At 41.5% G+C, this 72,089-nt stretch overlaps 1 protein-coding gene across 1 annotated transcript; it reads left to right on the top strand.

Moving 5' to 3' along the window:
- Positions 1 to 44,422: 44,422 nt before the first annotated feature.
- On the top strand, positions 44,423 to 71,513 carry LOC117209456 (transcription factor Ken 2). Its single transcript, XM_033451531.1, has 6 exons — positions 44,423 to 45,103; positions 65,495 to 65,785; positions 65,876 to 66,048; positions 66,302 to 66,529; positions 66,629 to 66,920; positions 68,713 to 71,513. Exons 2-6 carry the CDS (start codon positions 65,498 to 65,500, stop codon positions 69,172 to 69,174), a joined length of 1,443 nt encoding a protein of 480 aa, XP_033307422.1. The 5' UTR covers positions 44,423 to 45,103; positions 65,495 to 65,497; the 3' UTR covers positions 69,175 to 71,513.
- Positions 71,514 to 72,089: the final 576 nt, after the last annotated feature.

Below are 72,089 nucleotides of genomic sequence, written 5' to 3'. Positions count from 1 at the left end.
AATCTAAACTGTGATTGTAATAATTTGTTACATTTGGGTACAGTTCAAGCTATACGATGTATATATTCTGGATATTTATCGACGTAACAAGTCACCGTAAACCGCAACCACGTAACTGCGTTATCTTTCTTAATGAATTCTTTATGTAAAGAATATGGTAGTACGTTTAGTTTATCTATCCGTAAATTTCAATAACTTTCAACTACGGAATTCTATAACCGAAAGTTTTTCCTTCTTCTTAATACTTTGAACAGCCTTTAACACGTCCGTACTAATTTTTCTAAACTCCTTGTAAAAATCAAATTTTACTAGTAACTGCAATTATTATCTTTATGCGACAATTTTCTTTAGCCTTGTGTCCGAAATTAATGTATTAGTCGCAAACACGTTAAAATATTGCACTCTGTTATACCATCGGAACAGATAAAAACTGCTTTAACGCGAATGACCTTCCGGAAGACACGATAGAAAGAAAATAGATAGTAGTCTCCCGACTGAGAATAGATCACGCCAAATTAGTCACTCTTGCTTAATTTCAAAAAATAAACTTCCACTTTACGACGGATGTGACGATAAAACTAGCGACGCGCGTGTTCCAACGTACAGCAACAGACGTTCAACTGCCCGTGAAAAATACAAATTAAACTTTAAACTCAAGAACGACCATTCAAACTGCGAAAACATTGGTCGATTACCATACTTCCTCGAGGAAACTAAACCGTTTGTCCGACGCGGAACATAACGCGACACGTTGCCAATAATTATGCTTGGAAGAACGCGATACGAGAAAGTCAAAGGATCGGCAGCAAAAGCGAACGCATCGGAAAGATAGGGAAGAGGAGAAGAAGAAGTTGTTTCTTGCAAAATACCGGGCAACGTGTCCGAGGTCGAGGACCATCCGTCGAATCTCTGACGAAACTCTTTGTTTCTTGCCTTTTCATTCGAAACAGCAATTATCGTGCTTTCCAGTTGGACCAGGTAAAACAATCGAGCCTCTCTAGCTACGTAAACCAACGAGTATGAGACGACCGGTCCTTAACCGGACAAAGAAAAACTGGTCCCGCAAGCAGAGAGCCGCAGATCGGAATCGCGATGAACAAACTCAGGAAAGGAATAATACGAGCGGACGTTTTGTCGCCTTGATATCGAGAAAAGTTGAACACAGATCGACCAGCTACCACTCGTCCCTTCGATAAATTACGAAGACTATATAACGAGGTAAGGAAGAAATAAGTAAATAACCAAGGGGAGAAATAATAAGAAAAGAGATAAGCGAAAAGACAACGTGATAATTTCGCGAAGTATTATTTTATATACCATCGAGAATAGCAAAAATTTTGTCGTACAAATTAGATTTAGAAAAACCACTATTTTCTATTATATTCTATTATGTTCCTTCGTAAGTGCGATGCAGTTTTGAAGAGCAACGACAATTTAATATAACGCGAAGGAAAAGATAGAGAGAGGTACTTTGTAGTTTTACCTAAGATTACCGCGTACTGTAAAAATTAGGGCAGAATGTAGGAAAACTGATTTCTAAGTCTAGGAAAATAGATAAGGTCCGGTGGAGACGAGCGACTTTTTTACGCTACGTCCTCGCTGCGTCCTCGCTACGTAATAGGTTCGTCTTCATTGGCGAATGACTTTGACATTAAATAACCTCTTTTAAATACTTTGTTTCGCTTATCGCATCGATGTAATGTCGCATTTTATTGGTGTAATCGTTACCTATGCCGTTCGAATCATCGTATCCAACGTAAGTATCTATTTACTTACAAATATATCGGGAAAATATTACTCGCTACTAATATATAAAAGATTCATGTATTAAAATTGTAAGAATATATTAAAAATAAAAGGAAACCATTGATAAGAAGTTTTCGTAAAAATGTTTGACTGTAAACATTATAACATCGTATTATAACATCGTACCATCAGCCGAAAATTGTCGAAATAACCTATTCAATCAGAAGGAAGCTTGGATTTCTTTTACGATGAAAATACGATCAAAATTTTTTGACAATTAAAAAAATGTTATTAAAGACCAGAAATAACGAATATTTATTATTAGGAACGATACCAGTCCCAAACTCTTGTACGATAGTGTAGATATGCATATCGTTTCTTCGTAAATCGTTTCAAAATCGTTTCAATAATGAAGCGTAGTAATCAATGTTGTGATAATTTGCGTTGACAGTTCTAAAATGTAATCCGAAGAAAGAAAGACGCTTTGTTTCTGGAAGGTGAGACACCTGGACAAACAGAAGAGCGATTCAAGATCTAATCGTTAAGAGACTCGGATCAAACCGTCGCGATCGAGCGAATGGTCGAGTTAGTGAAACACTTGGAAAGGCGGCTCAAGGCTCGGCTAGCCTTGGACGCGTTAGATTGCCTAATATTCAGGCTTCGAGCAATGCTGCGTGTCGTCGACATGGGGCAAAAATACACATGAAACTGTATGACACAATTCACGATGGTCTGACAAGGCCCGATTTTGTACTCGATCGGTAACGATGAGCTTTGATATTCCGATAGCTGTTAGTCCTCGTCATTACAGAAAATTCTTCTATTTTCGGGCAACTACGATGATCGACGATCGTGCGAATTTGCCAAATTTCGACATCCTCCATCGGTACAACAAGTATCGCTCAAAAATAAAGCGTTCGCTCATTTCTGGCGCTATATATAGTTTGTATATGTAGCAGAATACACGTATAAGGACGTGATAAAGTAAGATTAGATATATAAGAACACAAACCGTGTTAAATTTAATTATATTATTCGTTTCCTCAAATCTTATTAATAAATAATTAAAACTCGTAACGAAATGCCTGCATAAGAAGATAATATCCGCATTAGGCTTATTACGCGCAGTCATGAATGCAGATAAAGAAGTAAGATCTAAATAAATTTTACATAAATCCATAATCCGCACTCTAATCATAGTAATTAATCATTAATTTACCTATAAAAAAATCGGGCAGGCAAAGCATGAGAAATCCATTTTTGTTGATTTTCTAATTGCAATCGCTATTTAACAGCTAGAAGAGAATATTTCAGTATAGTTATAGTAAAATAAGCGGATAGGATAGGAAAGCGAAACGCGATACATACTTGTAAAGTGGTTCGAACGTACCAAGACTGCACTCGTCAACGAACTACGATATAATCTACGAAGCTACGATTCGTCTAATAAATGAAATTTGTCTAATAAAAATAGAGACTGATGTTTGCGCGCTGATGCAAGCCGTTTAACCTTCCACGGAGAAATAAATTTCCCCACGGGACGTTCGATTCTTATTAAGATTACTGCTCGCATATCACGAAGGTCGCGGAGCTACGAGTAACGTCGACGCCGATAGCGTCTCGCGTCGTCCCGTTGCTCGTTCGGACGTCTCTCTAGAGGCACCTGCACGCATCGCAAGCTATGTAAGTATGTACATCGAAGCGTGTCAGGCGTGTACGCAATGGCGTGCAGGTGCGTGGTCGCTGTAACAACCGTACTCGATCGACGTGCGACGTGCCGAACGATGAAAAGTAACGTTAAGCCACATACGCACCAGCAGACCACTGGCCACTTTTAAGCATCGTGATCGTGGCAATGAAAATCAAATGCGATTCGAGCAAAAAGAACAATATAATAGCTCGCAGGGATATTGAAATTCACTTATAGAAACCTTCTATACATATATATATATATATAATGTAACATACACGCAATATTTGTTACGTTTTTATATTTGATAATAAATAATAATAATAATAATAATAATAATAATAAATAATAATAATTCTCCGCTATATAAGATTATCGTTGTTAAAGTTTGCAATAAATTTGGAAACGTGCAAGATATTTAGTACAAGTATTACACAAAATGTTTAAGCAATCGATCCAATGGAATATTCTGCTGCGGTAGAATTCGGACCGATTTAATAAGAAAAGAAACCAACCAAGAAATGTCGTGGTCAACTACGATCGAACGGTACCAGTCGAGATTTAAACCGATTAATTTTACAGCATCTATCCACTGATATTACAACGATCGATTCGATATCGCTGCATTCAAACAGCGTGCGGAATTAATCCATGAAATAAATTGACCCTGAAGATATAGATAATTCTTTGGAATACGACGTGCTGGCGATAGAACTTTTGTCGAAAGTAATTGCCATTCGACGTGATAGCAGCAATCGGTCGCGATTTCCATATTGTCTACGTTAAGAAAAAGGTCGTAGTTGGTTCACTTTCTAAGGCCGATGACTGTTTAACCGATCACCCATTACCAGCGTCAACGTCGCGGCAGAAAGGTTTGCGAAACGTGACTGCTACCTATACTTGTCTCCCCATTGCCATAATACCCGCAACATCGCAACCAATAAACGAACGATATTTGCCTAATAATGGTGATTCACTTGCACAAGTGTTTAAGTGAAAGTACACGGCGACAAATTTTTTATCGGGCAAAGGAGAGGAATAAAAATTTCGAACGATACCGCTGCCAATGACGAGTAACGCAAACATTCTATTTTAAGGCAAACGATCCATCGTTTGTTGAACTGTTCTCAATCGTACGGTGAATAGTTAACACGTGTCGCTAACGTATTCTGCAACGATACATACGTATAATTTTCACTTTTCTGGGATTTAAAAATAGGGAAGGTTATCGAATTTGGATCGTTGTAAGCTTTTATTCTCTTGCCCGCTTTTGCGTCTTGTATATTTGTAATTTAACTTCAAGCGTATTTCGTAATTCTGATTTTCTGCTTATTCCGAGCGTTAAATTAAGAAACTAAATCAATATTGAATTATGCTAACCATGATTGTGAAATGATTTCAACAAGCAAAATGGGAAAGACGAAGTCTGACTTTTCTACACATAGGTAGTTGTTTTTAAGAAAACTTGAGATTTTCAAAAAATCGTTTATCGATTCAACTTAAAACACTCGCTTTGATCGAACTGTTGTCGTAATTTCTGCACACTCTTTGTTTCTTCGCCTTGCTATATCGTGCGTTTTAAAAAATAAATTATATTATCTTTGGAACATTTCGAATCCACATTAAAATATGTAAAATCGATAGAAATTCCCTAACCTGAGTGCTAAATTTAGCATAGAATAAATATTTTTAGGATTTAAGATTAAATATTTATGCAGTTCGGAACGTATGTTCGTATCGTATAATTATCCAACTTATATTCCTCCAAACAACTATGATTCGTTTCGTCGTCGGTTTTAATCAGTCATTCGTAGCAAAGTAACTTTTTGTGTAAGCTATATTTATGTCAATAACACGTCACAAATTATTTATATGTATTTATATGTATTATTATATACATTGAATGAGATCCTTTAAGTAAGTTAGTAAGTAAGCCGCAATATCTAAAAGGAATATAAATAACTATCAGGCGAATATTATTGACACCGCGACATATCAATGAAATATGTTATATAGTTGCTTATTTGCTCATTTCAGTTATGCTTGTAAAACATTGGCTAAAGGAGATCTTTCTTATCCAAAAAATTATATAAATTTTCTACACGCGACGGAGAGAAAGAAAGAATATCTAAAGAAGATATTATAATCCAATAAGAAAATTAAAACGATGGTTACGTAAGAATTCTGTTAACGTTGCAAATATTTCTAAACCAATTTACAATTCAACTTAAATTCCCCAACATCGATTCCGAAAGCTAATTTAAATTTTCAGAGGTACGAATCTACGAGAATTCTACGAGGTTTTATGTTCTTGGCGCATCGAAAAATATAAAAATCGCGATATTATTTAAAAAATAGAGAATTTCAGTTATTACGATGTAAACTGTACGCTGTAAGGTCCGTCGATATTTCTTTAAAATTTCCGTTGAAATAAAATCTGTCATCTCGGACAGAAATTTCCGAAGAATTGGAAACGGTTATAAATAGTTGTAACGGTTCTAAATATAAGTAAAAGTGGTTAGCATTAGGAGAAATAGATCGGCGATAAGAATGCCGGCTGCAACACGTGCGCAAACACGCGCGTTGCGTTTTCGTGTTCGTATACAGTTCAGCTATGACATAACCGTGTAATGTATGCGTTTAAAGGAGACCATCGAGGAGACGCAAGTCTTACGGGGGAAAGCAATGCTCACTTTCACCGGTTCGCAGGCTTTTACGTTGTACGATACGCGTGCACGGTGCGCCTCTTTATGCCCGTTTCTTCGTACAGTCGAGTTTCGTTTTGCCGCTTAATATGTACATATAAAACGATCCTCTACTGCTCTGTCAAACTCCGTGAAACTCCGCTGATCTTACGTAATTCCAGTCGAACACGTATATTCGTCTTCGGAAATTTTCTTTCCCTTTAAAATCTTTGAAACGCGCTTTTCGAGATACGCGAAGATAATCAGTGCGTTTGTTGCCGGTGGCCGCGATGAAATTGCACGTTGCCAACATTTAATGCCGCTGAGTAACGTAATTTACCGCTTTATCGTTTATCTGGATACTCTTTAATCCGGTTCCTTTTATTTCTTTCTCGTTACATTCGCTTTTGCCGCTTCATACCGCTTCGATATCACTCGCACCCTCAAGTCCATATCTCGCCACTGCAATGCTACAATATTATTTGTACATAAAGTTCGATTTGATGACATTAACTGGCTGGCATCGCACGTTTTCGAAACTTGCAACCAACAAAGAACTAGTAATCTTCTGCGACCAACAATTCGCGTAAATTACAGTTTATACACGATGATCGTGTGATCATTTCTTAAGAATTACCTCTAGAATCGTATCCTCGTTAATTGAAACGTCCTATGTCGAAACTGAAAACAATTGAAATTTTGTCAGGTTCTTTGTGTCATCCTCGATATTTTCTTTTTCTTTTCTCGAAACACTCTTTTGAAATACTGAATCGTTATTTCATAAGAGACTGCGTAACTTTATCTAGGAGATAAAAATACACGGGGAATTTCAAATATCCCATCGTCCCTTAAAAAATGAAAAAGTGCTGCTTTAATTGAGGAGAACAGAGATACGATCGTGAAATTTTGTACTCGTTATATCCCAATAAAGATATAAAAAGTCATTGGGCATCGGAATTTCAAGACTTGGAAGAAAAAGTAAAAGCAAGGAAATAGAAGAACAGGCAAAATGACTGCGTTCGAGTTATGGAACTTAACTTGCAAAATTTCGCGTTCTCCACGTGCATATACGGTCGATCGCAAAAATCTATATAAAATATTGTAGTAAAAATGTTGGCCGTGCTAATTTTACTGACACATTAAGACACATATTATTAAAACGTAATGTGATTTATCCACTTTCACTTTTAAGGAAGAAGAAGTAAAGGAATACCTATTTACGTGTACACAAAATCACGAACATAGTGGACTATTATGTTAATATATGTTAATTTCTCTTACCGCTCCTTCCCCCGCCCCCACTTAGGCATCTCTTTGACGTTAAAAAAATTTTGTAATTTCCGATGTAATTTTATCCCACGATTTTTATGAGATAAACATTTTAATTTGTGTAGTTCCTATTTAGAGACACGTTAATAATAGCTGTATCGATATATAAGTAATTTTATGAAAAAGTGCGTTTTTAATTTCTTTCCGAAGTCGGATGCACGAAATTCGATAGCTGCGTGTACACTTGCCTGGCTGACTGTACAAACGTTTGAAAATTCCGCCGGAAATAAGAATTTCCCTCGGTAGGAAACGCGAACCGTTCGCACGCACAATTCGTTCGACAATTTTCACTTCTCCCGTGTTCTTTCCCCCTCCAACCGGAGCAAGTAAAAGCTCCTTCATAAGATACCGCGTATCCTCGCTGCGATACGTAAAGTAAGGCGGGCACTTTCGAATTGCATAACGGCGGCCCGCGCCTTCAGTTTGGTTATGTCAGAAGAAAGCTGTCGGGAGCCTGCCTGGGAAATGTAGGTAGGCATACATACGTACACACGGCCATTACTGTCTGCCCGCTTCTCTTTAAACGTTATAAATAAACGTGCTAGCTTCTTACTTCACGATCTACCAGACGGAGGTCCGCCGGCGAACGAGACCACCGTTCACGCGTACTACCGAAACGCGAAGAATAAACTGTTCGAGGATCGTTTCCTTTTTCTTTCTCGCATCGAGAAACAGCCATGAAATCACCGTTAATCCTCCCTCGACGTTAACTTAACTTACGTAATCGTCGAGTACGGACGCGGCTATCTTCACTCGCCGCGACAGCACAACATCCTTAGATACGCTTTAGTTTCGATTAAATGCTATCCAAATCGATCTCTAATTGTTTACTTCCACCCTTTCCTCCGTACATACACACTACATATTAGGCTGTTCGGAAATATTTCGACGAATACTCGTGGCAGACTCTGCCGCATAAATTGATCCAGCGATAACGAATGTACAGTGGGATTTTTGTAAAACGCTGTTCGAATCAATACACCGTCTCTCCGATAGATAGAGCATCGTCCATAAGGTCCATTCATACATTTTAGGTAAACTTTAAGAAAGGGTACGGTACCTACGCTGAACGTAAACTCGATTATTGTCGTTAGTCGCGTATAACAAAAATTAAATACCGTTATGAAATACGTTAAGTAATGAGATTTTTCTGAAAATTGAACTGGCAACTATTATATTGTTTGAATGCAAATTACAAGTAGGAATAAAAAAATGTAACGCAAAAAGAAATGGTAAATAGGTGATCGTATAAAAAGGGGCGGTGGGTGGAAGGGGCAGAGAAGTACGTACCTAATTAACTACAAGCAGATAGTTATATCAATCATACTTTTGGTATACTGATACCGTGTAACACCATAGTACGCTACGAAACGCTTTAAATCTGAAATATTCGATTATTTTTCTCGTGTATGACGTTGCAATTCTTTGTTCACGTTTAACATCAAATTACTAATATCAAATGTTGAATTTGATCGCATATTCGCTTCAGTTTCCAAGAACTCGCGAATCGAATACAAATGGAATGTAGCTGGCGAGCGATTTCCAAGATAGTTACATGAGTCTCGATCGAGTTTATCTTTGTAGCAATTAACAACACCCGGAAACGGCAATCGCCCTTCCGTAACGTTAAACTACGGCACGTTATACAATTATACATACATGAATTTGTAATATCGTTGGAGTATTTAAGTATGACATGGTAGAAAACACGTCGCGTCGTGTCGAATGAATTGCCATGTGCTATACGTATATGCATGGAAAACTTCGTTACGGTAACGTAGCATGTGTCTAATACAGTGGAGATAAAATTGATTTCAATATCTGTTCATGCATTGTAAGAGATAATAAATTGGTTATGCAAATAGTTGTTTTATGAAAGTTCGATTTACTATCGATCAAATTCGTATTGCTCGACTGTTTTATTATTTGATTAAATATACGTATATGAAATTAAGTAAGCGATCGTGAAAAGATATATCGAAAATATAAAGTAAAACTAGATCCAACTAGTGAGTCTTTCGAGCCTCGTATAACGCATATAACAGGTTCATAAAACTTTTCTATGATAAGCGTTGAAATATTTCGTTAATGGTGTGTATTACTTTTAATAAAAATAATACATTTTGTAAATATCGTTGATAAACTGGATTAAACTTGCAAATAAGCGACAATGCACGTACAAAAAGCTCGCATAGAAGAGGAAACGGTAAAATGAAAGGGAAGGGGGTAGTAGCGACTCAAGGTAAGGTGAGCACCTGAACCTCGATTGGATCCAGGTACCTGTTTGCTCCAAACACAATTAACCCCCTATAGAGAGACGTAGCTTCTTCTCTTTTTGTCGAGTATACAGGGAATTGTCATCGTTCCACGGTCCCACGTCTGTGGGACGTGCCACGCGTCTGACCTGATTTACAACCGATTTGCATTTTATTTTCAACCTTTTCACTCCGTGACACGGAGACCCCCCGAGTCTCTCTGTTACCTCTATTTTCACCAATGCGATCCGTTACACAGTACGAAATGGTTGAACAGGACCAGAGAAGAGAATAGAAGGTCTACTTTTGCAAACGATCTATCAAAAAAAAAACAAGGTCAATATCGTCGATTTTTCGTTGGAATTTTAAGAAACGCAGCGAGAATGCACGCTTTGCCGTGTCTCGAAACTTATTGTTCCATTACATTCGATGTAGGGGTTCTCGATTGCACGTTTTGTTACGTTACGAACCAAGGAAACTATTCGAAACTAAGTTGCTTGAGGTTTCCCAAGAAAAGTACAAAATTTACAACTGGTCAAAGAAACCGATTCATTTTTTACCACAAGAAAATGTACAAAATGCAGATAATATGTAAAAATGTAAGTGCAAAGTATCCAGAGTAAAATATTTGTTATAATATTCAATGAATGAAACGCGTTTCTATATAAATTTCACTCTTTCACTGGGCTCCGTAAATATAGTTGGGGTCCCTTTAGCAGAGAAGTATTTCAAACAGAAGCTCGTTCTGGTATCGAAAGAGGAATTTGCCGATCTACGAAAAACTTTTAGAAATATAATTTTTTTTCGTAAAAGAGAGAAGTCCTTTGGTATTTCTTATTGTATTCTTATATTATACCGTAAGACGAATTCAGCGATGCAATAATACGTATCGTTTCGATTATCCGATTCTCTAATAATTTTATTTGTTTCTGAATTACCACCTACAATTTCGTTGACGATATAGAAAGCACAAGCAATATCGTAACTGACTCCTGGACCATCCAGTGTGTCGGTGAAAGAGGAGATTAACCATCCAGATTAACGCAATCAATTTATGTAAAACCAAATTAAATTATACGTATCGTAAAGCATAAAGGAAAGTGGAGAAAGAAATAAGAACTTCTATTTCGAGGATTTATACGAAGGCATTTGAAATGTTCTAACTACCGTGTACCAAACTTATGCTTTCAATGTTTATATTTAGAGAAAAGCTATCAGCACATACTTATCTCTTTTCTGTTGTATTATTGTTTTATATGTAACTATCGTTACTAAGAAGAACGAAGAAGTACAGTTGTCTTGTCAGAGATATTAATAACTGGTATAAGAATAACTTAAAGTTACTCATCAAGCGACTAAAATCAATTAAACGAAGCGTCGCAAAAGACCATAATAATAAAGGACAAGCGACTGCTCGTATGAAATAAAGATTGTTGGAACAGCAATAAAACAAAAGCGATTGTCATTTACAGTGATTATTAAATCGCTTTCGAGTAGACTGCGATAACAACGTAACATTACTAAAAATAGTAAAGTATTACCTTAACTTGACCGTATCGTTGTCATTCGCGAGAAGTCGCTATTTTTTATCGAATTCATATTTTATCTCTCAAATGTTATTAATTACGATTTGTAACAATTACACTTCTAGTATCCTTATCTTTGAGTACCTTCATTTGATTTGATAATTATTGGAAAGTATCTTTTCAATATCGCTCTTTGTAATTTACTTCTCCCTCGTACGTTTGGTCATTTATATCTCTCGATCGTCTTAATTGAATCCCAGCTTTTAATTTATCGTAGTTGATTTTTGTTGCTCGTGTTTGTTTATTAGACAAATGAAAGCAATAAATCGTATAACGTATCATTCGTATTAATTTACGCGTATGCATATGTCATAAAACAAATTCGAGCAAAGTCTAATTGGAATCCGTTCAGTACACATAACGAGTTTATTACATATCGAGTTTTAAAGAACAAATGTTATGTAATTAAGTTAAATAATAATTTATATCTTGCTAATCGTTTAGTTAAACGTTAAGCGAATTAAGTAATACAATATACGTAAGACAAACCTCGTAAAATGTAAAACATATTAAATGTAAAACATGGAAAATAGTCTTTTTATCGTCTCTTATGCCTTGTATAATGTTTGGCTATTTGTAGAAAAGTATGTAAGAAAATTTGTATAATTGACGCCAATTACCTATAGCTTTAAATAGAGTTACAAGTAACTTTTAAAGTAGAGAACGAATGTCATATTATCAATATACTTAGTTATGTAACGTTGAAGTACGATTGCGATTATAACAATGTTTATTATCAAAATAATTATTTAAAATGTTCAGTATATCTTTATATATATGATGCTTACCTTTTTTTTTTGGTCCCATTTTACTTTTATTTCAGTACAAATAGTATAATAATGGAAGATACTTTCTTTTACCTGCATCGATACCCCAACCGATATTGGACGTGCGAAAATTTCAAACATAAAATATTTTAATTTTTTATATATTTTTAACTTTACATATTTTTAACTCTACTCGATAAAGCTTAATATATTTATAAGTGTCAAAGAATTCGCATTGCACGCGAAGAGATTTCCATGCTTTATAAACTTTTCCTTTATTTCGAACCCATAAATTAATGTAAAACATACAGTAACGCCACGACGAATGAAACGCGTCACAAATAATTACTTAACCATTATCGTGTAAATTAAAGATTATAGAAACATAAATTTCGTTAACATTAAAAGCCGACATCGACAGATATATTGCGCGTATCGTTAAACCATTCGCATTTCTTTTACTTTCTTTGTAACCGTAATAACGATATTATCTCCCTCGAAAGAACCTTACAATTTGTAACTGAACATGATGTAAACAACGGTCTGATTCTCTTGCGTGAGAAATAAGTCAGATTCGTCAATATACGCGTATTTGATCAATTATCGGTTAGGTAGCAGCGAGAAATTGACAGGAAATTACTCGCTTCATTACGTGCGAAATAAAGTGAAAAATATAGAAGAAAAATTGTCTCGCTTAAAGTCTGATTTTTGAGAAAATTGGGTTTGAATATTTGTTCCGTATGCTGTGTAGACTTATCTTCGTGCGAACAATAACCTCCTATCGATTGTTCGCTTCTATGTAATCGACAATTAGTCAAATAGAGGACAAGTGCTTGACACATTTTCAAGCGCGATATTCTCGAAAACTTTCGAAGCAGTCTCGTTACTCTGAATTTTCGTTTTATTCTGAGTCGTAGAATCTCTCTGATTTCTCTTGTGCGGCGAATTTAGTTTCGTCAGGTGTGTAGAAGAGAAGTGTACGAAGAGTATCGTTGGTGGAAAGAAAATGACGTGGTGCGAGCCGCGTGGCCGTGCAAATGCGTGCTCACGATTGTCACGGAAATAGGTCGCCGGCGTGACGCTGTTGAAGAAAGGGAAAAAAAGGAATCGTGCTAGCCACTTTCCTTCTCATTCGCCGTGGAAGGTGTCGCGAACTGTGTACAGTGTAGCAGCAACGTTTACCTGCCTCGGGCGTAAATGCTCGCTCGGGCGGTTTTAAAGCAACAACGTTCGACTTCCTTGACTCGCTATGCGTTCCATGATGTTGCACTTAAATGCATGCTTACTTACTGTTGCCTGCTGTCTCCTGCCCGTTGGTTTATTCTCGACAACCAACTGAACTCGATAATTGGACAAATTGAAAGACGTCAGTTTCGAAAACTTTCGAACGTACGTTCGATAGATACTGATACCAAAACATGGCGTTTCCATCGAAGGTAACGGATTCCCCCGTGATATACGAAAGGACAGATGTTATATATGGGAATACGAATAGAAAGCGCGTCAAATCTATGTAATTTATTGCAAAATATATTAAGCCGATATGGTATTAGACAAATACGAGTTGATTTCACGTTGATTTGATCGAGGTATGTAATTCTGAATTATTTGTTGTTAAAAATGACTCGTTTCTTTACTTTTGAAACTGCATAACGAACGAGAATCTTCTAGAATTCTTTAACACCTAGACGATCAAATGTTCGTAGCTTGGAAACTCCGATTCTCTGTTTATTGAAATCAGAGGGTTCGACGCCGAAAACTAAAACCTAACCCCTCGTTGACCTTTCAACCGTACTTACGAAACGAGGAAAATATCTGATCGACGTAGGCGTAACGCAATTTATAGTCAAAACTATATAGACACTTATTAGTCTAGTAGTAATAATTCCTAAGTCAAACACATGTAGGAATAACGAAACAGTTTTATCTTATCTGCAATTAGCTAGCAGCGTAAACACAGCGAGAAATTTTCAAGCACTTCCCAAGGAAAACGGATGACGCGATTCGTCGAATCAGGTACAAGAGGTCGAATATGAAAGATGCAAACTTTGGGCGTGATCTGCCAATCGAGTGTATTTCGTATATTTCGTATGCAGAAATATATACCTGTTTCGGTGTACAAACAAGGTAGTCGTAACAGCGATTAGCGGTTGTAAGGACGAAGAAAAGCGCGTGAGAGACTATCTTCGGCCCGCTGTCAGGAACTGGGTCAGAATGCTGGAAGCATCGATGTCGAAAAGAATCGAGGACGAAATGGGTCAGCGCCGGAAACGATGTCGAAACGAATCGCTTCGTCTAGCCGCGCTTTCTTCGTGACCTTCCTCCTAGACTATAAATAAGCGGACGTGTATAAGTGTAGCCGTATGTGCACGCCGCTAGAAAGACACGGTGCGTGCGAGCTTACGAGCGCGTATCGTTTGTGCAACAATTGTTCCAAGTGAAATATAGGTCGGCGCCGAACGGTAGTCTAGGTACTTACTTTCGACTCGGCTCACAGCCGTTAACAAACCATCGCTCGACGATGAGCCAAAATTCGATCACGACCTCGGTGGATTTCTTCCAACCTTTTCCCTGCAGCTTCGCCGCCCCTTTAGCTCTAATTAAAGCTTTGGTATTTACGAGAATATTATGTCGATCTACGGTGACTTCTTCTATAACTTTTCTGTTTATTTATCCTTACTGGTATATAGTAAAATGATCGAAAAGTTACGATGAACTGTCGAGAAAGGTAAGTGAGCCGAGTATTTCTCAGAACGTGTGCCAAACGAACAACGAGTCGGTATTACTCCGTAATGGCGATTGCAGTCCATCGTGTCTGTCGTTCTTGCATCATATTTCTATAAAATTTTCATGGAAAATCCGAATTAATCTCCGATAAGACTATTTATAACTATTTTATACGTGATTATAGCGATTAACGCAAGTATCGTTTCAGAAGATGATCGTACATTTTTACAAGACATTTTCTATAAACCAATTTTAGGAATTTACACATCGTTACTACCGCAGGCCGTTCAAAGTATCCGAGTATTTGTAAATGTTGATAGATTCCCTCGTTTTATTTCTCCTTTATCGCACATTTTGTCGCTAAATATAAGAGTTGCAAATCGCGTTATTATCGGCCGCGTTTATCGTCAATTTTCGACGATAGTGCGTAAACTTGGTGGGCAGTTCGATGATGGTACGCTAACGAACGTGTTATTAGTCCTCGAGCTATATGGTATACAATCTTTCAATTCGTTCGCGTTCGCGGCAGGATAGGATAAAATCTCGTTCGTGTCCTTATTTGCAAGGAATAACGTTACACAATGTGCGCGGATGATATTATTAGTGACCCGTCTGGATGATTGCTCGGCAGCTGCCTCTGCCAAATGGTCAAACGGTCTAGGCGCTTTCTTCCCGACCTTCCTCGTCTATAAATATACGTATGAGCTTACGCGATTGCGTTTATGCAATTGTCCGTTGTAAAATAGGTCACGCCTTATCGTGGATAAGGCTGTTTTATTTTATCACCAATGCCGCTTAACTATTCTCAGATTTTTCTTCCTGTTTACAAATGGCTCGACACGACTGGATGTCAACAGATTGTTTTCCCCACCACTGCTTTTCTACGCAACTTTGTAACGCTTATCTTGGCGCCTATGCGCATCCAACGAGCCCCGAGTGCTCCGATTAAATATCACTTCGAATTATACCTGAAAGCTTATAAATATGTGTGTAACACTTACTGCTGTTTGATGTGTATTTTAGAACTATACCGATTTAGCGAAATAGCTATTTGGATTGTTTAATTGAAAAAGTACAAATGAACGATTCTGCCTTTAAATATGTACATATCCTCGGTCGGTACATACGATCACGGTAGAAATTGTACAATTGTCCGTCTATTACGAATTTAAAATGTTTTGGCGATTCAGTCTTTCTGGCGTTGATATTATGCCGTTCTTATATTTAAAGGGAAAATAAATATTACGCGTTGCTACCTTATGACGAGTTAATATAATTTCAGTTTGGAAAATCTTATAATCCACGAAACTATTCGAAGTGCATGACTTAGAAGAGTGATTTTACATTATTACTTGCTAAAATAAAAGATAGACGCTTCGTTTTCAACCGAATTTCTCTAACTTGAAAAAATATCTTTAGTTTCAAGAAAATATGAAAAAATGTCGAACGACGTGCATGATTTATCGTTTCAATTTTTTACTCGACATATCCTCACAACGTAACAATTCCTTTTTGTTACGATTGAATTATAAAAATTCAATGATCGCGATAGCATCAACGAGAAGAGGTATAAACTGTAAATACATTACCTTTTCTTCTATTTTCATTCATGAACCATGGGTGCTAGAAGAAACGTCATACTTTCGAACATACGTTCGATCTAGATACGTTCCAACGATACATCGCCTCATTTTCTCAATCACAAACAACAAAATGCTGTTATTAAACAGTATACGTAATTTCTCGTTCTCAGGGAACTACGCGGGTACGAACACATTTCCGGATCGAAGAAACGCGCGTAAAACGTACACGTCAGGGTCTTTAATCGAAAACAAATAAACGCCGCGTGCATGCCGCGGTACGTAGCTATATCTAAAGCGAAGCCACTTGAAACGCGCGGGAAAAGTTATTGCGAAGAGTCGGAGGCAGCTGGTTAACGTGTTATACGCGTGTATACGAGAGATCGGCTGTAAATAGGTCAGAGGCCAGTGACGTCGCCGAGAAAAATTCGGGTCACCGGAGGCTTTCTTCATGGCCTTCCACCTTCCTTGACTTCTCGTTGCTACTTCGTTTTCGGCTGCTCGTCTATAAATAGCTGACGATGTTGCGCGTTACGTTCGAACGCGTGCCGAGAGCGTGTACAGAGAGACGCACTCGTAGCGACGCACCGCTACGCGATTATGCGACTTGCCACGAAGTTACAACATCGTCCCTCGATTGCGACAGATCGATATGATGCGTGAAGAAGGGACCCTCTTCCTCCGTCGCTATGTTTTCGTCGATAATCCACGTGTAAATGCTTCCCTCCCTTTCACGGTAACTGTCCACAGCTGTTAAATGGATAATTAAATTTCCAATGCTCGTTCCGTTCTCCTTCGGATATCTTGAACAGCGTTAGAATTTGAAGATACGAGCTTACACAGTATCTTTCTACATTGATCTATATTTGGGAAATATAAGTTTCTCGAGTGATCCTCGAGATTAGCAATTTCAGCTCTATTCACCGTGAAATTATTTACATAATATCTGATACAGAGGACAGATGTTCGTTGAACACGGATAAAAATGTATCGCAAGATAATTTTGGACGTAACTAATATCGATAAATACGCAATTATCGTCAAATACCAACCTAATAATAAGGTGTAATAACGAGTAACAAGTATCGTATTTTTATAGAAGTACGCTTTCTCATTGCGTTATTTCGCTGAAATTGTTTGAAATTTATTGAAAAGATTTCGATACATACCGTGTTAATAATTTATTTGGTGGTAGAATATATATAAGAAAACTATAATTTTCAACCAATTTTTTATCGCTACTTATATCTATGATTATTTTTCAAGTACATTCACTCGCACATTAATTGTATACGATGAGTACAAAAAGTAGGTTTGTACAGTGATATCTTCGGCCGACTACAGAACAATAGAACTTCGATACTATACGAATGAGATGTAGAACCTGATAAAGGAACGCTCCGAAATAGAAAATAAGGCTATCGGTCACTGTGGTCACTGCACACTGGTATTCGGTACATAATAAAAATAACAGCGAAAAGATTTTTATGTCGACTAAAATGATAAATCATTCGGATAGACGAGAAATATTTTAATTTCAGCTTCCATTTCAGTTCCGATCTATTTACGGGAAAATATACAATAAATAAGATCGATTGAAACGTACAATGTTATATTACATGTTGCAAGTTGTGGTTACGAATCAATTATGAATTAAGTAGAATGACGGTAGGAAAAATTCTTAATTGCTCGGCAAGTTTGAGAAAATATATCGATAGATGGATGCGCATTGTTGGTATTTAATGGAACGCGACTAGAACCAGTAAGGTACCGAAACAACGTATCGCGAGATTGCACACGAAGGAGATCGTAATATGTACTTTGGAAAAACAAAGAAATATTTCTATCAGGTAAGTGTTACATTCCATCGATTCCAAGCTTGGTCGTGTTTTTACGATGCTAATAATTGGATACAACCGGACCAGATAAGGATTCGATGTATCGCAAGATAAGATGTCAGCATCGTACACGGTCATAGTTACGCATGACATTTCACGATTTGAAAGTATGGCTTCAAAAGAGGCAGTTTGCGAATTTTAACGTAACAACAAACTCGCAACTTATAATTACCACCGTATACGGTGATTTATTATTGTTTAAACGACAGTACTATTACGGACAGTGTATTGTTCGCGGAAAGGAATAGTTAATTCGTTATTTATTTAAGTAAGATGATTGATTTATTACTTTTAAGTAAGCAAAGGCTAGTTACCGATATATCGATAGGTGGTCGTGGAAAAACTAAAGGTTGAAGACGTAGGAAATTAATCGTCGGACCTTTAGTTCTACGATATATCGTTGGTTTTAAGAAAATAGTTAATATTATCTCAAAACCTTTCTTTTTAATTTTTTTTTCTTTTTTTTTTTTTTGAAACTTCCAATTTTATCCGGGCAGAACCATTCCCGATATTTCGAAACTAAGAAACGATATCGTAATTCATTTTGTAGTAGTGTCATTTACAATTTATTTCCAGCACTGAATCCAACTAGACTTCTTCGATAAACAGGTGTAGCCGGAAGTAGGATTGAGAACATCGTAGAATGCGACGAAAGAAGCGACAAGATTTGCAAAGTAAAGTGCTAGCCTGAAATGCAAACCTGACGAAAAGAATGTACTCGGAGTTACGTTTCTATGAGGCCGGCGAGTCACGATGATCCGAGGCCGACCTTAACTCTAGTCTCGAAACGAGAGCATCGTTTCTAAATGCGTCGTTCGCGACACTCTTTGAAAGCCGTTAGCACTATTGCAAGCAACGCCACGGACCGTCGGGACTGAATTAACCTTGTTTTACCACTCATAGACCGGCCGGGGCGAAAATTGTGCCAATCTGACGTGTGTCGATTTTCCACGGGTAAAAGAAGGAAAATAGCTCGACCAGTTCGATTCGCAGAAGTGGCCATTTTTCTGTTTTTCAGTCGTGCAACCAGTTACCGTCGTGGCGTACGAACTTTCATGTACACGAATTTATGCTCATTCTTTTACCCTTTGCATTTTGCATTTCATAATAACGCCGGTGAACCAACTGATCGAACCGTGTCGCCAAAGGTACGTAAGATATACAGTGGCTAACGATAATATTTCAACATTTATACACGAATAACGCTTACAGCTAACGCTACTTTTATGAACATATTATGAACGTATCGTGTGCGTTATATAAAACATTTTGAAATTTCACGACTATCACGATTATATTGGTCAAATTTCAAACGAATTTGAAAATGTTCATAAAAGTTAGAAAATATTTATTAGAAACATGCGTTCCCCGGAAATTATTAAAACGATTATCGTATATTGTTCAATGATACATAGATAAACCGCGATATTTTTAATCGCACTATCTTTATCACTAATTATATTGTATTATATCGCCGGCAGCAGTAACGCTATGTAATGTATATCAACTTTTTACTAGATTTATGATTACGAAAAATAACTCGTAATTTTTATATGCGTTTCTAAATTAGTTTCGAACACCGGTATAGTCGAGATAATCGTGTTTCGTTCGTAGGGCTTGTGAGATTTCGAAAAGTTCTCAGATACTTTCGTACGTATCGCCGTATTCAAAATCTACGAGCACGTTCGAATTTCCAATAACTGATTAAACGTTACGTTTGTAACTGTAGGATATCGTTGAATGGTTTTCAACGAATTGGTCGAGAAAGAGCGACCTGTGATGATGATATTACTAGAGGATTTATCGAAATAACGAGTTGATTCAGCGTTGTACACTCGATAGGGAACACGATGATTCCCGTAACGGTGGAGAGTCTGCAAATATTTGGCGACCGATTTCGGGCAGTTTTTCTTGGCAGGTTAGGACAAGTGTCCCCAATAGTAAAGAGCAAAAGGTCTGAGACGGCAGCGCAGCGGCGACAGCCGGTAGCAGAACGAAATACATAATAAGAATGGCCACTATTATTTTGATATGGCTCAGGTCGAGCAACGCTGTGGCGCGCGGGCCGCGTTCCCTGCTTACGTAATTTTACCCGACCGCCAGCGTCCCGCGAACGTCCACGAAATGAAAATGAAAGTAACCAAACATTCCTTGGGCCGTAGAACCGCTACCATTAGCGTTGTCGAGGAGGATAGAAAGACCGTGGCCGGATGCCCGGGAAAGGGGGATCTTTGTTTGGTAAATGTGTTCTTCCGTGCATGATAACTTCCTGTTCCTCCTGTAGATAAAAAGAGCAAACGTTCTCGGTTTTTCGATATATTTAATTTAAAAACTTGCTCCACCGTGTCGTACAGCTTCGTATTTTTGATTATCGATATTCTCATCGTTTAGCCAACGATTACGTAAGATAGAAATCGATATTTCTTATCCGATAAAAAATTAAAATCCATTTTTCTTGTTCTGTAGCAATCTGAATATTTGCAGGCAAAATCGATAGAACTGGAACTTTCTAAAAAAATGTCCATCGACATAATGTATGCATTTTCGAGTGGAAGAAAAATCTGAACGCATGAATTCGCCTGTTTCTCGGATTTAATGGTCCAGGCAGTAGAACTTGCTACGTAGAACTATGAACGAGTTATTATTCTATCAAATCCATGTTTATTGCATTGTATAAATTACAATACCCAATGAGGCGGAATAGGAAAAAGTGGCGTGACCAAAATAAACGAGCGCGATCATTTTTCGAAATAACTGCAGTGTTTGACCACGGTGAATATGTATAGGTACATCGGCAATGAAAGTAAAGGGCAGTCGGAAAGGGGAGTAACGAGAGAAACGCCGAGAGTAACGAAAACGTCTAGAAAGGGGGGATGTTATACGTAATGTATTCTTTGTGGAGGGGAAAGCGCTTCCTGTTCCCAAGAAGCAGTGATTTCAGAAAATCAAAAAAACAACGGTAGCGATGTTCTTTTTTCATGGTATAAACATGGTTGACAAGTGCTTATTATCGGGCTAAACCGTTGACAAATTGCGAGAACTTCCGAAGATAAAACGTAATTAATGATATACACACACACATATATTATTATATTAGCGTAATTTCGTTAAGAGTTCGTTCAAGACTTGGAGACAAGCTGTAAAAAGAAAGAAATGGAAAGCAGCAAGTAAAATATGAATATTCGCTATCAATGCAATGTTTGCTTATACTCTTATTTGAATTTGATTTGTAGAGATTAACGTTATTAAAAGAATTTACGGATCGTTTGTCACGAGATAACCTTCTTCCAAGATTCATTAAAATTCATATCATTTTATCTTCATAGATACGATTATATCGAACAAAAATTTCTTTGTGGAAATCGTTGCTTATTGTACGTTGATCGCAAGAAAACAAACAATAAAAAATTGTTTAATTTAAAATTTCATATAACGAGTTTATAATGAGTTTCGTAAGAAAATCTGACAAACGGTAGTCAATTTTAATCGAATACGCGTTTATACGTTATGAAGTCGATTTTCTGTGCTTTTGTAAATTATAAATTATCCTTTTTACTACTATACCATCTTAGTGTATTAGGATTATGTTATATTATATTTATATTATTTGATATGAGAATAAAATCTATCGATATTTTAACGTATAAATTACTCTCTGCTTTGCGTTTAAATTAAGATTCTGATCATATTCGTATTCTATAATTTATACGTTCACGCTAGGAATATTAACACTGTTTGTCAGATACAGTGCAAAGTACAAATATGAAAGAATTTATTATTATCCTTAGCCTGCACAACGTATTTTGACCTCTTTAATAGAATATTTGGTTATAGAAATATAAACAAGTGATTGCGAAATTCAAATAGGCTAATTTCTATTTTTAAGCACATTCCTCTTACACGACGCATCATTTTCTGTTATTCCGTATACGAGATACGAATATTATTGGAAAACTCAACGCTCTTTCCCAAGAAACGGATTCTGCACGCAGATAAAAAATCTCCGGAAAGGATTTTATGTAAAAAATGTGCCTGTTCAAATATTCACGGATCGTGCATTCTAATAAAAGAGTTGCGTCGTGCTATTTCTCGAGTTGATCTATTTTCCTAGAAGTTAGTCACTTGACCAAGCGGTTGGCTTCGAGCCACCTATTGCACCTTAGCAGCCTCTTCCTAACTTTCCGGACCTTGCTCCCATTTCTCTAGTCGAGGTGAGACTGCCTAAATAGATTTGCATCTCTCGAGACGGTTATTTTAACAAAACCTGACCGTACGCAAAATTTACGATATTAGTGTATCGAGATACGAACGTGCGATAGAAATAAAGCGCAAAAGTAGCACTCTCTGGTTAAGAGAGTGTTTGGAGAATTTGTACTTTTAGTACTAAAGATATATGTGTATTTCGAAATAAAAAGTTGCTTGGAAACGCACAATAGCGTACAGTAGAGACGAAGTGCGATACACCTTGTTACGGCAATATTAGGAAAACATTTATTCTTAGCTCGAAAGATACACGCGCATTAGGAAATAAAGGGTCGTTTAGAGACGCGTAGTACGAAATGAAAGATCGTGTAGAACCGCGCTATTAGCGAAACAGATGCGACGTTGATGCGTTCCAGATTTCTCAAGGAATCCGATGCAAAATTGCCGAAAGTCCGATTTCACTGACACGGTTTCTCACGAACGAGAGCTCATAGCGCAATAAAATCGTTTCTCCCTTTTTCCGTGTCGATGCCGACGGTGCCCTTAAACGCTTAATACGTGCGCGTCGAAGGCCAATTTCTAATCCCCTTTGCGTCTCAAGGATAAGAGAAACGCAGCTCCTTGCTTCGACCGAACGTTGCCGGGCAAAAAGGTCCGGTGAAAAACTCTGCGAAGAAAAGATTCGAGAAGCGAGAACGAGTGAAAATCGTCTTGAATAACACGGTGGTTTTCTCTGAGAAAAAAATGACCTGGTCTGATGTAACTTGACAAAAACTCAGGCAACTTCCTTAAACCTCTTTGACAGTGGCAACAATAAAAACAAAAACAGACAGAGAAAAGGCAAAGGAGAGGATCGTAGACTATAAAAACTCTCATAATCTTGCTATTGTGACTGGTAAGGGGCCGAATTATTTCCAACCGGCCGCTAGTAAACGCCCTCGTAAATGCCCTCGTAAACGCCTCATAATGCCCATGGCCATGGCCCTTTTTCCTCATTCTTTCGACAGATCTACGAAAGAAGAGTTTCGTTTGCACTTTTCCTAGTTCCAAGAATGGACACTGCCTTTTTCGACTTTACCTTCTGCTACAACTATCTTCGGATTTTCCTCTATGCAATATCATATTTTTTGAAAACTCGGACATCTGGCAAACGCTTCAACTTTGAACCTTCGTTTGATCGCACAAGGAATAACTAAGGAACTAAGATTAATTTAACGAAAAATTCTCATTTTAATTATTTTACACGTATTTCTCTTACTGACAGCAAGTCTTAGGACTACGTAAGTTACGTTACCTTAATGAGAAAGATAATTAGAAAGTATATATCTCTGTATATGTATTACGTATCTATTTAGCTGTATTACTACGATGCATTTCTATGAGATCTACGAAGGTTATTGCATTAGATTAGCATTGTTACAAATTCTATCCATTTAACGCATTAAAAATTATTTATAGGGTGACCATGAGAAAGCGATATAGCAACTTCAAATACGAGGCATGTTCGATCGAATATTTCGCAATAATTTTACTCGAAGAGCCATAAACTCAATGTGAAATTTCTTCAAGCGCGCAGACGGCGAACGATAGAACTGGCAAAATTTTCTCGTCCTTTCTTACATTTTATCGCTCATTCTTCGTCTTTTCTCACCTGTTTAGCGTATCGATGGCTACCACGATGTCGTTTATGGCCATGCCTAAGTTGGCCGAGGTTGCATTTTACGGCATTTCAGTCTTAGATGGTTCTTTGGTATCTATGTTTCTCCTATCTACTTGCCCAAGGTTGCAACTTTGTCGCGCGCTGATTCTTACAATGAGCTTTAACCCTCCCATCAAACAGTTTTTGCGTTCTTGCGGTCTATCGAGACGGTAAAGCCGTGGCAATACTCGTCGAACCAATTGCGTTTCACAGTTACATAATTCCAATGCATCGATTAAGGAGATTTTTGCGGTATAATGATATTTACGAGCGATCCGCACTATTTAAGATGGCCAATTTTTGGAAAAGTACGTCCTTGCTATTAATTGATCTTCCGTATTATTAGTACCAATTTTTAATATGCACTTACGTAATTATACCTACTACATATTATAAACGATCATCCGTTTGAAATGGAATAGGTAAAAATAATTATGGGAAAGAGCTTCAACATGTTGGATCTGTGAAAGAGAGGGGTAGGAGCGGAGGTGGGGGGGAGCATAATAAGCTTATAATTTGCTAATGAAATGAAAATAAATAATGTACTGTGCCTTTCTGGAAATTGCAAAAACAAATGTATGATTTGGTGTTTTCGGGGTTAAATGAAATACCGAATTCGTGTTTCGATATATCGAACTTATACATTGAGAAAGAGCTACAGATATAAACTGACAATAGGTAACGAACGAAATAGAAAATATTCGTTCGAAACGGAATTGTACTGCGCCAACGAAGAATGTTTATACTTTATGTACGTTGCGTGACAATCGATAGAGCATCGTTTGACAGTGAACGTTTCACAACAATAAGTCGGTGCAATCGAGTATAAATCCAGTTATAAATTTTTATACTATTCAGTGATAACGTACTGTCCAGTCTCGATCATTGAATAATCAATCGAACGCAACCGGAAAAATTTATAAAATGGATCGGTAAATTCGGAGACTTACACCAGTCGAATTTTGAGGTAATTAAAACACAAATTCCATTGCAATTACGTTTTCAACGAATGTCATCGACAATATTGCATAATCTGTATTAGCATCGCGGACATAAATAGCAGGCAGGCGTTAAATGCATTCACGAATTTTAGCACGATGCTCTTACTCATAGCTAAACTTTATTGCACATGTTCGCAGTGCGTCGTTAAGAAATATGTATTATGCTTACATCGAGTTAAAAGTACGAATTTTCTTCTGTACAACACGAATATTTATGTATAAAAATGATTCATAATAATTAGAACCGTACTAGAAATCCAATTTATTTGATTAACCGGTCAGTTCTTGTTTGTAAGGTTCGCTAACATTCCACGTTTACGTTCAAATTATTATTCTACGATTATTTAACGATGTCGTATCACCCTTTCAGCGATGAGATCAAATGCAACAATTTAAAGCATTATATAACGAGGAGAATAAAATTCTCCCTATTGATATTCTCAATATACTTGAATAGCAAAGTGGTTTATGCTCAACGATTAATGGATTTTAATGAAAGTATCTTATCAAGACCTTGAGTCATGTTTTGTTATACTTAGAACTCGTTATTTGCATTTAGATCTCGCCCATCTATCGCTAAATAAATTCTAAATCGTCAACAACGTTCGTACATTACGAGGAAAATAGCGTAACCTTAAAAACTTGAACGCATGTGACGTGCGTAAAAAGTGCGTCTGAAGTGCGCAAAATGAAATTTACGATCATTCCATAATCGTCGTGTGTTAGAAGAAGGGTTATGGCCCCCAGTTTTGCATTTTTTCTTAATATCTGGAATATCGTAGTTCAAATTATTTTACATTTTTGTTTGAAAACAATTTAATCGAACGTAACATATGCGCGTTATGAAACTTGATCATTTTAGGAACTTTTACTACAGTGAGCATAACGTAACAGCCAAAAAAGAAAATCATAAGAAATAATTCTTTGATAACATTAGGAATCGAAGGTGAGCTAATCAACTAAATTCTCGAGATGTTTTATTATTTTTTATAACTATAGTTTGCAAATCGATATTTCGCCGCGTTGATTTACGAAATAACATAAAATATGTATATTGTATATCTGTTATAAGATAATTTGGTAGTTTGATAGATAGATTCGAAAGACTTTTGATTTAGCTCGTTTGAAGAGAGATAGTGGCGAGCGATTCGTCAAAGTATGCACGTTATCGGTAAAATTTTACGTGTCGCCTTCGCAGTTGCCCTCATCGACGCGAAGAACAGGCGGATCAGCTTCAATTTCTGGCCGACCCAATTTCGCAATTTGCCGTATGTACGTACGGGCTCGCGTGTATATACACGCGGTTGCGACTCGGCCACGAGGAGCTATCGAATCTCCACTTTATTGTTCCCCTTTCGGAGCTGCTTTCGCCTATCGACCAAGTCCATCGATTATCAACTAACCAACCTTTCAGTCTAGCTAACGAACGAGAATCTTTTTGTCTATCCTCTCGTGACGATAATTGGTCAGAAAGGAAGTAATTGCATCGTTTGCTAATCGTTTCCGTAATTCTTGCAGTTTTTCTACTGCCACGCCGAGAACAAGACACATACTATACAGAGTGTCCGACAAATAACGATACAGATATTAGATATTCGCCTAGTGAGTGTTATTAATGCGTCTCACTGCAAGACTGATGTCTCTACTTATGTTTGTATTTATTGCGTTGTATCAGAAAATGCGTTTCCTTTGTATTCACGCTTTTTCCATTATCGCGAGTAATCGACGATATTTAATGTTCCACTCGATCGAACGTTCTCCACTATCCATCTGCAGTGAAATCTGATCTCTATAAGTTTAAGTCTATATATTGAAGCATCTTCGATATCTGTATAGACAAAGAACAAGTACTTGCAATATTTCTACACGTAGACGAAGGGTACATGAATTTTTTATCGGCTCATATTTGAAGCTACTATTCTCAACGCTTTTGACTTGTCTGTTCGAGGTAGAATCACCCTCTTACCGATTATGTTACTTACGAGACACCCTGTATTTAGGGCTCGAACGTTTTGCATTATGCATGCCGCAATCCCACCCGATTACACCACAACGACGTTTAAATGTTCGTATCGTTTCCCGCTTCGTGGCTCCTCCATAACATCCTCGATACGCACAATTCACTTTTATCGCTAAATACTTTTGATCATCATCGATTGGGAGTATTCGAAGAATACAGCTAGAAAGAACGAAAGTTCAAAGTCTATAAATAAAGCGTAGGAAAAATAAGTTGTAAAATAGAAAGGAAACTTTATTTTCATCGGTGTATAGACAGGCTTTTCTCGTAACGGCACGTTCGTTCACGCGTGCTCGTAGCTCGCATAAACTCTTACGCGTGGTTGCAATAGCACGACAGCACGCTTGCGTCAGTGTGTACTCCGTTGCGTGCGTAGCCAACGATGAGATGCACGCGTATGTGTGCGATCACGCAAACGTTAGAGACGCGTACAACCACGCACCGAGTATAAGTAGGCCACGGTGCTTTCACACGATAAGACCTTATCAGAATGTACGCATGCGACTTTGCCTCTATCGTATTTTCCTCTGCCTCCTGCCTCTCTTTGCGTTTCCGTCCCCAGTTTTCCTTTCTCTCTCTCTCTCTCTCTCTCTCTCTTCTTTTTTTTTTATATTCGATTCTCCTATTCTTACTTCTGCGTATTCCCTTCGTATTTCCTTCCTCTTGCCTCTTGCTCTTTCCTCCTTTCCTTACCGGCACGTATTTTACGATCTCAACCCCACCACTTGTCCCCAAGCGCTTTTTTCTACTTGAAAGAAGAATTCGAAACAGATTTCATTCTTTATCGATCTTGACAGCTGACGAACAAAAATATTGGCGTAAGACCAGGCTTCTTTGTACAATCTTATGTAAATCTGACAAACTTATAATCTTTTGCTCAATTTTTATTGCAAAATATAACCTTGAAGTCTAAAGTTCAACCAATCGAGGACCAAACTAAACGTAACAAGATTGGAAAATAAAAATATAAATAACTTGCGTTATCGTTCTCTCAAGATACGAAAAACGTACTAAAACAATTCATAGGAACTCGCTACTATCTATAGAAAGCAGAGGCGCAAATAGATAACCTTGATTTAAAAGAGATAAAACTAATAGTTAGTTGGTAAATTAACTAGAACAAAAGGAGACGTACGAACATGGGCCAGGGAGAAACTGAAGAAACGATAATTTCAAAACCTATATTTCGCGATACCTGAAACATTAAATAGAAATCGTTTGTCGTAAAGACTATGATTGAATGATATACATTAACGTTCTTTCGCCAAAAACAGCTAAATATAGCAAAAAATTAACAAAGATAATTGTTCGATGACAATGTTTGTCTCCTATTTCTCCTATATTTCCACTTTCTTTGGCGCTTATCCCAGCAATGTGTTTCAATGTCACGTCCTTTTCTTCGTCGGCGCTCTTTAGTTTCTACCCTCACCCAGCTGCATGCACGATGGAACCCTTCCCACGCACGGAAACGAAGGATTGTAAAGGCTGCGACCGCGTGAATGAAAGCATCCTGAAACGAGGCTCTCGTTTCCTTCTTCGCTCCCTTCTTTGCTCCCTTTCCTCAAGATCGTTAGGCAATGCGAGCAATACGCTTCGAAAAGAGTCGAAATACGCTCGACGCAAGATTCAGCTCGATTCCGCTCAACGTTCGTCTATGCGAATCAGTTTATTAAAATACCGACCAAGTAACGTCGATACTGTGGCGCGATCAGCCTTTGGTATTTACGATATACAGAAAAATGGACATAATTCTTTCGTTATCGTCGAAACGTATCGAATATCTTTGTTTCTTCGACAAGCACGGGGAGAAAATGCCAGACGCGATGAAACTTTACGTAATCGTGTGATGATCTAGCTATCTGTAATAAGATAACGTGATATTTAGCAAATTCTATAAAATTATTGCTTTTGACATCGATTAGATACACGGTGTTGTGCAACTAAACGTCGAATCGGTTCTCTTGTTCTGATTCAGCTCGCTGTGATTATTTTCGTATCATATGGAATTGTTTCTCGGAAATAATTATCAACTTGAATCATAAATCTAGATATTTATCTTTGTTGGAAGGAAAAAAATGGTGCACCGATGAGGAAGCGATTACATACATTACATATATATATATATATATATATATATATATATATATATATATATATATATATATATATATTTAAAGAATCTAGTTTATTTGAATAAACTGTATTACACAATTATATAATATTCCTTTTCTGCAAGAGAGAAGCTCTCGAAAACAACGACCTTTTCTACGTTACTTCACAGCGAAAAGCAGAAAGGGCCATTATCTGTAACCGATTTAATAAAAAATTGATTTTGTTTGGTAAATGCTTATCTACCTTCGGAATCTTTATTATAACTCATTTACGCAATCGTGCAATTACTGTTGATTTATTGTTATTTGCTGCTAATCCTTTTTTTACTTTGTCACAAACCTGATATCAAGGGGTCTTCGCCCACGAATAAATAAATAAATAATTAATCGATTAAACTTTGAGATTTTACCCTGCTTCCGCGCGTCGTAATTGTAAAGAATAAATTATCGAATAAGAAACGGTCGATGTATGGCCCATATGCACGTAGATCGTTCTTATATCATTTATATTTGTAATTCCTTATTCAGAGCCGACAATGCAAGTTGAAGATCTAACGATGATATATTTTGCTCGCAAATCACGGTACAAGAGTCGAATGCGATTGAAGGTCTCTTGACGTTTTGGTGTTTAAATGCTCGATAAGATCTGCCGGCGTGGCAGAGGTTAGCAAAACATTCGAAAATAATTTACGGAGCTGCAAATGACAATAAGGAAGAGCACTTTCGAGAGTGGCATTCGGTGCTGAGAAAATTCTCTTTTGTGAACGGGTTATATCCAGAGCGTAGCGACGAAACGAGCTTATTCCAGAAACGGTCGATCCGTCGTTAACCCTTATTTATACCTGCTTGTATAATTAACGTTTACGACGTTTCCCGTTTACCGAAGACGGAGAGTTTTAACCTCGGCGGAATTATTGCTTGACAGAGTGTTCCTTGCCTTTCATACTTCATTGACGCGTTTATGTGCTTGCGAACTGGTTGCGACGAATTCGGGCGAAGGGAAGAGTTTAAGGTCGAGAAAAATCGCTTCGAGAAATTTCCTTTCAAGGTTGCGTCTTTACAGAAGTGTTAAGACTCTCCGAGAGTTGTTTTTGCTGTGCTCGGTGATAACGATAACTGTCCTAAATCGTACCGATAAACATTTCCTAGCAATAATTAAATTTTATTTTTCGACTATGAATATAGCGTGCCACGAAGGTGCTTGTACTTGAACACCTGTAGAAACATTTTACGAATTTATTAAGCCAACTATATAACAATTTTTTTATCACTACCAATAATAGAACACGATTATTATTACCATTACGCGTATCGAGTTTAAAAGTACCCGAAAATGTGGCGTATACTTGACAGGGGTAATCAAAGTATTTCGAACAGTCGATTATTCATTAAATTAATAATCCACGATATTTAGTGAAACGATCTTCGACACTAATGAAAGATAACGTGACATGGAATAATAGTTTGAATTTTGTCAACTTCAATCGTATAACGTGCTAAGATAATTTAACCGATGTAAAGATTCACGGTACGAGAACGAATCTATCGCGATGAATTTTGACAAGCATCGACGGGAGAAGAGGTACAATTTTCTCCGGCAAATACGTCCCTGGATCGCATCGACGTGTTAACTCGTTGTACAAACAACAATGTAAAGACCTTGAGACCGCAGTGGTGCAAGGCATCGAATGTAAAACGTTCACATAACGTTATGACATTACATAATGATCTGTAATGCCACTGCAATGCCGCGTCTGGCGTGCTCGACGACTAGATGAGAGATCAGGATCGTCTAGAAAAAAGGGAAAAAAAAAGTGCGTGTGGGATTTAACGATGTGTCAGTCAAGGTAACGAAAGATCGGCCGATACGTTTATCGTTGTTATTCGTTTATCGTATCGCGGTCGACCCTCGGTCGGAACAATTACCAATTAACGCGAGGCGCCATTCCACTGAATCCAAGCCAGAAGAAATTCTACAAAATCTCGCTCAACCGTTAGACGCGCTACTACACTCCCTGCTAACGCTTTCCACGTGTCGATCGTGTTACAACACTTTTAAATGCTGAGCAAACACCTTTTTATCTCGGTGTAATCGACAATATTCCGGATAGACGTGAAAACACCATGACCGATATGTTCAACGTTCCTGGCGAGTAGCTTGGAAAACTTTTTGTTCTACGTGATGTTATTCTGCCCGTCTTTGTTGATCGTCGGTCGGAACTTCTCCGTTCTAAAGTCTAGGAAGCAACGAATAAAGCCAGATTCGCGCAACGACGCATCTAGTTACATTAGAAATTTCAAATAAGAAAGTACATTTATCTTCTTTTAAGCCAGATAGCCTGTCTCGTAAGTTGTTTACACGACTTTTGCCAGATCGTTGATTCAAACGACGAGGTGAATGTAAGGTACTTTTTGTACACCCAGAGATTTCACGTTAATCTAGTAATCTGATTGTGTACGCGTAGACAGTCCGTGTATCATTCGCACATAATTTGCCGGTGTCAGTTCTAGATTCACGTACAATCGCGTAACAAATCATACATTAACAAGATGACTATCAGGATGAAAATTCCGCGAAGTAACATTTATCTGCAATCAGGTTCGCTATTTTTCACGAAAGGCTCGTTTCAAGTCTCGTTGTACACAGTTCGCACTCGATACCGAGATTGCATCATCTTTGCTGTTCGCGTCGATTTTTTCCTCGTTTTCTCTCGCAACCAGTCAACTATTGTTTCCCGAAGCTACCGGTCTATTCAGGAATACGTTTATTTTTTTCCTTTGCTCCGAGCGAAACAGAGGACTCGATGCGTTCGCGCGCGATGGACGTAAACGCGCGCTCACGCGGACCTGCGTTTTCCGCTTTGGAAAGTCGACGGCTTCCTGCTATTATCCGAGCACGTCCATGGAAAAAGGACTGTTATCAGCCGTCGTTAACTCTAACTCGACGTTGAAAGATTCGTCACGAACCGCCGTGTGTATACCTCGGTTCTTTTCATACGCGATTGTACGGCCTGCGTCTCGACGTACAGCTCCGTGGAATCGCCGCCATGCCTGCAAAAATCACCGATACGATAACGACCACGAGGACATCGTGAAATTCCCAATTGCGTAAGAAACGATCGTATCGGACGTTCCTTCGGCTTCCTTCCTTCGCTAGGAGCTTTTATGAAACCGCTTTTCGTGTTTCTCCGTCCGACCACTTGAGACGCTAATTTAGAAAATTATACGACGAATCGTATCGGGCAACGATGCAACAGACGCGCATTTCTGTGTACAACTGTACGTGCAAAGTAGAAGGTTACCGCATGACATCAGCCTACTCTATTGCTACACTCTATTACTTGGTTGCCCGCTTCGATGATAGCACAGCCGAGTTTTCTTCTGCTACCGACGATAGTTGAGATGCTCGGAGAGTAACGGATGTCACGCAAGACACGATCAACGACAAAGCGGATCGATTTTAAGCGTAATCCATTAGCGTAGTCGCGAATACGTAGATACTCCGCCAGTGATGCGAACGAAGGGTCCGGTAAAAGTACGAATCGAAAAATGACGGAACACATGGGAATGTGCGGGCATACGCGTGCGAATGGATCAATTTTACTCGTGCGCTTTGTGCGAAATGTAAATGCATGGAACAGGTTGAATGGATAGAGATATGACGTAACAGATGCAAGTACAATACCGGTATACTAAGAATCGTTTTACGACTCGAAACGAATTTATGAATAATAATTTAGTCGGCTGGATGGTAAAATGTTCAGCTATTTGGTTATTTTTTACCGCGAGCGAAGAATGAAACAATGTCTTGGTGTCGTTGTGGAAAAAAGAGCATTTAGCATGACAGAAACGATACGTAATTTCGCAAACAACGAAAACCAAGTGCATAAATAGATGTACCCACCTGTCTGCTAGCTATTATTAGAACGTTTGAGAAAACAGGCATTCCACTTTATCTAGAAAGAAGCAATTTCATGCGTGCGTTCTTACGTTCCAATTCGCTCAGGCATTGCATCGAACAAATCGCACATGTCTTCTGATATGTAAATGCACGTGTAAGGTGCAACTAATTTTATTTTGCAAAATGTTTGATAAATAATTGCTACAAATTGATCGTCGAACAAGAAAAATGTATTATCTCGAAGTAAATAATAAATCAATAACATCGACGTACCACGTCTCTCGCACGATATCGTAAGCGACGGGGTTATCGTTGTACTCGAAATTCCATGAGAATTTTAATACCAGTAGTAGATACGGAGTATTATTATAGTAGATGGAAAGTACTCGTAGGTAGAAAACAACGAAGATCGATTTATCTGCGTCGAAAGTTGGTAAAACAACGACCTAGAGTGACACTATGGATCTCCTTAAAATTTTATCAAACGACGCGTCCACGATAATGCAAAAATACCTATCAATGTTAGCACTCTCTGCATACGCTTACACAACCTTGTTCTGATTTTAGACCGAGCCGTATCTTTCCACGGAGAAGCATAAGCATTTTTTCATTAGCTACTGCGATACTTATCGTGGCATTGCGCGACAATTAGAAGAATCTCTCTCGTTTCGTTCCAGTCTTCTCGTTGCTGCACGCCAGTTCCTGGACCGCGGATTCTATTAAGCGAGCGTAATTTTCATGCCGTCCATATGCGAATGTATAATTAAATTTCCCAGGTAGAAGTATTATGCTAAACTTTGTAATCAATTACGAGAAACCGAGACAGAGATACCTCGAGCAGGAAGACAAAGCGCCATAAATGACGTAAGTTCGCTCAGACGATCGAAGTAGGATGGAAAGGTTTTTTCCTCGAATCCTAATGGGGCGCGGCCGTTTCGCGAGACTCGAAGAAGAGCTTGTTTTTCTCATTTTCCAAATCATCGAATCGCTAGGTTACGAAACCAACGGACGATTAATTCGAAGCATTTCCTGCAAAGGACACTGGATATTCCCGCCCCCAAATTATCGGGTACTTGCTAATTTTAAACATAATCTTCGTTACATTAGATCTATAATAACATGTTTAAAAGGTTCATTTTTCTTATACCATTAATAAGTATCCATTTTGTAGTTACGACATCCATTTATCTTTATTCTAAGTGCGTTACATACGTATGTAACATACGTACGTAGAAGTGTGTGTTATGCAATCTTGAACGATGTTTAGACCGATAACAAGATTTTTTACAAATTTTTGGAAAAATTTGCAGCTTTGTAACAATCTGCTTTATAAATAAAACTATGATCGGCTTTACTCGTGAACTTTAGACGTACCGAAAGAATTGCAGATAGGTATTTAGTATTTCAAATATATTGCCAGAAAGCCCACCTATTATTATTTTCGAATTACGAACATTTACCAACGAGGCTTTCGTCGACCAAATGCTTATCTACCAAACGAAGCTCGTGTGCGACGCTTGCGAAAATAACGTACAACGAGTAAGCGCAACAAGTAACGATACCAGATATGCAATTAAGCAAACAAACAAATTGATTATTTTTATCGATTCCGAAGGACGGGTCGAAATAACGTCGACGACGATCGATCGATTCTGTAATACCTCTTTTAAATCTCTCGTATCTGCGGCGAATCATTATGCAATTAAAGCAAGAGAATTTATCGATGACGTTGAACGCATACTTGTGTATTCGCGATCGAGCATGAGTATCGACATACCGGTAGAAAATCGTGCCCAAGAAATCGTCCAAGATGAGTACGACTAGTTGTTAACTGTGTGCGCAAGTTGTAACGATCGAGGAGGCAACCTTGAAACTGGCCACCACCTCCAGCTTCGTCACCTCTATCACCTACACCAGCATCGCGTAATGTGCATCGGTGTTCGAACTACCGGTCGGTAGCAACTAGCGGTAGCAACAAGAGCAAGCATCACCGACGCGCGTTCGCCGTCTCTTCCGAGGCAGCAACGATGGAAGCTCGACAGGCAACGATTCAGCAACGAAGCGTGCAGCATCGACTAGAAGAGAATGAGAGGAGAAAGGGAGGGCCCGTATCGTTGGAACGACCAAAGAAAGATCCCTCCCTTTCCTTTCCTTTTCCTACGACTCCTCCTCCTCCACTTCCTTCGCCGTCCATCGCAGCCCTCTCGCGCGTTCACCCTCTCTCTCTTTCTCTTCCTGCGTCCTCGCGCGCTTTCTTGCTTCACCCTCCGTCACGGGAAGCAAACCGGATTCGCAATAAAACGAGTCACCTCGAAATATACGAGACCAACGAGGATCTAACCTATACGGTCAAACTGGATCTCCGTCTTTCTATTTCTCATTCTGCATTCTCCTTCCCTATCTCTCTCTCTCTCCCCCCCCCCTCTCACTCTTCGACATTCTCACTCGTTCTCTCTTTCGACACTCTCCTCCTCTCTTTCTCCCTCTTTCCTCTCTCGTCCCCCTTTTCATCCCGTTCCGTTGCACCTTCGTCCCCGCTTCTCCCTTCCCTTTTCACGGTTTTCTTCTCTCTTTCTTTCTCGTTTCGCTGAAGCTTCTTTCCCCTTCTGGTTCGATTCGAGTGAAAGGGACAAGGAAAGAAGGAATGGCTAGAGCTGCGTCGCGTCGTGTTGTGAGAAAGGTGCAAGTACGACGGTCGGCGACCATCTCATGGGACGAGGTAGCAGTAAGGAGAGTTAGAAAGGAGAGTCCGACAGTGGGAGAGAGAAGGAGAGAGAAATGGACGGAGAAAAAGACGGAGCGAAGGAGTTAGGAGTAGGGTGAGACCGTCTCACGAAAGAGACCAAGCGGTCCAAGGGTGTTGTTCCATAATTTCTGTGCATAGTGCCGTGTCAACGGAATTTCTGTTCTTTTACGTTGCCTGTGACAGAAGGAGACTGATACTTTCGCGCGTGCCGTTCCAACTATATATAACTATATATAACGTATACACGTTCCTAAAGAATTACGTCGAGCGACAGACTGCGTTGAGCAACGTTCATAGAAGATTATGTATTGCGTGAAATATCAAATCGCGGACGCAACAGTTAGAAATTGTAAGCATGGAAATGGTGGCTGCGGGGAAACGCTATCGCACCAAAGACCTTTCGATTCCGCCGTGGTAAAGAGTTGAATTCGTTTTACCGGTCGACAACGACGCGACGACTGGAGTAGGCTGTCCTAATTATACATATACCGTCGCATGAGTCAGGCGGGGAAAAGAATTTCTAAGGTGATAAGATTGTGCAGATAGCGAGAGAAATGTTTGCTCACCACCTATGTACATGGTCGACGTTAGTAGTTTATAGTTACGAGTCTCTGTCACGACTTTCAACTAGACGAATTCAATGTAGAAAGCAACGGCAAGATAGAAGTTCACCAAGCAATTTGCGCGGCATCTGTCGGCTTTTCCTCCATTGGCTATACGATGAAACGAAGAATACTACGCTGTGATAAATAACGAGCAAGACGAATGCAAATTAAGCAAAAACCGAAGGAAACGAATAATAGCAAAACGCAGATCTCGATGGTACAGTGGAAAACAAAGAAGAAATTGCGAAAAAAAATAGCAGAGCGTTTAATTGCATGCGTGCCGAGGTCGAACAGGACCTTGCAACTTTTCTCTCTTTTCTTCGTTCTTCTTTCTCTCTCACTTCCTTTTTCCCCCTCCACTTCCTTCTATCTTTCGCACGTAATGATAAACAGCCGAGTGTTCCCTGTAACGATTACGCAAGGCGTTTGGCCTTCTCGACGCGCTTTTAATTTAGACCGCACCATAAATAAATAAATAGTATCGAGCTCGATAACTCGACGCCAGGCGGTAACGGGCCGAGTCCACGAGACTGCGCGCGAATTAATTAATTTCTCGCAATTACGCCGACGTAGATAGCACGGGTAAATATTTAACGTAACGTACGACGGCTTCTTGGAAGAGAAAGAAAGATAGGAAAAAGAACGGAGAAAGAGTTTGCCTTTTACGTTTTTACGTTCGTTCATTCGAAAAATCGTCGTCGATTTTTCGATAATCAACGTCAAATAATGGATCGCGTGAACGATGATTAACCTGACATTTAACGTTGATACACCTCCGGGAAACGCATCGCTACCGCTCGGATTTCTTTTTATCGACTGTCGAAACGATTGAACGTTGGATTCAATTGATTAAGACGGCGTTACCAAGTTACCACGCTCATATTTGTCCAAAAGGTCATCGATTTCTCATCGATTAGAGACTAAATTATTAAGCGAGAGGATGACATTTTTAACGCAGGTGGAACACAGTAACGGGCCTGTTCAACGTCTTCCAGCACCTACTATTAAATCACGAAATAAATCGAACGAGGCCGACGACAGTTCGTACAACTCGAACAAAGCAACGTACTGACATTTTCACGTTATTCCGGCTCCGATTATTTTATTTCAAGGCTCCCTCGATCTTTGCTTTTTGTTATAGCCGCAAGTACTTTATTCGATCGAAGAAATCGAATTAACACGTATGTCATACGACTTACTCGTGATTAACGATAGATCTACCAGGGGCACCATGGAGGTCATCGATGATTTAAATTAAATAAGCGGTCTATTCGTACAGTTTTCAATATTCGTAATTACGCTGACGCCAAGTACTAAATGCTCTAGAAAATGCTGTAACAATGTTGGTTGTTGTAGTCTGTATACCCCTGGATCGAGGGTACACGCGGTATTACATATATGTAGGAACACGCTAATGTAATCACTCCTTTAAACAAAAGCATTCGACTCGATTGTTTCTCGTATCGTAGACACAGATGGCACGACTAAAAGATACAAACTTACTTACGTATTTGCTAGTAATTTTTCACAAATTAACGTTGAAATGTACTCGTGATGTATATTGTTGAATTCATCTCATGAAATGTATAATAAAGTGACGACAGTAACAACAGCTCCGTTTAAAAAAAATTACGTCGTTATTAAAACAACATGTATATGATGTAATAACAATGAAAATAAAAATCAAAATGTTATACGAACAACAAAGCTACCAAATCAAAATGACCGCTACCAGATCTTTTTATCCCCGGTTAGAAAGCATGCAAGTATTTTTATCAATATTAGCGTTTACCGTTATCGAGATAGGAACATAATCACATATACTTGGATAGTTTCGTATCGTTTTAATTTTAACCGATTGTATATTACATACACGTGCAAGTAGCTACGTATTAGTCGGTAGTAATAGCGTTGAGTTTCTTCCATGAAAGAAACACCGACTTTCGTATAAAATATTCTCTTGCATTTACGATACTTAAGAATATAACGCGTATATATATTTAAATCGGGCATACTATATACGCATCTTACAAAATCTTACGTACGATGCTAATAAAATAAGCGACAACGTTCGCACGTTATACGTAAAACATGCAAAATTCGTCCGACAGTCAACGTGTTAATACGGTCGGACTATGTTTCGTGGCGAGAAAGAGCATAGGAAGAGTTTATCGCGGCGAGGAGCTGAACGCAACACATATCGCATCAGCTGTTTCTCGACCTCCTTTCGGAGCGTCCCCCGAGCGAAATTCGTCTACCGCTCTAAGTATAGCCAGCCGCTGCGCTGCCGTAATCTCCGGACGCGTGCACATCGTTGACCGAATCTACGAATGGCATTAGCTGCGGGTACGCCTGTCCCCTGCTATCTGGCTAGAGAAAGAGGAACGACGAAACAATCGCATACCTGGTGCACCGACTCGAATTCAAGCCACACCAGTCGGCCATGAAATTCTTTCGAAGAATGTTTATAAATAGTCCGAATGAAAAGTAAAACGTTCACGAGCTAAAGCTTTCGTTAATGAAACGAACGCGCGGCGTACAGACGGCTGACACGAATCGCAACAATGAATGAAAAAACGTCGCTGAAAAGCTTCCGCTCGTTTTTCGTAGACCCGGATTCGTAGATTCGCAATAACGAGAGTTTCCTTGCAACTTTTACGATGCTTTGCGACGCGTAATTATCGATTCGAAGCAACTACCGCGCAAAGCTGCGAATGGACCATCGGACCATTCTAAAAAATTCGAATTGCAGCATAGTAAGCAAGCGAGTCTTTTGTAAACGATCGAAGCATGGAACGGACCGTGTACAAACGGACAAATAAGCAGAACCGGTTAATCCGACGATAAGAGCGGTTAAAGATGCTCGTGTCACGAGCTAAACTCGTAATCAAAGTAAACGCGGAGGAAGCTCGAAGCAGTAGGTGTTTACCAGCGAGTCATTCAAGCATTTCACTATCGATCACGGCTGAAAGCGTTTCCGATGCATAACTAGAGCAACGACATAATTCTTCGGATGAAAAAGAGTACGCGCGACGGTCGCGCGCTCGAACCGATTGGATGAAACGGCCGGTCGCGGGCCATACGTTCTTAAATGGGAAGAAAGCACGTGGGAGTGATAGGTGAACGAAAGGAGAATAGGTACGTGTTGGAAGGTCGGCGAAAGAAACGAGAGAGCGATCTGGAGCCTAGAGAGGGATTTACAGGAAGGAGGAAGGGGAAGGAAGAAGGGAGGCGGTGAAAACATAACGTTCTATCTGCTCGGTTCGCGAGAGACTGAAGAGACGCGCAAGCGCGTTTGCTCGTTCGCATAGACCAGAGGATCGAGGCGGAGTGAGAAAAGAAGCGGGAAAGACAAAGAGTGGGAGTGGGACGGATCGAGGGAGGGCAGTGAAAAGCAAAAGATAAAGTTTCAGCCGGTGATAAAGAAAGACAGAATAATAGAGGGAACGGGACAGAGATTACAGAGATAGACATGGTGGACACAGGAGGAAAAGGCTCACGGGAGGACGCACAGAAAGAACGGAAACGTTGGGTCGCAAAAGACGGGGTGAGAGAGCTCGGGTCGTAGGGAAGAGGAGGAAGGAAATGAAACGAAATGAAAGAAAGAAAAAAAAGAAAGGGCAAAGGAAAGAACGAAAGAACGAAGGAAGGAAAGAAAAGGAGAGGCGCGCAAGGGTCTGCGAAGCTCTCTCGCTCCATTCTTACGTATTACGTGCACGAGCACGAGCGGAGCCTTGTATTACACCATTATCGTGACAAAGAAACTCGCTATTCGGCCGCATCCGAGCGACGAGGACGAGAATAAAGAGTATAGAGTGGTTGCGATTTTCGCGTGTGCGTTCGTACGTGTGCACACTACCGAACGATATGGACATATGCGCGCGTCTAGACGGAGAAACGAGAAAGAAAAGATGAAAAACAGAGAAAGAGAAAAGGAGTACGTAGAAGGGAGTGAGACAGGGTGGGTGGCGAGAGGGGCAGCGGGCGGGGAGAGCGGGAGGGAGAGAGAGAGAGGAAGAGAAGAAGACGGAAGAAATGAAGACAGACGAAGTCTGTACTCTTATCGTACGACAGTTCGTGCATGTGCATCGAGGAACACAAACACACAGGTTCCACACGTGAATCGTGGCGCGCGTACTTGCACACAATGTTGAGTAACATAAATGTGCACGGAAGGAGCAACACCTCACAAACGCGGCCTAGGCAAGAGAGCTATTTGTAATGTAATAGTGAGAGCACCAGTGGGGAAAGGGAGAGTGGAGGAAGGTGGTGGTAGGTGGTGGGGCAATGGTGGGAGGAAAGAGTAAGCGTAGGAAAAAGATAGATAGAGGGAGAGCGAGTAAGAGAGGAAGAGAGAAGAGAAGAGGTGCCACTCGACGAGGAACCAATACTACGGTCCCTTTACGAACGAACTCACGAGGCTCGCGAGGCCTCCTCTCTAGCGTGAGTATTCCGCCGGGAGTTCTCGAGAGAGAGAGAACCGTGCTTTTCGGACCCTCAACCCTTTCTGGGCTCGTCTGTAAGCCACGGGGCCCACCTGGCCTCTTCTCTACCACCACCACCACCACCACCGCAGAGTCACTACTACCACAGTTACCATCATCGTCACTGTCACCGTCCTGCCACGCTCCGATCAGCGGACGGTATATACGCACTCGTTTCAAGCGGAATTCGTGTACCACCACTACTATCGGATCGCATCAACCACCACCATCGTAACCACCACCACTACCACCACTACCACCACTACCACCACCACCACCACCATCACTACCACCACCACCACCGTAGTCACTCGTCGACTGCCCAGTCTACCTCTCTTCGCGTTTACCTAGGACCAGCCAGAGAAAGAGAAAGAGAGAGAAAAAGCGAAGTATCGTACGCAGAACGGAGATAGAGGTAGAGATAGAGATAGACGGATAGTCAGAGAGACAGAGAGAAAGGGAGAGAGTAAGAGAGAGAGAGAGAGAGAGAGAGGGACAAGAGAGAGAGAGAGAGGGAGGGAAAAGAGAGCGAGAGGGGGGAGAAAGAGGAAAAGAGAAAGAAGGAAAGAGCGAGAGAGCGTGAACAGCACAGAGAGTAAGAGAGGGTCTCGGGTTTGCGCAAAAGTTACGACGGAGCGAGGAGCAGTGAGACACACCGCGGAGACCGGAAGAGACCCTCTCTCCCTGAAGAAGTCCTCCGGCGAAGTGAGAAAGAGAGAGAGATCACGCGCGAAAAACATACATCGTGTCGATCGAACGTGTCGTTTCTGTGTATGACGTGCGTGTGTGCAACGCGTGTGTAGTGAGACAAATTTCGTGAAAGTCAACGACGACATTGTTAACGTTTCGTTTCTATCGGTGATCGTGCTCACGATCATCGTCGTTGTCATTGTTGTCGTGGTCGTGGTCGTGATCGTTGCCGTCGTTCGCCGCGAGTCTTCGTCGGGAGGCCACGTGGCCTCTGGTTGCTCCTATCTACCGGATTTCCATGGGACTGTGCCGACACGATCGGACATCGTCCGCACCGTGAATTTTCTCCGGCTTTTTATTATATCGTGGCATCTGAAAACGAGTGGCACAACACGTCGTTATCAGTGCGATCCGAGTGCGCGTTCCTGCCGAACGAAAACACCGGACACGTGCTCATCCGCACGTGCTTTCGTCGACGCACGTGCTCTTTAGGCAAGTCCGGTGTCGTATATTAAACGAGCTTTTCGGGGATTTCAGAAGAATGTCAACGGTTTAAGCGGATCGCGGTTGTGCATCGTCGGCATCGATACGACGGTATTTAACATCGCAAGAATTGGAACTGTGACACGGGGAAAGCGAGAGAGAGAGGGAGAGACAGAGAGAGAAAGAGAGAAAGAGAGAAAGAGAGAGAAAGGGGGAAAGAAAGGAAGAAATAAAGAGAGAGATAGCCGAGACAGCTGGGGAAATTGTGAAATCGTGAAAGGATCGGAGCGAAAGGAGGAGAAAGGAAGGGAAAGGTGGAGAAAGGAGAAAGAAGAAGGTGGAAAGGAGGAAAAGAAGAAGAAGAAGAAGAAGAAGCTTCGGAAGAGCAAAGAGCGAGACTCGGTGCTTGGTTGCCGCTTACGTACCAAGCAAGAGCGGGCTGCGTTGTGTAAGAGCTGAAAGTAAAAGTTGAAACCGCCGAGTTGGGCTCGCGGGAGCGCGTGCGGAGCGCGCTAAAATCCGATCCTGTCTCGTAGGCTGGGCATAGCCGAATATCTCTGCCTCTCTCTCTCTGTCTTTCTCTCGGTGGCTTTCGGATTTGGTCCCACCTTCGAGCTGTTTCTCTTGGACGTGTCTCCTAAGCGAGAGTCGATCGCGGGCACCATTCCCGCGGAAGGAACACGGTGATTGTCGGGAACTCGAACAGTGGAACGCACGAAACGGAACGAAACGAAACGAAACGAAACGAGACGAGACGGAAAACGAGAGCAAGAAAAGAAGTGTGCAATTGTGTAACAACATTTCTAGTCCGCTGCTTCGTGAAATCTGTGTCTAATTCCGATTAGACGACGCTGGTGCACGCCGACGCGAACTCTCGGTTTGGTCTCTCCCGCGACGAAAACAGGTGAAAGAGCGCGCATACGGTGAACGCGTTCGATCACAATCGTTGCCCGTGTTCGTCCGAATCGTCGACCGTGTCCGCGTCGACGAGGAAAGCGATGGAAACGATCGTTCTCGTATGTTTGTTGGTCGTGTTGTGCGCTGCGAAACGCGAGTGTTCAAGGTCGTCGCTCGTATCCCACCGGTAACCCGCTTCCGGGACGAAGAAGGCACCAGGATCCCCTGTCACGGCGTGCCTTTAGCAGCCAATTTCGTGGTAGAATTCGAGCCCGTCTCTTGATCCTTCGATCGCGTCCCGTTCGCTTCCACCACACGCCACCGCCGCCGCCGCCGCCACCGCCACCGTCACCGCCACCGCCACCGCCACCGCCACCGCCACCGCCACCGCCACCGCTACCACGTCCGGGCTATAGAAGTTTCGTAAAACGGATTACAAAACCAGAAGAGAAAGGAGATAGAGAAAGGGAGAGGCAGAGAGGAAGAAGAGAAGCAAGTGGAAGAAGGAGAGAGAAACGGCGGTGATCCGCCGCGTCGCAGGAAATTGTAAGGCAACGATACGCAGTGGAGATACGGTGTTCGAGCACGAGTTCTGGATCGTCTCAGGGGGTGGACGACGACGAAGCGGCCGGCGGAGTGCCGAGTCGTGAAAGAAGAAGTCAGACGGCTCGGCAACCGGGAGAAAGAGGAAAAGGACGGAGAAGTCTCTCTGTCGAGGACACCAGTAGTAGCGGAGGACAAGTTTGAAAGACGATCCGGATGTGGCTGAATCCACTTGTTATCTTTCTCAACTCTGACGAGAGACCACGTACTTTTCTAGTCTTTCGACTCTGGTTCACCCTTTCGGCGTACTGGATTTTCCCAGTGTCTCTCTCCACTTTGATCGATAATACATCCCCCGGCGATCCTGCTCGACGTACGTCGCTCTTTTACAATAAGATCTTGGAGAGCTCGTGCACGCTGCACGGAGACACGCGGCCGAGCGGAATTAAAAGTGCGCTTAAAAAGGTTAGCGGGATAAAAAAGGCGCGCGCGCGAAAGGATAAGAGAAAGGAATAGGAGCTACCTCCGAGTCCTTGAGAGTACCCAACGGGTAAAAGTGCCGCGCTCGGAGCCAGCCGGTTGACCCTGGGCAGCCAACGGAGCAGACCCCGTTGGAAAAAAGTTCTCCACGTCGTTGTCGTCGCCGTCGTCGTCGTCGTCGTCATCGTCGTCGTCGTCGTCGTCGTCGTCGTCGCCGTCGCCGCCGCCGTCGTCGTCGTCGTCGCCGTCGCCGTCGTCGTCGTCGTCGTCGCCGTCGTCTTTGTTGTTGCTGTCGTCGTCATCATCATCATCGTCGATGTCATCGTCGATGTCATCGTCGTCGCTATCGTCATAATCGTCACCATCGCCGTCAGTGTGATCCTAGTTATCGTGCCCGATACATCGTTCTTCCGTTTACCTCGAATATCGCTTTAGGGTGTCGTGCGACGTATCGGGCTACCAAATTACACCCTTTCGATGAGATCGCGCGTGGTTATCCTGTGGCATGTGTGAAATTAAGAAGAACCACGCTACATTCGAATACCACTTCTGATTATTATCGGTTGCGTTCGAATTTCCTTCGAGCACGAAGACTACGACTTGTCATTCATTCGCGTATCGTGACTATGTGAACGTGTATTTCGATGTGAAGTGATTCTCAGTGCCAACTCCGATATTGTCTCGATCATATTTCGTTGCTACACCGTCTGTTTAATGTTCCATCGTTTCGTCTGCGTTCCTGTACGACGTGCTGCGATCTGTTTCTCGTGCCGGTGGTGATACATGCTCCGGTATATCAATGTATGTCACGTGTCTGTACCGTCGTCCTCGTCGCCGCTATCACGGGATTTCGGGTCGTCGGCTCGTGGAGATGCTTCGTGACTCTTCGAGAGAGTCTTAAGGAAAACACCGCCGTTCGCCGACTTGCTTTCTTTGGATACCACCGATATTGGATAAAATACGGACGATTAAAACGACAAGGTGAGAACATAGAATACGGAATAGCAAAGCATTATCCTTAAACTAAGCGACGAACGCGACAACGTAAATCGAGTTAACGTGTCGAGGCAAAAATTGCTAGCACTCAAACATCGGCAAACGATTTCCCATGTAACCAAACGAATTTAGATGCGAATTTGTGTAACGATATTCGGCGTAATTTCTGTAAGCTTAATCGTTACGCTAGCATCGATAATTCGAACTGTTTGTACGTACAAGTGAAACGATGCGAGCTGACGATATTTGCATAAAACTCGTACGGAACGTGACGATTCGTAGCACGAGCTCGTGTGCAATTACGTGCACGCGAAGCAGCAGAAAACCCCGTTGAAAACGAAATTCAACGAGTTCGAGGAGTTCTCTGGATTTTTATTTCACCGCGCGTCACTTGACACAGCATGTCGGTATATCGAGGAAACGGCGAAACTACGAACGATAATGAGGAAATTACCGGAGCAGTGAACCAACATTCCATACGATTGGATATAAGAGACTGTGTAAATTAAAGTGGCGACGTAATTGGAAGCAAAAACGATCTAACGTACTCAGAGACAGGTAGATAGATTGCAACGAACCGCACTGACAATGAGAAAATATGATCGAACCAGTTGTAGAACAAATTGCACGACTATATTGACTTCGCGAAAGTAATTCCTATTTCTGTCGAAGAGCCTGTAGTACTAAATCCGAACCTGATCGATTTGCGTGTATTCGTCCGAATAAGAATAGCAGCGCGAACGTTATAAACGTTAAAATACGTATAATATGGTCCCTTGAACGAGCCAGGTATTCGGTGTACGAAAGAAATAACAATTTCACCGCGGCCGTCGTTGTCCTCGTTGTCCTTGCTGTTTATTGGTCATTGTTGTCCTTCGTTAATATCTTGGTAATCTTCAGAAAACTTTCGAATAGACTCGTCCACTCGTTCGCATAACGACGTAAAAACTTCTCTCCTGAACGTGCAATTCAAGTTCAGGTGTTCCATGGTCGTGCATGAACGTTGGTTGCGCAACTGTTTTTAAGAAAAAAAAGATGGAGGAGGGACTCGCGAGTTCTATGTGGTCATCAATGGCTCGCGATGACGGATCGTAAAGAAAAAGCGATCTCGAGTCAAGGTCGGGCTCGTCGAAAGGCGTCTTTACGTTCGCCATTTCGTATTCATGTGGTCATTATCTGCCGGATATATTTATGTTGCGCTCTCGCATAGTCAGTGCATATAGAACTTGCATCGACGCAAATATTCCGATGCAAACAGAAATTACGGTCAAGTTTGAAAGGTGAACCAGTCGAAATTCCGAGTTAACGTTAATCTACTCTTTTATCGATGCGATCAGCGTGCATTCTTTTTGCCGGCTTTCGTAGAAGAAAATTTTGTCTCTTTCATAGAAGAGAATTCTCTCTGGAGGTAACACTCTTTCGAATTATCTCGCATGGAACGCTTCGGCGAATGAAGCAGAATACAGGCCCCTTACTTTCACATTACATTTTCTAAACAAATTATTTATGCGATTGCGTCACTCGTGATATTCGAAGCGTACGTAGAAATAAATATTTCTTTACGCAAACTACAAAATACTTTACAGATGCCATATACGGTAGTGTTCGCTAGATGATTAGTAAGGCTAGTGAAAGGCGAGTTCGGTTCCATTAAGACAAATTTGATCGGCACATCGAAAAGAAAATATTTTCATTCGTACCGAGATAACCCGCGTGTTCGAGTAACTCGACTTGTAACAGGTGTATTTACGAACAATCTACCATACAGACGATTTATTATTAAACAAATAGTAATATCTATTAAACAAAAAGCTTGAATATCTGTCGCGCAATTTTCAAGCATCTGTTTTCAACGGCCGAGTAAATAGTAACGTTTCAGCGCGAATCTCGATCGCTTTTATCTACGTTACATGGTCATTGATCGGCAGATCATCGATTCGTTTAGCGGAGGACGATCGGCTGCCGTAAAAACGATTAATTAACGAGAAGCTGGTAAACGAGTATCGAGAGTTCGATGGGCCACGATATTCGATATCCGATATTCGAAAACAATGTCGCGTGCCTCTTACGTTCTATTTGATATCGATCGCTTCTCGATATATCGATACACAACCGACTAAATCCATCGTGAATCACGTCCAATTGACGTTACGTAAGATAAGTGTACGTTTTCTTCGCTTAATTGCGATCGGCAGGTAACACGTGCATTTTCTATTTCGCTATTCTTTAAACCGTTTTACGAACGTCGACCGCGTTGTATTTCTCGTGCAGACCTCGATCGTTCTATCGTTCGTCCTATTTCTATTTTCCTATCTGTTACGAACGTTTGATTTCTCCTGTGATATTGGAAATTAATTTCATGGTCATAGATGGGATTAAATCGGAACGAAACTGCAACGCGTAGCATTATCGCTCTATAGAAATGTTGGCAGTTGATAGCAAAACTCGATTATCGCGGACCGATTGTAACTAATATAGGTGCCGCGAGATAACTATAATCACGCGCAGGCACAGTACGAGTATAGTATATTTAACACGATTGCATTTTTTTCTGTTAAGCGTTAAGCAGATACTCATAGCGTGGCAATAACATCCGGCATAATATGGATGTATAAAAAACACATCGTAGATCGGCCTATTACGATTTAGTACCTACAACGTTATGATATTGGTTTGAAAAAAACATTCGCGGGCATGCGAATCTCGCCCGGATGGGAAATACGTCACAATCGCAAATTTAAATTTATCCTTTGACAACGTCTAGTAGATTTCGCTATGCGTCCGCTTGTTCAACTCGTCGAACGACGAAAAGATGGATGAACGAAGAGGAACGTCGGTACGCGATCGACGAGCATTTGTATAGAAGAATGTTGAATTTTCTACGTAGGCTGCCGGCGTGTCTCTCGACCATTTTCACCTTCCACGGTCCGCCTGCGGTTGCTTCCTTCTCAGACGTTTCTTCGCCGACGATAAGACGGTTATTAAGACGCGGTCTCGCGGCGTAGAGGCCTCGGATTGGTCGAACGTTTCGATGTGTAGGGCACGTTAAATGAAGTTGCAATTAAGAGAGCTAAAAGCTGCGCGGCTGACTATGCTTCTCAAGGCCTCGGGCCTCGCCAGAGCGTACTTCCGCTTCTGATTAGCTTCCTCTTTTCCCACATCGTCCTCGCCGTTTTCTCTCTCTCCCTGCCTCCCTCCCCCCCCCCCTCTCCCCTGTCCTCTCACCGCTATTCTTTCTCTTTCCTTTTCTCCTCCTCTTTTTACTCGGTTTCCTTTTCGCATCTCTCCCTACCCTGCTCTCCCTCCCTCCCTTCCTCTCTCTTCTTTTCTCCCTTTTTCTCTCCCCCTCGTGTTTCTCTTTATCTCTGCAGGTCTTATCTCGTACCGTGGGAATCCGCGCGTGCGATTCGCACTGCGCGCGCGACAGACAGAGAGCAAGTTCTTAGTCTCGTTCTTCGGTCATCGTTTCTGCTTTTGCATCTTGATAATCGGCCCTTGGCGCACCATTGGTCACGGACATTACCGGCGTCAGATCGTTTCTTACGGCTTTCTAACGTACGTTAGGTTCGCTTAAAACTTGTAAGCATCTGACGCGTATTCCAGCCTTTTCGCTGGCGATACCGTTGACGCTTTCCCAAATTCATCTTTGGCGATTATCATTATTGAGTAAACGGTATTTGAAGATTCTTGTCTACAAATAAAATCGCCTCGATAATTTATGCTTTGATACAATTGTTATTATTATATTTCTACACGACATTCGTATATAATCGTGATCTCGTTATATTTACTCGTAAGAAGGGAGCATTTGAAACGGTATCATATTTACGTCGACGTCGCGTTCGGTCATCGTGGCAAAATCATCGATCGTCGACGACACGATATAAGAAAGACTTGTAAGTAAGTTTTTTATAAGGTATAAACGTATTAACGTATTAACGTATAAATAGTTAGTGTTGATCCGCACTTGGAACGACATGTACGAACTTCGAAGCTGCTTGAAATTCGTTAGCGCTCTTTCGAGTTTACAGCAACAGGCTGCTGATTATGTAAGATCGCTAGGCGAGAAACCAAGTTAAAACGCGATTGTTGTTTCCGAGTAAAATAAAAATCGGACGTCGTCCCACGATAAAACTCGGCCGCGCGATTTTAACGGTTTAAGACGTTAGGCGAAAATGTTTCACTCGCGGCGTGCACTTTCACTCGAGCCGAGTTTCGCCGAATTGGCAGATACGATTACATCGCGCGTTGAAATTTCTGTCGATTGCGCGGAATACGGTTGTTCGTTGCGTCTCGATCTTCTGAATGGCGGCTGGTCCCTTCCACGGCTATCCACGGATGCGGTTACGTACCTTGTAACGAACGTTCGATGAAAATTTGACGCAAATGCAAGAAGATGTTCGATGGAAGAGTAACTTTCCGATCTAATAGATATTTCTACGGGAAAGTATATGCGCTAACCTTGAATACGTTTGAGAGGCAATCAAGAATTTGGTCGACGTACGTTTGGTTGTGAAATATTCATTGAATTATCTTTCAGTGGAACGCCATTCACGTTTTTAGCGTTCGGATAATGCACGGATTACGCGTTTCCTTTATGCGAGAAATGTTAATATTTCATCGCACGACGAGAGTCGACGGTATGAATTACATAAATCGTAAAGTAATTTAAATTTTAGAGAAAGCTAAAATGGAGTGTAACATGGGATCTAAAGTGGAATTCTTGCGCCGCCTACACGACAAAGTGTTATTCTCCGCAGTGTCGATGGGATCATCGTGATACCTACGGCTTTCTATCCGTAATTTCAATCGCGATTCGTAGCCGTGTAACAGAATGTTATCCTAAAGTTTGTTAGAATCGTGTAGGGAGCGTTTTCACCCACTCGATCGTCGAGAAAACATAACAATCTCTTTCTGCTCGACTGAAAAGTCAATTACGAACGCATATATTCGCCTACTTGCAGAACAAGTCGCTTCCATTCAAGAGGAACGGCGGCGTAGCTGTTGAAAGAACGAAATGAAATACATACCTGCAACGGCCGAGTTATCAATTTTCCAATAGTCTGTATAAAGTTCTTGCGAACACGGAGTTTTCTCTCCCTTGAAATACCTCTCGTTCAAAAATAGAGCATTTGTCTATTAATAGAGATGTACGTGTATAGAGATGTCCGTTTAAATAAAACGAAGAAAAAACAAGGGCGAAAGAGGGGAAGAGAGAAAGAAAGAAAGGAAAATGCGAGTCGATGTAAGATTTTTCTTCAACCATGGAAATTGGTCTTGTAATTTAGGACAGACGTATGTTATCATGGTTGGCGCGGTGATTTGCTCGTTCACGCAGGTACTCGCGACTGCCTCGTGGTATTTTCCTTGGTTTCTGGCCCGTTCTGGCTCGTGGCGATTGTAAATCTTGCGCTGTGGGCCCCCGCGGCCGAGTATATGGCGAGTAACAGCGGCCACGAGTATATACGTCCGCCAACCCTTTCTACCTTCCCTTTCACTTTCATCTATCGCGTATGCTCGAGGCCCCTTCAGGACTTGCCTGTTTCTCGCTCGCTTACTCGTTCAACTTGCTCTTTTGCTACCTACTTGCTCTCTACGTCTACTATAGAAAAATGAAAAAAGGAAAGAAAATGTGTGCCGTGTGTAACGAAAGAATCGTTTCGCTGCTCGAGGTGGCCTTGAATCGGCGAAGATTAAATTAATGCTCGGACGAACGTTGCTTCTCGAAATCGTATTGTTTTAACAATTGTCAGATTTGAACGTAAACTTACTTGCGTTCGATGGAGAGAAAGCGTATCGTTCCTCGTCGTTCGTTGCCGCCTTATCTGAATAAAGATTCGAAATATCAGATCGTTGTATAAAGTTAAGTTATGGTTAAGAGCCGAAGGGAAACGCGTAAGATCGTAAGTAACATCGCGGATTCGTGTATTTAAACGGGAAAACGAAATGGACGTAGAGTGAACGTTGAACCGTACGTAACGTGTGCCGTAACAAAGATATGCTAAGCGAAGAGCAGTGAAATTTTAAGTAGTGACCCAGGGACAAACGTCGTTGGCTTTCTTTACAACCTGGATGAAATATGGTTGGTCGAGGTGCCGAGTGTTTCGTACGACAGTGAAAGTGTCCTAATTTTGAGGAGAGAAAGAGTTTCCGAAAACGTTAACGGTAATACGAGACACGTAACCATTGTCGAATGCACTGTTAGAACCTGTTATTGCCGGCTGGACAAATATAGGAACGTGCCTAGTAAAATAAATTATCGATAAATACTATACGTAACACCGGGGAAATATTATTCTCGATACCTAGGCGAATCGATTCTGGCTACAATTTCGAGGAAATTTGCTACACGATGAATAACGATCGTCTCTTCGGTACGTACGTTGGGCAAAGAATAATTTCTTTGGAAATTTTCATATATTTTCTCTAAAATCTCTTTCGCGTCATCGAGTCTGATCGTTTGAAAGTTAATGGTAAGAAAGGCCGCATCGCTCGCAACATCAGCCAATACCGTACGTGTACGCTCGAGCGTTACACTATTTTTCGACTTGTGTTGCAAATCGAAACAACGATAAGAATTATCGGAGACGGCGTTTGAACGTTTCACGCCCGCCGTTACCGGAGAACTTTTCTGCCTTTTAGCACAACCGCATTTTTGTTTTGCAATAATAAGTTGTTGTTGCAATCGGTACTTCGATTGCCGTTTGGCCGTTGTGTCGAAAGGTATAGCACGCCTCATTAAAGGCCATGACTGTCTCGATTGTTGTGATTTTGTTCTATACAAGGTGTAAACGTCTGTCGTTGCTATTAGTCACGATCGATGTCCAATCTTTTCACTCCTCGATTGCGCGTACTTAATTAACCTCGTGCTTCGGTAAAAATGATATACGCTCGAGGATCGAAGACATCGCGTGCTTCCAAATTAATTTGCCATGATCATCCATCGACGTTCATCGATCGCTTCGACCTTACAACGAAAGTTACGAAACTACTTTTAATCACTACGTGCGTACTTTCTCCGCGGTTGGAAGAGCGTCTACGCGCGTAAACGGATACCTTTTTAAAAGAAAAATAATTCGTTCGTCGGTTTATCGTCCACGGTGTTCCTTCCTGACTCGCTCGCCTATTTTCACCCGTACATCCGCGACCGGCGTGTTCAGAGACAAACTTTCTTACTTACATGCTCGCTTACGTGCCTCTCGCTGCTCCTGTACACCCAACTGACAGCGTAATTTCTCCTTCGCCATTGTTACTCTCAAACGATCTCGCAATCGTCGTCTCCCTCTTGTGACACGTTAATCATCCCCGGAGCTTGTTACGTCGCGTCGCGGAACGACCGACCTACATACATACCGAATTTCGCCCAGTTTCGTCCTGCTGCGTGGCGTTTAACGTTTCCTGGTTGTCTTCACCGTGTCCGGTGGCCGTTCGATTCGAAACGGTCGAGAGAGAATCGAGAGAGAATCGAGAGAGAATCGAGAGAGAATCGAGAGAGAATCGAGAGAGAATCGAGAGAGAATCGGGAGAGAATGAAGAAAAAGTTACGAAGGAATAATCGCTTCGTTAAACTAGTAGCGTTTTCCTGCGGAACCAGTGGTCGGATGGAACAGGGGCAGAACGCGGCAAAGGTAATTGCAAGGTGTCGAGGTGTCGGATTAGATAATCGTAAGCGATAAAAGCACGGGGTCGATTTCCATCGAACCAACGCGGCGACCCAGATAGAACGTTCGGAAAAATTGAAATAGCCCCGCGTTGCGTTTCGAAAATAATCTCGCCGCGTTCGCATCGGCCGAACAATGCTACTGGTTGCGCGATATCGGACTACAACGAGACTTACTCGACTCCGACTAGAGAAGATAAACGCGGTATCGACGCGACCTATCTTCCGTTTTCGAGAGTATGTTTTCGGGGCTGGAAAGCCGGCCATCTCTCGCTCCTCTATCGCTCTTCTCTCGGGCAAACAATGCAAACGGCTTTCCACATGGTGCTGCGGACTTTTCGGACACGGTGTACGCTTCTGCTGTACAGGGACGGGACGCGTGTGCGCGCACACACGCTCAGGTGGCAGACCAATACGGCCTCAAAGGCACACGCGTTAGCGACAAGTCCCCACCCACAGTGTGAGATCATTGCGATTACGTAAGTGTCCAGTCGACGGCGGTGTGGACGCGCATAAAAGTATCGTGTAGCACGGCACATGCCGCTCTAGTGGACGCTAGATCGTGTTGTTCCAGCGGATAGTTCTTTACTATGCTAGAATTTCGAGAGAAAGGAGGATCGGTCGATTTCTTTCGGCTCGGTGGAAACCGAACGAAAGCGATCGACGCACCGTTTGTCCGATATGCCGGCGATGCGTCTCTCGCTTTTGACGCCGAAATTCCCCAATGACGTAGTTAGAATGCCCGCGGAATGGAATAGATTAACGGTAACTGCTACTCGCGTAGGAGAGATAGCGCGCGATTCGATACGACCGAGTGACATCAAAGTTCGACGTAGATAGTAAAAGGATGAAACACGAAATTTCGATAAGGAGAGAAACAAGGCTGGTTCACGGAAGCGAATGTTTTCCTTTAAACCAATGTATGCAGATAGAGGTTGACGGAGAATGAAATTTGCATAGAATTTTCAAACGGCACGAAGGCAAATGGATGCAACAGTGGCGCCTATAATAGGATTCGCAGGTAGCACGACGATCAGCCGCAACGCGCGCGATTGCGTAACATTTTGAAAAGTCGACGTAACGTGTCGGAAGTCATCGTTAACTGCGGCTACAGTGCCGTCACGACTGACCAAGCGTGAATAAACAAACGAATAATCGACCGATGCTTTGGATCACCTATCCGCTTTGAATTTCGTTCGCTTCTCTCGATCGCGTTAATCGTCGACCTCTCTAGCAATTTTTCTCGTTGAACGATAACAACGATGGGGCTTGGTGCGTCGATTTCCGATTCACAATCGTAACAAGGCGTCGAGAATAATTATTCAAGGCTACGCTATGTTGCAATTGTATCGGCTAGAGCTAACTATACCGATGAAAGTCTCGCCGAGTTTAAAGAGCTTCGGAAAGTTTTACGCATGGAATCGTTTTATCGATGTATCGTACTTTTATAAAAATTCCTTCAAACGGCGAAAACACATCGAATCTATCGCAGACGCGGTAAACTTGAACCACGGTAAACAGAATTGAAGTAAATTTATGAAAATAGAATCGCGTAATGAGAATCGCGCGAATCGAGCTATTTTTATGAGAATACCAAGTACTAACATGTAGTTGCACTTTCGCCTCTTAGAATAATACAGAACGAATTTAAATCGAACGCATAAAAATTGCGGAAGTAGCGTTTCGATATAACGGATCGACGGTATTTAGATCGTTGCGATTGGCCGATTTATTCCGAGGAAGCTCGCTCATCTTGAAACAAATATGAAATTGCATAGAGAGCACAGGGGTCTACTTCTCGCAAAACGTTGGTCATCACTTGACGTTTCTCGTTTCCGCCTGACTCATTTATACGCGGCAGCAAGGCCGAGCCAAAAGCAGCGATCTTGGCTTTATTAAAATATGCCTGCAAGGCGATTACAAGGTAGCGAGTGTAAGTGCAACCAAATAAAAGCGGTTCCTAGCGAATGGTTGGCTGCAGAAAAATAACGCGCATATCGGTGCATTCCGATGCGTTCTTGTAAAATTCCATTCCAGCCAATACCGTCGGTGTACAGTGTAACAATGAGGCGTAATTGCGACGTTATCATCGATCGTTGCTACTCATTTTGTATATTGCCAATTGATACAGTATTATTACTCAAAATACCGTCTAGAGTTAATTCGAACACTCCACTCTCGAACTTGTCTACTTTCGTTCGTAGTTCGTTCTTTCTGTACAAACAACAGAAACTGTAAATTCCATGACATCGTGTTCCTCGGTAGAACGACATTCGTTCGAAAACTATTTCTACGTTTCGTCGATATTACAACGTAGATTCGAACGTTGTTTCGTAAATTTTGTAAATTTATAAATTTTCCTCCGATATGTTCGTACGTAACTTTATATGTCGCTTGGCAAATCTCGGAAAAACTGTCTGCGATTGATCGCAAGATTATGTTTTGAAAAGCGACAAATTTATTTTACCGAAATCTTTGCTTAATTTTTATCTATCCTTCTAAAAGAAGCGAGTGTGACGTTATTGCTTTTAACATTGGGAAAGCGTCGTCGAGCTCGTTCGTTACAGATACTCTTACGATAGTTTGTGAAATATCTTCGCATCCGATGGCCGTGGTAGGGTGAAACGGAGATTATACGACGAATTAAAACTCGGAACAGCGTGGAATAACGGAAGTACGCTGGCGTCTTCGGCGAGTCTAATTCCGCCCGAAAGAAGCGTAAATGGATTAAAACGGCGAATCGTCGGTAGACTTGCCCTTCGGATCCGAAACGCTGGAGCAGCGTGCGTGTCTAACTGGCGATGGAGAGGGCGAGGGAGAGGCGGAGAGAATTAGCGGAAAAGAGAGGAAGAGGGAGAGAAGAGCGATCGTGATTGCGTAACATGAATGCACGCGGGTACCTCGCGGCCGCGTATGCTCCCGTACGTAGGTGTATGTAGATCTTCTAGGTAGTGAAAGGTCATCCGTTTAATAGTCCTCAATCGCGGCTGTATGCACGATCGGATCTCCGCCAGTCGATGACTAACTCGCGAGCAGAGGCTTTGACGAACCACTACGCTACACGCTGTTGCATCTGCCGATGCGCAGTAAAAGGTGCACTGGATGATGATGCCAGGCTTTGACATTGAACGGATCGAAATCTCGACGCCGCGATCGGCACACTCTTTTCCTCAACTTCTTCGCCGAGCGCTCTTCTCGTATGCGCGACGTTGCGCCGACGTTGCGCCGACGTCGCGCCGACGTTGCTTCCGTTTCCCAGCTTTCCACGTTTATATATAGCGGAACTCGTAGGAAAATTTCTGAAAAACTCGTTTCCTGTTGCTACGCGCTCGCCGTCTTATATCACATTGCGATGCAACCATATTCCCATTTAGCGTAACAAGCTGCAAAAGAACGAGGATCGATTAACTCGAGAGATCCGATTCGTTGCTACGGTCGCTATTTACGAATCTGCATCGGCTCGATGGCGTTCGAATTCGAAAGTCGTTTGCCAGGAAGCGTAACTCCGTGCGTTTGTGCAAACAGCAACAGGAACGATTTTAGAGACGTTCGTCGCTCGCGTTGACGGCCCTTGCTCTCGAAAGGTTACGCGGACGTCGACGGTAGCGATTTCGCCGGGGGCAGAAATGCCTTTTGGTTCGTGTACCAGAAGAGAAGACGAGACGCGGTGCGTTTGAGAGAAACGATCGTTTATTACGTAAGAGAACGCAACGCGGAGACGTGCGTGTTGCGGGCATAAAGGCAGATACACACGATTCTGTTTACTTGTTTGCAGCGACCGCGGCGAGATACGTATGTGGCGTGCACGCATGCATGTATGTACGCGCGTGTTCTCTCGTCGATGTAAGGGGAGAAAGGACGAGCGTCGAGGATCGAGAGAGCAACGTTGCCAAAGTCTACGCAGCAACCTTTTTTTTTTTCCTTCTTGTAGATCTTTTCAGAAATCTCGCGAGGTTGCTTCTTCGATGTGTTTCCGCGTTTCCACGTGATCCTGCGGCAACGATGCTCCGCGCTCGGACGTCCTTCTGGTTATGCAACTGCTAAAAAGCGACCGACGCTCAATATTATAACTGACATCATGTTTATCACGCGAATTCCGCAAAAGACATATCGGCTGCTGTTCGAGAAAAACGATCGAAAGTCCGAAGTTTCTATGACTTCTGCCATGCACCTTGACTCTTACACAAAAACGGTAGGCGAATTAATTTGTTTCGTAGAAAAAAACCGTATGCTCTATTCCAGCTGCAGTTTCTATTACTCGACACATTCTTGCCCGATGTTCTTTAAATGCTAATTACTTTTTTCCGACGAAACAATCATTTTCCATTTGCTACATCAACGCCGTGAGTGTTGTTATCGCGATGTATATGCGTTTCTATCGACGAGGAAACACGTCGCTTAGACGTAAAATCCTGAGACGCGGTTCAAAACCTGTCGACCTTCGTCCGCGATCGCGGTACGAATATTCTCAATTTTAGCGAGGCTGGTCGCAGAAATCGCGGGTGCACTCGATTGCCCCATAGAGCGAAGAAGTGCACGACGCGTGCGCGTAACAAACATGCCCTTCAGATCTACAATGATGGAGCGTCTATTAGAGGAGGCGATTGTTCTTATATAATGAATGGATCATGTAACTAGCCGCTTCGCGGACTCGCTTCGTGGAACGAGAGACAGAAAGAGCGACGAGGAGAGAGCGGCGAGAGAGGAGAGAGAGAAGAGACGAGAGAGAGAGAGAAAGAGAGAGAGAGAGAGAGAGAGAGATGGCTTGCCGCGTACACATACAAGGCCATCGAACGTGTGTCACGTACAAGCGTATACCTGGGAAGAGTGTGTGCGACCACGTACCAGTTAGAGTCGGCTAGGTTGGTACGTAAGTGCAGCTGAAAAGGCTTTTTACTTTCTGGCCTTGAACGAAATGTATCCGGTGACTCGACGACCGCCGATCGGCCGAGGGAATTCTGTCGTTCCCCTATGTGACGTCGGGTCGCGTGGCGTCGGGTCGCGTGGCGTCGGGTCGTGTCGCGTCGGGTCGGGTCGCGTCGCGTCGGGTCGCGTCGCGTCGGAACGAATCCTCCGTCGCTATCCTGATCGTTGTTATTTTTGACACGCGCCTGCTCCGTATCCGCCAGTGATCCGTCATTGCGTTTACCGATGTCGGGCCGATTCTACCTTTTAATAGCCACCACGGACAAGTGGATAGGATAATAACCAGTTTCGTGGCGCAACGCACTTATCGAACTTGCGATCCAGAAACGTGTCTCCGCATCATTGTTTTCCCCGAGCGTGAAAGTATTTCGAAACATACACACGCAGACCGGACGGCTGACTACCAACATTTCAAGCGGAATAATCTATCCGAAGAATTTCTACGTATCGCACTCTCCGTTCGATCGAACAGATCGTTTTCCTTCTTCGTTTTCGATTCGATCGTTGAATTTTCTCTTCGTAGCGGCGATCTTTCTTCGTTTCTCGTTCGTTTCTCGCGTTATTAGCTTTTTTTGCAATATCCAAACGTAGTCGGGCGATTTTCGTCAGACCGGTTGAATAGCGAGCGAGCAAGGGAGACGGAGAAAACGAAAAGGAAGAAGAGAGAAGAAATAACGGAGAGAGTACGTCACAGTCGACGGAGCGATGCGCAAGAGGGAGAGCGTGAGAGACCAGTTGGAAAATAGTGATTCGAAATCGGGGAAAGGTGTGAGTCATAGGTTTCACGGGGTGTCATAACCCTGCCCTCGGTTAGAATTACGCATTTTCGTTTCTAAAACACGGTGAAACACGTTGTCTGCTCGATGAGGAACTAACGAGCCACGACGCTACAACCTCTACAGATATTTTCAACAGGAGCGAATTTCAACCGAAACATGCACCGGATGTCAACCGCGGTGTCAACCGAACCTATAGAAAAAGTTTATCCTTCTAATTCCTTGTGTTTCCTTTTGTCCATCGGTCGAAGATTATAAAACCATCATTAAACGGATATCGTGTTCTTGTCAGAAAAGCCATCAACGGCCGTGACGCGTTCGATGCAATTTCTTCTCTTGTTCGTGATATTTTGTGGTAACGCTGGATCGTATAGCCTCCCCGCAAACTTCTATGGTGTTCCAAACGAATGCTTTTCGATGCTTGTGTGCGTACGTATAAGATGCATGTACATGAGAGAGGCCCGATGAGACCGCGAAACACGGCCTATTGAGGCTGGCGAAACGTAATTGGGCCCACAAAAAATGGAGCGGAAACGCCTGGACCCCATTACAGGTCTCGTAACGAGTTCTCCGCGCGTTGCTCAATCCGCGCTGGCTGGTTCGCGCGGTTTCAGCAGCCTCGCCTTAATCCGAATCGTCACGATCTGTTCTCTTTGCGATAAATAACAAACAGCTCCATTATTTTTCAGATTCGTACGGCGCTGTAACGACAAGCAATTCCGTTCAACGGATTCCGCGATTTACGCTGTTAAAGCGTGAAAATTGGACAACTTATTTCGGTGATTCGGTCTGCCGACAACGTAACGTTTCGCGTTTGCGGCAAATATTTTTCATCTACATGGACGCATCGCTTTTTCTTTTTGTTATTTAATCGTCGATACGAAAGCGAAACGCGCGAACCGATAACGGCAGGTCATTTTGACCAACGTACATCGTTATCGGGACATCGTTGTCACGCAATTCCTTACCTTTGTCAAAAATAAGCCAGCATCGATGCAACAGCCGCCCGTCATAAACTCAACGATGATATTTACCATTTTTATACTATCGGTTTGTATTTGACAGCGTCATATGTATAAACAGTACTTCATACATGGATATCGTTCGATAGCTTTTTCACATTTATATCTAAAATCTTTACCTTGCATAGCGTTGCTATCGGACAATTTTTAATGAAAAATGCAAACGGTAAAAGAAGTCGTTGTCGAATACGGAAAATCTCGCGAACAATATCGTACCGTTTAAGCAATTCGTTTCTCGATACTAAAGATAAAGAATTAATTTCAGACTTTTGCTCGTTCGACGAGAAAGGATCGTTCTTTCGGCAAGAAGAAAGACAGAAAATTTCATCGCGGATAAATCGCAAATTCGTTCGCATACGTGTTCCAACAATTTCAATGGTGTTTGTATCGAACGATACATTGTCACCGAGAATAGACCGATAATCGAGGATTATCGTCGGAAACGATAAATATCCTAACCAAGTCCGTGTGCTACGTGTAAACAGTTAGGTTCGAACAGTCAATTGCATCGGTCGATCGCGTAGAATGATAATTGTCTGTACGGGACCTAGACCAACATAAATCTGAACCAAGTTTTAAGCACGTCGAACCGCGTGAAATAAGATTCTCGGCATCGACCAGCGTTTTCTCCGATCAAGGCCTCGGTTTTTCATACGAGAGCTGAATCTTTTTCACCGGCCGATGCTGGTGCGAGCTTCCCTCTCTTGGCCCCGCTGTCTCGCGCTTTAATTTCCAGCCTCGACATTTGCGTAACCCAGTTTCGCCATTGTTCGATTCAATGGTAGATCGTAACGTCCGCCATCCGGATAGAAGATTATAATGCTCGCGTGTGTGTGGCACTGCGCATCGTTACATCGACATAGTGTGAGTGTGAATATGTACGTGTGTACGTGTGGTGGTGTAGTGACGAACCGAAAGTGTAAGTGCACACGCGCGCATCGCTGCCGCGCCACCGTATTAGTATGCGAGGCGATAAGCAACCGACGTCCACGGAGAGTTCGCGCAACGAAATTTACGAATTCCAGCAACTTTCTCCTCTCATTCTTATCTTTAGCTCAACCTCACGAACTCGTTGCACCAGTTCCCACTGCATCGTCCCCTCTTTTTCTTCCACAAATGCCAACGTCTTTCGGGCCGTCTCGATGTTGCACACGAGACGACGCGTGTTTTTGCGAGTAACTACAAAAGTTGGACGACGTGACGTATCGATACTATTTCGCAAGTTCCGTCTGCGAGGCAGAATATTTCAAGTTTACAGAAATAATACGCGAAACGCTGAAAGTTTCGCGCGTTCACATTTACCCCTGAATTACCCTTTAACGTATCGCGTGCAGCGAATGTCATCGGCATGGACTAGGGATGCGTAAACGTACTATGCACGACCGGTCAGTTATATCGGGACGTTCGTTGATATTTGGTATACAATCGGATGTCTTTCGCTACGAATGCGTTTCCTAGAGTCATTTTATCGCCAAACTGTTGTTTCATTCGCGTCGTGTGTACCTTATATACATAATATAAAATACAAAATAAAGCAATGAAACTTGTGACTGGTGATGTATATCCAGGAAAACCCATCGGTACGAGCCATTCGTATACCTCGAGTAAAAATTATACGCTTCGTCTATTCCACCATTTTACATAGTGAAATATCGAACATGATAAAATCAGAATAGCTGGAATATACATGCTACGTCGTAATGGCGATCGTAGAAAATCGCGCATCGCCTATGGGAAACGTTCGTGCGCGGTGTATTCGATGATCGAAAGGTTAATGGATGACACGGTCGTTTTTACGATGCGCGGATTAATTTCTTACGAGATCGCGTGAATCACGTGATGCGTGAAAACGTGTAAAACCGTACAGCACCGATATTGCCATAAATAAAGTACACTTTTCTTGTCAACGTCGCGAACTTCACGGTTCGTACTTTCTCAATAAGAGCGTGGCACATCTATGAACGGGTAAACTTGTAAGCAAAGTTTGGCGTTGAACGTATCTGAAAAGAAAAAGCCGATTCTTGGAAACGAATCGGTTATCAGAAACGTGCTCTAATTTCGCAATCACGAGCATTCGGATCCACCGCCGAAAGCGTAGCACCGAGGTTCTTCTATTTATCAGCGCGCGACAAAGTAGGAGCCGATGTTGGTTTACCGACACGACGAGATGTATCGAAACGCAGCGGATTACCAGTTGGCCACGGACTGTCGAGGAAAGAGAGCAGCACCTACAAAGAGCGGCAGGCATCCTGACTGGTAAAACTGGCAAACAGTTGGATCGCGCAACCCCCACCAACCGACAACTGGGCCAGAGTTTCTGCATCTAGTGGCACGGGGCCTTGCCCCCACTTAGCACGAATGGCACGAGACCCCGCCCGGCAACTCTTCAAGGCCCAAATAGAGGAAGAAAGACGAACGTAAGCGTAAGCGTGGACGTAATGCAGCCGGTCGGCCAGCGATTGACCCTGAACTTCAAGTCGTGCTTGCTAACAGCAGCAACAACAACGCAGACGCATCAGCAACCATTTCCTTATTCAGCGATTTTCTTAGTAACCGCTTCGCGAGACATTACGTGTGCGATCGAGTCATACACGCGCGAACCAGCGCGGCGTGCCGTTTCTTGTTCAAGGATCGTTCTCCTTTTTTTCTTTTTTTATCCTTTCTTTATCCTCTGTTATTCGATTTTTCGAACAGATTTATATACCGTGATATAGCAAAGCCGTAAGTTAAATCATCGGATAGCGGTAATAGCAGATAGAAACGATATCGCGGGGAAGATCGTCGATCGATGATCGTCCAGTGGAAGTATTTCGCCGATAAAACAGATAGTCGATAAAATTGACGTTTTAAGATCAGTTTCTATCGGCGTTGGCAGTTCGACGATGAGTCATAAAATTAGAGCTTTCAGAATATAAGTTAAAAACGATATAAACGTTCGCCTACGTACGCAGACAAACCTATATATCGGAAAGAATAAGTTGACATCGTACCGATGATCCGAATAAAGGCTTCTCGCGATCTCCTTATATCCCTGTTATTCTTTTCTGCTATAGGTACGTATCTACGATCGCAGCTGTACGCTGCGTTCCATTTTAGAATTCCGCAGAATAAATAGACAACGGCTAACAATATTTCGCTTCTAAGCAGAGAAACAGCAATCGATGATTATTGTTTGGAAAAGTTGGAAAATCAGAAAGCGAAATTGTATAAATTTTATTTCCATGTGCTGTACGACGCACATCTATACAACATTGACTTTGTATTAAAAATTTCTTTGCACGGTTTTAACCGACGTTTCATTAGGTTATGCGATTAATTTGTCTAATTATCGATTTTACAAGCTCGCTGTATAGTATACACGATAGTGAATAGTATTGCGATGTACGAATCGTAGCCGCGATTCTTTTACTCGCGACGTTACTCAGTTACGTCAAAGTAACGAATTTAGGATGCTCGTAGTTAGCGAAGTATTCGAACAAGATACGAGGCATGGCACACCCTCGAGATATATAGGGAAAGAAAGAAACGAAGAAAGCAGCGTATGTGATTCGCGATCTCTTGCTTCGATGGAATTCACGCCCTCTTCGTGACTCTTGCCCAAGGCCTTCCCTTTCCAATTTGATCGGATCACTCATCGAAGGTCACGTCGATGAGTATCCACTTGACAAGCTCCTGTATCGTGTCAGCGTAACAGGAAAACGGTTTCGTGATCTTCATTTCTGATCACTTTTTATCCAACTAATTTCATCTTAATCCAATTGTTCCATTAAAAATCTGACATTTTTTTTTATTCGAAACAGACGCGAGAAAATTTATTCTGTCTTGAGACGAAGCTCTGAGATACCCGAGATCGATCTGCTTATGTTGATAACAGAAAATAGCATGCGTGGTTTTCTCGATCAAACACCCTCTCTAGAAGAGAAAGAACGAGTTTCGCTAGCGTTCGCGAATGTTAAGCGTGAAACTCATTGTGCCTGAGACACGTTTGACATTGCGGAACGCGTCGATGTTTACGGCATTGGTTTCATAATGTTAATTATACTTCTGCTCGCTGAGAGCATATAACGTGAAATCAAACTTTCTCTCCCGCGGCTCCCCTTGAGAAACGAACGAATGAACGAACGAACGAACGAACGAACGAACGAACGAACGAATGAACGAACGAATGAACGAACTATTACTCGATTCCTGCGCGACGAATTTATTCAAACGTTCGAAATGAAAAGAGCGATAGACCGTTCGTTCGATTCGTTGCGTCGTATTTGTAGGCTATTAGAAAATGACATACGTCGATTCGTTATAAATAAATAATATCGGATGGTACGCGCAATTTGTTACGACGTTTCGAATAAACGTACAATTTATTTTCCGGGTAACCATATTCTGCTGCGTTATTTTCTAATCGCGAATTAAATTGCAGTGCAGTTACATGAGTCACGGTAACATTTCGTTGCGAGCTACATCGCCGGTATTCGCCAGTACTCTTTTAATAGGAAGTTTCTCGAAGAACGCGGAGATCTACAGAATTTCCCCTCTCGAAGCGGCAGATCATTAATCAGCGGGACCGCAACTGCCTAATTACGCTATTGCATCCAAGATGCAATTCTATTATGTTTATCGATGCACTGTTACTCGCGAACAATTACGTCAGTTTGATTACGCGCACACAGTTCTCTTCTCTTCCCAGAAAGATAAAATTTTATCGTTTCATTTTTCCGAGCAATAAATGAATTCAAAGTAATTCAGCAATTACCTTGAGCCCGTTAGCTCTAACTGAGCACACAAGCCACTGTTTCGTACCACTGTTAACGATAGACAGATCAAAATCGTTTTCTGCGAAATATTCGCGTGAAACTGAATTCGTCGAATAAATAGCTTTGCAACTTAATTATATAGATGAGCTATGATTAGACGCAATTCAAGTCCTTAGCAGAAAGCTGAGCGAATGTCAGAGAAACGTGAGAAACATAATCTCGGGACACGTCACCGCCTTCCGCCGTTTCTAACAGAGGCGGGGCACGGAAAGATGAAATTAGTGTAACGAAGCTGTCTTTGCATGACGCGAAGCGACGACAGCGCTTTATTGGGTTAAGGACGTCACACATATTTCGCTTATTTCGTTCTTACGAAAGAATTTTCTTCGCCGCTATCGTCGCGGTGCGGTGATAACGAGCGTCATAGTGCTTAGATTTTGAGTAAATCGTTATATGCATCGCACGATGCAGGATGTTCCAACGATGCGTAACTGATCCTATAAACGTAAAATCGAAAACTTCTTAAACAGTTTCCAATTTCGCTACTTTTAAACGACGATCGATTAGAATTAATCGAATATAAGCGAACGATAAGCAGCGGTATAATCTCTTTAATATTACAACTCGTCTCGTATATAGTAGAATTTTATATGACTTGTACGGAAGGTTTATGCCAAAGTTTCGATAGAAATAAACACACATTTACGACAGGACGAGATATTCTGCACCCTCTTGCAACAACTGGGTCGACGTTATCAGTGAAATTTTATAAATTACGAATCAAAGTTACAAGTTTCCCAGCAAAACAAACGAAATTCTGCAAATAACAAATCATCGTATTATCCTGTTGTAAACGTAAAATTAACGTATAAAATAGGTGTCTATATGCGTATATTTTACAACTTGTAACTTGTCAATTCGTCAATAATAATAATAATTTAAAAATGATGCACGCACTTAATTTCTATTAATTTTCCTTGTAAAGCAAGCATATCGTTAAATTTGTCGATCCATCGTAAGCCTCGTTATTTATTTTGTAATAAATAGAACTGATCAGGCTCGGCAACGAACGATATTTTCGCTAAATACGAACTGCGATTTCTTCGAAGCGTTTTTTTTATAAAATTTTTTAAAACATGCTTGGAGATAATTGAACGAGTCACGCAATTATATGTGCGAATACGATAATGCAATAAAGCAACGAGTAACGTAAATAACAATTGACGAACTTTTTACAGACGATGTATACTGACGGTCTCCTGACGCTCCATTATGGGAAGCATCCAGCGACCTTGGCCGCGGAGGTTGGAGCCTGGTACACCGGGGACCGTCACGTGGACGTGACGTTAGCTTGCGACGATGGATCCGTCGTCAAGGCCCATCGAGTGGTTTTGGCTGCAGCTAGTCCCCTTTTGGCTAGTCTCCTTCGTAACCCTGCGTTGGACCATGTGGTTCACTTATCCGGGGTCCGAAAAACCCAGCTGACTCATTTATTGGAATTTCTCTATAACGGAGAAGCTCTCATTCCAGTAAGCCTGTTATCTCGTTGTGTAACATTTTTCTTCGACGATGCGTCATTCGCCGATGAAAAAACATCCAAGAACGATAATATTTTACAGTCGACGGAACTCACGCCGCTAAGGGAATTGTTCGAGCTTCTTCAAATTAAGTCGGAGCTGTTCGAGCCGAATCAACCTCAAACCTCTAGTAACTCCGACCCCGAAAGGATACCCACCCCTCAGCCCTCCGAGGGCCAGGAGAGTTCCAGCTACGAATCGCAGTACGACGGCAGGTTGGTAGAGATCGACCAGTGTCGAGGGTTCGTGAGATGTCGACACGATCGACGAAACAGATATCGTCGTTTCTAACATACACGACTATTAAGATTAATTTCTGATTCGATAAAGAGCGAGGCTGGTGCGTTCGCGCCTTTATCTTCCACTTTCGACACTTGTTCTCGAGTTTCCGGACGAATACGCGTCATATACTTAGATAATTGGAAAAAGAAACAACGAGTATGGTCGCATTGTCCGCTAACGTTACAGGCAGTCGAACAATCCGGCGGACTGTTGCTCGGTACTCATAAAAACCGAGGGATGCGAGGAGGAACCAGAAGTAGACGTGGAAGGCGTGGAGGGTGAAACTCTTCTCACGGAGAATAGAGAAAGCAGTATAGAACCGCCTCGGCGGAGGGATAGTTCGGATCCCGTAAACCTAAGCTTAAATTCTGGAACTTCCACTACTAGCGAAAGTTCGCACGATATTGTACCTAGGTAAGTTTGAAAATACGAACAAACGTTATTAAATTCTTCGTTGCGTTGCTAGTTGGTCGTAACTTGTTCTACGAGTTTTATCGTCGTACGTTTATTCAGGCCAGAAAAGCAGTTACTGGAGAGGCGAGAATCTCTAGAGGAGGCGGAAGAGAGAAGGAGGCAATTAGCGGCTCGGCTCGCGTTAGGCTTAGAACCGGGAAAGCGAAAACCCGAAGAAATACCTATCCCACCTGCGGAGGCGTATATCGTCACGCCTCATCGAAAACGAAGGCCAGGTTTTCACAACGCACCCGCTCAGAATCCAGCCTTTGTACCGTTCAATCCTGGATTCGAGACGCCGAGGCGGTTGCAAGCGCCACATCCCCTTAGCGTCTCGGCACCCCCGTACCTGGTACATGAGTATTTTCATTTTCTCTCTTACGATAATGCAAATGTTGCTATCAGATTGCGGACTTTTATGCACTTTTCACGCACATTTTATAGGAAATTTACAAATGGGAAAATACAAAACTATCTTTTCGTCAAATGCAATTGCGAGCTTCACGCGCAAAAATATTAAAAATTTCGATTTCGATTATTGGTCGTCGTAATTGATTTTCATAATTTATGGATGATGATTTACGATGATCATAATTTACGGATTTATCATGTACAAAATTGATCAAATCGTATATTTTTCTCTTGCGATCTTCGTATAAATTCATTGAAAGTCGAGTATGTAAAAATATAATTTTGCATAAATATCCGCGGTCTACGATATTATTTATATCATCTCTTTCTATCTTCCATCTATATCTCATAAATAAATTCGTAATTTGTTAATTATATGTAAACGAATCACGTTCGTCGAGTAACGTGTTATAAATAAATTGAATTTATTTAGATATTCTCTCGTAAGAGAATCGTCAACGAAAATAATTTCTACTTTGAGATGGAATGATGTATAATTGCAGACGTGTAAATTTAAAATACCATCACTTATGATATTAGTAATAAAATTTTTCAAGTTGAAACGTACAAGAGAGTCAAGTAGAACTTAGTAGAAGATAATGAACGGACTATTTTAATTTAATAAATACGTAATACTGTTTTTGCTTTATTTCTTAGAAATAAGGTTTTAAAATTATAGATTTGTAGCGCCTATGGGCGAGCAACCTGCCATACGCCGACTCTTAGATACGAAGTTTTAGCAAACTTTTGAGAGCAACATATTGCACGCGTACAACTAGATGTGGCAGTTAATATTTGATAACACGTGTTCTCAAACATGTGAAAATATTGCAGCCGGAATTTCTAACTTTTCAATTAATGTCACTTTACCGTAAAATGACAATTTTTAATGATCTTCAAGATCATATTTAGAAAAGTATTGTAGTTGTTGTTACCAAACGCTGTTAAAATTTAAATACGAAACAACACAAGTAGTCTTTGCGTCACGCGATATACAGTTCCTTGCTCAAAATATCATTGAAAGGTTGTTCATCGATCGATGCCCGACAATCAAACCCGTATTTTTAAAACTTGGTCGCTAAAAATAAAGCGACATCAGGCATTTGTTTATTAAACGGAGATGTTATTCTCATTGTTATATGTCATCTTGTTCGTTCGATCTATAGCTTTCGAACTATGTACATGTTTGTGCAATATGTATAGTTCTTCTTACGTAGAACAAACTTTCTGTGGAAGGAAATTGCATCGATAGTAGTAATAATAATGATAAATTTCAATAATACCAACTTCGAATCTACAAGATACTAGATTAATTTATCGATTAAATTAATTGGATTTCGTTGAAATTAGGTATTTGGATAACGGTAAAGGATAGTAAAAAATAGTAAGGAATAGTAAAGAATAACGCTATAAATAAGTATTACGATAGAATGCGATATTGAAGTTTCCCGTGCCTTCTTAGGAACAGTAATATTATGCAAGTTGTTACGTAAATAACAATCGAACATTTTAAACCGAGCGAAGAGAAGAAAATAAGTAAAACTTGAGTTTCGTTCGATTTCTCGAAGTAAAGATGACAGTATAGATGTAGCATTGCCAATTTCAAACGAATAACGTCAAATTACCGTAATAATCGAATATAAAATCCTTGCTTTTATAATATATTAGAAATATTTTAGAAAATTTATAATTTAGTTGCGAACAGGATAACACGTATTTATCGTATTTTATAGCAGGACAGATCAGTGACACCGCCAGGAGCGTCGCATAGACCACCAAGCGCGGATCCAGCATCGGCGGCAGGCTTGGAACCACCTTGGGGTTCTTGGGCTTTGCCAGCAGCAAGAGCTCCTCCACCTCCGCCGACGGACGACCCGCCAAAGTCTACTCCCGTTCGCGAATATCGGTGCAGTTATTGTGGCAAACAGTTCGGAATGTCTTGGAACTTGAAAACGCATTTGAGAGTGCATACGGGTGAAAAACCTTTCGCGTGTAGACTTTGCGTTGCTATGTTTAAGCAGAAAGCTCACCTGTTGAAGCATCTCTGCTCCGTTCACAGAGGCGTCATAGCCGCCCCTGACAATACCTTTACTTGTTGCTTCTGTTCGTTAAGTTTCGATAGTCTACAAGAGTTGATCAGGCATCTGTCAGGGCCGCATAATAATTTGCTACTCAGCAAAAATCTACACGACTAGCGACATGGATAAGGCGAACCGGTGCTGAATCGTCATCTCGAACGCATCTCGATCGAATATTGCATTTCTCGCAAATCGATTCGAGCATGCTTGGATCGTGTTCAGATGAGAAAGTACGAGTGCCTTTAAATTTTCTCAGTATTCGAACTATAGATTCAGCATTTTTTTCTTTTATCCTTTAGTTTTCCCTGTCTCCATTGCTTCCGATTGCTGGCGAAAACTTTTTGGTTTGAATATCGATCTCGAGATGATAAGACCATCGTGCACAGTGTAAAAAAGTAGTTTTTCTAACTTTTTTCCGGACGAATATCTTTCGCGAAAGATATTTTAAAATGTAAAATAGCATAGCATCGCGTAACGGCATCACACTCTCGTGCGATTAAATTTTCTTTCTTCGCGAAGATGAGAAACGTTGAACGATTGTTACCTTTAAACGGACGAACGAAAGTGGGAACGTGTTGTTATTTTATAAAGTTTCGCGGCAAGTTTTACGGTTCTGCGTGAAATTCGCACAAGATCTTCGTGAATCTCTTTTCCTTTTCTGTTCGAAAGTAAAATATCTCGCAGCACCGGATCAGCCTTCCACTAAGACGTTACGTCGTTTTCGCGACCCTCTCTAAATCGAAGATATTCGAAGACGACGCAACAATCGACTACCTGTTTATTATTATAAGCGATGACCAGTAACTCTGACCAAATAACGTATTTCCGACAGTGGACGTTGGTCGGAAGTGTGTCGGATATGTTGACGGTCTGCATCGGGTAACGTTAAGAAAGTCGAAACGAGAATATATGATAAAAGAAAAGAAAGAATAAAGCAAAAGATAGAAAATATAATATAAACGAAGAGGCGAGAGTCAATTATCGTTGTCACGCGCCGAATTTCGACCAGTTCACTAAAGTGAATGCGGCACGCGTCTTCTCGTTGCGTCTTACTTATTGAAAAAGCTTTTAAACGCTTCCGTTCGCGTCACGTGACATCCAGCGAAACCTCTCGTTTACCTCAGATCGCGCGCAAACAATCTCATGTGTAAATAAGGTTAATGTTTAGTCGTAGAAACAAGCGAACGGATATAACAATTTATTTATTTTACACTTTGCAAAGGGACCAACTGATTTTCCACCGATTTCTGTCTTAGGTAGATTTTAGGTATCCTGCCCGTTAATCACCTCGAACAAATTTGCTCGCAGAGAGCTGTGTACGGTTTCGGAATTAGCGTATGGAAGGATTCGATTAGAAGGTCAGGGATGTAGAAGAAGAAGAAGAAGATATCGGCGTTCTCCTTATCCTACGAAGAGGAACATTATCGGCGAGACGCGATCCTGGAAGAAGCGACAATAATTTTTTCAAAACGGTTCAACCTGTTCGCCAACTGTTAGAATAAACGTTGCTAATGTTCTTCCGCGTATTACAATCCTCGTCTTCCACTTCATCGTAACGGTCCTTCTCCCTTCCTCCCTTGTCCCATCTTGTGTTGTTTTTCCTTGAAACGTCTTTGGTATCTCAGCGACTCGAGTGCCTTGTCAAATGGGTCCAAATTGGTCGATTGGGCAGTGATTTCATGTGTTCATAGGCTTAAGATACGTACACGTGTAAGATGACGATACGAGCTCGCTTAGGAATTGAAAGAAAGCGTTAATTAATTCACGTAGAAGTTTTTAATATCACTCGAATTAATCCAAGTTTCGTTAGGATCTAGATAGATTGTTTTAAGTAGTAGCTTTTGTTTCTCTAATTTCTTTTTTGTTGGCGCAGGACGTCATGAATTTCTTTTCTAGATATGTATTACTACCTAAGGTGCCTTGAAGAAGGGCCTCAACCTCTCTTTAGCTCCTTGGCTGTATGAAAATCTCATAATACGGAACGGACGGTCTTAATAAACGGTAGAAAATCAAACGAATTCGAATCCCAATAAATATCATTAGCGATAATGTTATATTCGTTTGAAACTCGCACGCACATTCCATATACACGTGAATACTTTCACGAAACGATTCCTCTAACTTGTTTTGCGCAAATTATATTTTTATATTTAACGCGACCAGACGCGATTTCCAAAATTTCGATCCGAATATCCCCACTGACGATCAAACGTATCGCTAAATTTCAACCGTTTCGCTTCTGCAAGAGAACGATGCGACGAAAAAAATCAGCTAGCTGTTGCTGTTTATTGGGATTGGCAATTTTTAAAAAACGATATCGCGACTGTATTTGAAATAAGATCGTTCGTTCTATTTGCCTTCGCCATGGTATTTTTACCGCCGGGGTATCAACGGGCACGAAAGCAGAACATAGGAACGTAAGAAGAGGTTAGAGGGGTGGTGTGCGCTCTCATCAAGCCAGGCAAAAATGGCCAGCACAAAACAGTGAACGCAATGTGATACTAAATGATAATAAAGATAAAGTAATTATTGTTTAGCGTGCAACGCTTCGACGCATCGCACGAGCGCGACTCGTGGCTCTTTCAAATAAAAAGGAAAAATCTTTCGATCGCGAGAGGAAGAAGCAAACAGACGATCCTTTTTTCTGCGAGCCGCCTAAATAATTTTTAGTAACTAACTTTTCGTCGTTTCTCTGTCTCCGATCCTCTCCTACCTAAAACCCTCTCCAACCTCCTCGTTCCCTCTTCTCGAGACGTAAGCGCACTAGGATTACGTATGCAGATTATGTTACTGTTAATTAGTTACGTTTATTGTGTATATATACACAGACACAGACACAGACACACACACACACACACACACACACAAACACTCGCGGCCAGATGTCCCAAGAGGGCATTTCTTTTCTTCCTCAACGTAGCGAAATGTCGTAGAAATAAATCATTTTTTCATCAACGTTGAACTTTGCTTTTGACTATGTCGATTATTTAAGCGGAGAACACTTTAATTAAGGAAGTAAATTGCAATCGCGA

This window comes from Bombus bifarius, unplaced genomic scaffold, assembly GCF_011952205.1.
Source record: "Bombus bifarius isolate JDL3187 unplaced genomic scaffold, Bbif_JDL3187 scf7180000008176, whole genome shotgun sequence".
In the NCBI taxonomy this organism is placed as follows: domain Eukaryota; kingdom Metazoa; phylum Arthropoda; class Insecta; order Hymenoptera; family Apidae; genus Bombus; species Bombus bifarius.
This window is presented reverse-complemented; position numbering and strand designations above follow the sequence as displayed.

Bases quoted from the DNA above. Each gene is read 5' to 3' on its own strand.
- LOC117209456 (XM_033451531.1), top strand. From the start codon at position 65,498: ATGTATACTGACGGTCTCCTGACGCTCCATTATGGGAAGCATCCAGCG. The intron at 65,786-65,875 runs GTAAGCCTGTTA...AATATTTTACAG, and splicing joins ACGGAGAAGCTCTCATTCCA to TCGACGGAACTCACGCCGCT. The intron at 66,921-68,712 runs GTACATGAGTAT...CGTATTTTATAG, and splicing joins TCTCGGCACCCCCGTACCTG to CAGGACAGATCAGTGACACC.